Source organism: Vicia villosa, linkage group LG1 (assembly GCF_029867415.1).
Source record: "Vicia villosa cultivar HV-30 ecotype Madison, WI linkage group LG1, Vvil1.0, whole genome shotgun sequence".
Taxonomy (NCBI): domain Eukaryota; kingdom Viridiplantae; phylum Streptophyta; class Magnoliopsida; order Fabales; family Fabaceae; genus Vicia; species Vicia villosa.
The window spans coordinates 42780250-42852338 of NC_081180.1; the positions used below are offsets into that span (position 1 = coordinate 42780250).

The 72089-nt window shown below is 33.1% G+C and overlaps 1 protein-coding gene, 1 long non-coding RNA gene and 3 other non-coding genes across 5 annotated transcripts; 1 reads left to right on the forward strand and 4 right to left on the reverse strand.

Annotated features, from left to right (window-relative positions):
• The first annotated feature begins 4056 nt into the window (after positions 1-4056).
• On the forward strand, positions 4057-4252 carry LOC131645286 (U2 spliceosomal RNA). Its single transcript, XR_009296919.1, has one exon. It is a non-coding gene; the product is annotated as a U2 spliceosomal RNA (small nuclear RNA).
• A 137-nt stretch (positions 4253-4389) lies between these two features.
• Positions 4390-6599, reverse strand: LOC131605012 (uncharacterized). Its single transcript, XR_009284653.1, has 3 exons — positions 6211-6599; positions 5300-5453; positions 4390-5116 (listed from the first exon to the last, which is right to left on the reverse strand). It is a non-coding gene; the product is annotated as an uncharacterized LOC131605012 (long non-coding RNA).
• A 7185-nt stretch (positions 6600-13784) lies between these two features.
• On the reverse strand, positions 13785-13945 carry LOC131645276 (U1 spliceosomal RNA). Its single transcript, XR_009296909.1, has one exon. It is a non-coding gene; the product is annotated as a U1 spliceosomal RNA (small nuclear RNA).
• An 840-nt stretch (positions 13946-14785) lies between these two features.
• Positions 14786-14981, reverse strand: LOC131645287 (U2 spliceosomal RNA). The gene has a single exon (XR_009296920.1). It is a non-coding gene; the product is annotated as a U2 spliceosomal RNA (small nuclear RNA).
• A 5773-nt stretch (positions 14982-20754) lies between these two features.
• LOC131635662 (ATPase 11, plasma membrane-type) lies at positions 20755-26124 on the reverse strand. The gene is made up of 19 exons (XM_058906304.1): positions 25914-26124; positions 25679-25798; positions 25485-25583; positions 25248-25385; positions 24932-25066; positions 24626-24805; positions 24193-24519; positions 23855-24097; positions 23660-23764; positions 23411-23555; positions 23028-23192; positions 22698-22936; positions 22582-22614; positions 22390-22471; positions 22120-22280; positions 21740-21925; positions 21478-21660; positions 21212-21390; positions 20755-21031 (listed from the first exon to the last, which is right to left on the reverse strand). The coding sequence occupies exons 1-19, from the start codon at positions 25971-25973 to the stop codon at positions 20935-20937; spliced, it is 2877 nt and encodes a 958-aa protein (XP_058762287.1). The 5' UTR covers positions 25974-26124; the 3' UTR covers positions 20755-20934.
• Between the last annotated feature and the right edge of the window lie 45965 nt (positions 26125-72089).

Consider the following 72089-nt stretch of genomic DNA (forward strand, 5'->3'; position numbering starts at 1 on the left):
ATTTTCGATTTGAGAGGTTAAAAATATTTTTAAGAAAACGTTGGAATGTCACAGCGGAAAAAATATAGGTAAAAAATTGCAAAAAGTAAAGAGATAAGGGAAAAAATATGATACCAAGATTTATAGAGGTTCGGTCTAAATGAAGTGGCCTACTCATTTTTTCAAAAATTGATCTTGAGAGTATCCAATAATACTTATGAGCTTTTAGTAGGTTAACTTCCAACCAAACAGTGAACAATAGTCTAAAGTAGTGAATATTCCTTCCAAACACTAACAAAAGCTTCAAGTGGTTACTCCCCAAGCCAAACCGAGATTTTATACGAACTTATCTCCAACCAAAGTAGAGTTTTGATTGGCTATCCTCTGAACCGAATGGAGACTTTACACAGGCTGACCACAAACTGAGCTAGTGTTTTACATAGGTTGACCACAAATCGAATTGAGATTTTACACCAGGCTAATCTCGAACTGAATTGAGATTTTACATCGGTTCACGCTCACAAGCTGAAGAGAAGATTTTTCACTAGCTCTCTTCAAAAACCCATAGAGTTTTTCCTTAATTGGCTCAGCTCATAAACCAAACAACAACTTAATACTAAATCCCCCGGAAAAAAAATCTTTTAACGGGTTTAGTTTAGAAATCAAACAAAAATTTCCTAAGAGATATTCACTTGAGAGAAAAAAATAGTTTTTGGTGAATTCACTTTACCTTTCTAAAACAAGTTTTCTCACTTAAACACAAGAACTTTCTCGAAGCACTATGGCTAAATTAATGTGAGAAAGTCGAAAAATATTTTTAGAGTGAGAATGAGTGAGGAGTGTGAGATAGCTCACGTTCCTAGATGTGAAAAAGTGAAGGAAGAGGTCTCTATATATAGGTCATAGGTTGGTACAAGAAAGGAAACAATCCATGGGTTACTTTAACGGTCCAATCGATTGGGTCTTTATCCCAATCAATCAGATGACCTAAATAATCGATTATAAATTCTCATTTTGGAAATATTTGATAGAGATTCATTACACTTCATTAAGACATTGTCATAATCTATTAGAGACCAATTTTTCTCTTATCTAATCGATTGAGAATATGTTACAATTAGTTAGACAGTTCAAAATAAATGTCAAAATTATTCTAAAAGTTCCTAATTCATCTAGCTTGACTCTAAAACATTTTTAGGTTATTTTATTTGAGAAAGAGAGGATTTTAAAAGGTTTTAGAGAGTGTGTGATCTAGACATAATACTTTATGAAAACGCCCTTGTGTTTTTACAAAATATTGATCACTCAGACACAATCAGACGAGCATTCACACTTCCTCTCTTTCACACTCTGAATCTTCAAGACTTTGCTGAATACACCAATCATAAAAGCACTTGCTTAAGTCTTCTTAGAGATTAAGTTTGAGATATCTTCAAGTTTAATGCCATCATCAGAGGATATTTACGAAGATCATCAAACCCTAATTCATCTATTTTCGAAGACAAGACCTTGAACAAACTGTCTTTTGCATCTTTGATCGCTTGAGTAGTTGTAGTACTTGTTTGGCTTCATGCTTTATTTTCAAGGTGTATTCGATTCATCTTCATTATTTATCATCAAGGATATATCTTCTTGAGTTGTCATCATCAAAACCATGAACGGTTTAGGCATGACTTGTTTGGCTTTGATCACTTCCTGCAAACACATGCTTTCAAATTCTCCCCCTTTTTAATGATGACAACACATGTCTTAGGGAGGTGGTAAAAGAAAAGATAAGTAGATAAAATTTGAGTGTTTAAACTCCCCCTCAGATGAGTAAAGAGTATACTCTACTCCCCATGAGAGTATACTTCTCCCCCTTTGTCATAATCAATTTGCAACGTAAAAGATGAAAGGTGAAAATTTAAATATGTAAACACATAGTCACATAAGCATTTAGAAAGGGAAAACAACATTTTATTCAATTTAAAGAAACTTTTAGTACAATATAGGAATTGCAAAAGGAAATGTAAAAACAATAGCAAATAACTAATTCATGTCCTCATCATCATCCTCATTGGACACCATTGGAGATATGAGAGTTGATTTCTGTAATTTCTTGACAAGTTTGCAAAGCTTTGAATGCATCATCTTCTGTCCTTTGTTGATGTCGTTGAGGATGTTTGAAGAGGATGAATGGAGGTGACCGTTTGCTTGTTATTGTCTTGCTCTTGATGGTGACTTTGGAGGTAGAGAGATGATTTCCTTTCCTTTGATGTTGTACCTCATTTGACTCAAAGTGCTTTTCCTCGTCTTTTGAGTGTTTAATCTCTTATTCCTCTTCATCCATGTTGAAGTCGGAGTACTCCAGGATCTTCGTAATTAATCACCATGTGGTAAAATCATATTTTTCTTTTTTGTTATCCATCATATGGTGGATCATAGCATCGACCCAATTTTTATCAACTCAATTTTACAAAAACTAAATTGGAGGTATATCTGATTTATGTATGGTTTTCGATCTGATCTTTCTTGGAAAGAGAATACAATTCATCGTATAGTGAATCCACCAAATTTCTGGGTGTATAAGGTCAACGATGGATGCAATAGGAATACCAAAAGATGATCAATCAAAAGGGATTGGGCACTAAGACTAAAGTTAAACTCATTGCCTTTGACGATTTCATCATACTCTTGATTGATAAATGGTAGGTTGCAAACTTGTGCGAACTCTTCAATGGATAGTTGAATAGGGAACTTCTTAACTTCATAGCTAAGCACACCATTGGAATAGAAGAGATTTGCATAGAACATTCTCACCGGTTCTGGAAATCTCTCTTGAGGTACTTCGAAGATGGAGTTCCTCAAACCATCATCTTTGAAGACTTTGACAAATTTGCGTTCTTTGAAAGTCCACATCCAAGTATCAAGAAATATAGACTTCTCTTTCGATAAAATACCAATTAGAAGTAGTTTCTTGCTCTAGAGAAGAGAAGATTTCGAAGAAGTAGGATTTGGAGGAACAAGATCTTTTTGGTTCCATCTGGTGATGATGAGAAGATGAAAGAGCTTACAAACAACTAATTCAATGCACTCAGGAGATATAGGATAAGATGAGAAATGGAGGAAAACTTACCTCTATTTATACTTGTTGTTCAATCGACTTGGTGAAGCTCCTAGTCGATTGAAAGTCTTAAATTTTGGTAAAATTTTGGTAGTTGGCCTTTGGTACTGGCCGTTGCATTTACTCTTCAATCTTCCAACCATTTTTTTTTTTGCTCCGAATTTCAAAATTTTGAATTTTAAGAGCATCTAATTGATTGGGACATGAGTCTAATTGATTAGCTAGGCCTTTTTCAGCATGTTAGTGATTTTGGACCTTGTGTTGATATTTGCTTTGGCCTTCCCCTTTCTTTTACCCTTGCCATCTTATTTGTATCCTTCTTTTACAAAAGCATTAATGATCTCATATATTGCTATAATTTAAAAGTCATGTAAGTAGCTAACTACTCTGACACAGTGAGGGGATTAGTAACAAGCATGACAAGCTGATTGTAGTTGGAATATAAATGACTACAATGATGTTTAAGTTTAAGAACTCTAACACTCTCCCTCAACAGTAAGGAATACAAACCTGCTCAAAAACATATACTAAATTAATGTTTACCAATGAAGTTGTTATTCAACGCACCTCAAATAAAGAAATCACACTTTGGTTGGTTAAAGCTGCAATAATTTGTATTGTTCTGCGATAACAAGCAGCTATCATTTTTAAAACTAAATTTGGTTGAGTTTTAAACAGAAATGAGATAGCAGGAGTTGTTACTTATTTAATTTTGATGTTGTGGGCAATAAGTAGAGAATGAGAGCCACTACTCATCTTTGCATGAACGAAATCACATGAGCAAATAAATGTGAACTAGACAATCTCCCTCTTGGTTTAGTTAATGTTGCATAAGAGCAAGCTACATCATACTTGTGTTGACAGGAACAGTAGTATACTCCAAACTATTGTATTAAAGTCCCATGTTGCCAAGTTAGCAAAGAAGAAGAAAATATGTCGGATATAAAAGACACAGTTAGCATGAATTATAATTCATACCTTTCTCGGCCTTTTGGCTAAGATCAAGTGTAGTATTTGTTTTTATCAGTTTAATATCTGATATGTGGACCAATGGTCCACACGATATTAAATTTATTTCTTGAAGGGGAGAGTTCACTACAACAGCTTGCTATTGGGACTCTCAAGTGTCGCTTTTGTGTTGCACTATTGCAATAGCCTGGCACACCCAACCAAACCTAGTTTAAACTATGTTCTCCTTTTGCTACTTGTATACTTATGTTATCTTTATCTTTTATTTTCTTATCTCTATTCTATAAACATTCTCAAGATTGTGAATACTTGTCACGAGCAAGAATGTTGTTGCGCTAAGATTATATCAACTGTATTTGCTTATTATACCATAATATTAAGGGCTACAACAAAATCACAATAGCTAGGACATCCAAAATTAATACTTTGTCAACCACCTTAGAAAATGATGATTTGCTTAGATCTATCAAATGCCTATGAAACCCTCTCACTGTGTTCTTTATGGCCCTGCAATCTTACACATGTTGGCAAATACATTACTATCCTTCATGTACTACATTTGCTACTCTTCCACAAACTCCATAATATCATCGCAAAGATATTCATTTTCTCCTTTGAAAGTGCATTTAATATGTGAAATATTTTCTCTCCAATGTTACCATTTAGCAGTACTATGAATGCTCTGATTACACTGCAGCAACCCGTGCTCTCCTGTTTCCGACTCTACATTACACCACCAACAATCGTGCACTCTTTTGTTGGTCAACCTTACACAAGTTGGGAAATACATTGCCTACTAGTAGTTGAGTCCCACATCGAAAGTAAGTGAAAGGTATTGAGATAAGCAAGAGAATAAAAGAAATTGAATATCGTCTTTGTAAAGTACTTACCTGGATGGGGTCAATGGATGATCATGAGAGTGACCTCCATTTCATTAATCATGTATTAATAGAAGATGGTTCAAACCATCCTCAGGCTGTACCCTCCTGTCTAAGACCTTCAACTCGCAACTTGGAGCGGGCAGGCCAGCATAGTGTGGTGTAGTATTAAGTTGGAACATGGTTTCTTAAATGATATAAAACAAAAAAAAAATTGTGGTTGATGTTATAATACGTATATTGAGGGATTATTGGACTGAATTAGTCACAACATATATAGAAGGATTAATTCTATTCACAAAGTTATACGCAGAATATATAAACTCAACAAAATGATCCAAAACCAATGAAGAAGTACGGAAATGAATACCTGGTTTAGCTTAGAGATCAACTAGTAACTTGTGAATGCTGCTTCTTCAAGTTCTGGCTTTGTTCCCAATACAGAATCAACTTTCTCTATTGCTTCATTGTATTTAGCATTCCATCAGCATTTAATCCAGGAAAACAATGGACATTAAGATCATCTGGAAGATGCCATTAATTCTTTAGTCCTAATCTAGATTACAATTTCATATGGAAAATGTTGTGTTCTGACATGTATATCTTATCTTTGCAGGAAAAAAGTAACCAATCCTATATTCCTTATTTCAATAAGCAATTGAGTAATAAAGGAAAAGGTTAACTAAATCCAGTTCAACATTATGATTTTGGTATGTATGCGCTCTGCCAATTCTTTTTTCCTTAAGACAGTTTTGCATATGAAATTTTTATCATATCTTAAACATTTAGATTCAGTCCCAAAATATATTGTACATTGTTCTTCCATATTCACCATTTGTTTGTTATAGTTGTCTTACTAGCATGGTTTTAAACCAAAGTTACAGTTCCGGTATTGCTGCAGATGCCTAAAAATACTTTTATGCCGCATTTGTAGTTCCAAAATACAATTTAAAATCACGCTGAATAGAATCATTATAGACTTGTATTTCTTGCAATTATGAAAACGCACAATTGAAAAGTCATGCATTTAGGACCATCTGATCAAGATCTGATGTCTAACATCTGACTTTGTATAATAGATTCGATTACGGAGTCTAAATGGAAATCATCTAATCTTAATTAATTCGACAATCTAGATTGTATGACTATGACTACACGGGCTTGAATCCGCAAATGCTTATAATACAATGTCACAAATAATGATTGTGTAAAACATGAGATACATTTGAAACTAAAAACAATGTATTGAAATTTCTTGTTGATAGCATTATCAAAACATACCTGGAACTAAAAAAAATGAAGAGTACAAACGTGGTGGCAATTACTTTATCACCAACATTGAACAGTCAAGCCTTGTGAGCTGATCCACCAGGTGCAATAGCAGCAATGTAAGTTCCACCATCCCTTCATTTCACAAATTTGATTCCATAAGGTTGCTCAATCTCTACTTCATACTCTTCATATGGTTCCTTTTCTTCTCCTTCTTTGTATGCTTGTGACTTTGATGCTTCAACCACAAAAAGGAACGGGTTTCACAAATGGGTATTGGTTAGAGTGGATTTGGGCAGTTCTTGTTAGCAATGAAAGTGTAGAGTGGAGAAATGAGTAAATATTAGTGTTGTTGTTAAAGCTGGAAACTTTTATTTTTGTTTTTAGTTATGTGGATTTTGTGTAAAAAGAAAAAGAGTGAGTTAGAGCTCTTACAATGTGCTACTCCTACTCCCTTCACCTTGGGAAAAAAATTTCTTTATTTTTTCTATTTATTTTAAAGTGATTTTTACAATTCTAAAATTTTATACTAATAATTATTTGAGATCTTTTAGTTTTAGTGATAGACAATTTCAAGATATAATATTTTAACACTTTAAATATATTAAATATGTATTTTTTAAAATACTTTTTAAATTTATTATTCGGTAAAAAGAATATTTCAATCGATTGTGAATTAGTTAGATCCAAGCAACTTTGAGAATAGGAGTCCTATGTATACTATCCCTCCGAGCAGATGATATTTGCAAATACTTCGACACTTAAGCTAAAGATTATTTAGATGTGAGAGATATTTATGTTAGAAATTTATATGTATCTTGATTTAACGTTTATAACTCCTTTATACAATGGCCTTTTCTAGGATATATAGGTGTGAAAATTCTCTCCCATCATAAATTAACCGGAGGGAGTCATGTGTCCATCTTTATTGTCCGATTATTTTTTAACTTATTTTATAATATATAATTTAATTCAATCAATGGTAGGGATGACAATGGAGAGAAATGTGAATGGAGAGAATCATTTCCCGATATATAGAGATTTATAAGTGTGCAAATCTTCATGGGTCGTGATATCAATCGCGAACCAGACATGAACAATTTTCCCTAAGCCTGGTATGACGTGGTATGGTCGAAGGGTAGCTTCTTGATTAGACAATTTGACAAGTTTATAGCATGTCGTCGAAGTCTGTTCTCATGTTTTAATCGAAGTATGTTAGGATTGTTAGCATGTCGAATTGAGCCAGTTTGTTACGCCTAATTGTTTAAGTTAACTTGTTCTCTAGGTTAACTTATGTAATGGGCCTGTGTGAAAAATCTCATTAGATTAGTGTGTTAGTTTTCTTATAAATAGCATACTAGTCTCTCATCATTGCACAATGCAAATCTTAATTAGGGTGAGAGAGGTTATTTGTTATTTTGTAACACTTGTAATCTTGTTTCAAATAGAAAGTAAAGAATAACAGTTTATAACCAATTCATTAATGTGTTTTTCTTGCTTCCCTCTTTTTTACCTTGTGAGTTTCTTGCTGATAAAGAAACTGATTATACTTAGTTATTCCAGCATCGTTTTCACAACAGGATTATTGTGTTCATCAAACTTATCCAACGAGGGGGATTTGAAGTTCTTTGGCCCCGACGACCCCCCATATCTCATTGGAGAGAGGTTGAGGGTCTAGAATTTTGGTCTCTTCTAGAGGGTTAGTTTTCTACTGATATTTATGGATGTGGAGGATGTTATCCTCAAGGTTTGATTCTGGAGGCGTAATTTGTTCATGACAGATCGCATATTTGCCACATCACTCTCCTCGTCGTTAAATTCATTATTGGCTTAAGTTGTTACCTTCTTGTTCACCATGATGGATGGAAAAATTGGACGTGGGGATATCAATCTAGCTGAGTGTAGTAAGGGTGACCCGTGTCAATTTTACCGGGGCCCCACCGTAAACACAAATTTTACTTGCTAAAAGTACAACACCTAACATCCCCTTGCTATGTAGGATTGTCAAAGGTTTTTAGGGTTGTTGTGGTGTTATAGTAAGCTCGCTCAGAGATGGTGAAAAACTCTGTATATGATGTTTTGCATAATGGATTAGTGCTCTTCTCAACCTCAAAATTGAGTTTTTAATAAAAATCTCAAGTAGATAGGTGTTGAAAGAGTATTGTGGTGTACTTTTCGTTTATATCGTATCCACAGGGATTATTGCGATATCACCGCCGTTCTATAGCCTATTTTGTCGTGAGTTAATGTTACTTTAAGTTTGGGTTTGCAAAAGATCATTCAACACTTTTAGTAGCAAAGAGTAAAGTAATGAAAGTTCTAAGTTAAAGAAAATGTATCAAGATTCGATTTCATCGACCTAAATTTGTATGTCTCCTTATAAATATACGTATATGAACATGGTAACGATCAACATAATTACGTATCGACGCCTATATCATCCGTGTCCGCAATGATATAGTTAGATTTACCGTATTGTTTAACCGACGATTTCTCCATCCTTTAAACAATACAAATAACGTTTTAAAACCGATACTAAGTAAACATCAAACGCTAAATCCATGTCTGCAATTTATAGTTTGTCTCAAACACTTATACCAAAGAAAATCTTTACTTAACAAACTAAACCATCTATATTGATCATCACATGTTCATACATAATATATTCACAAGAACACATACAAAAAGCTAGGAAGATTACATCTTATCTTGATACAAAAGAGATTTAGCTATCCATGAGAATGGTAGCTTGCTCAAGAAGTAAAGAATGAAGATCAACAAGCATCAAAGGCGATTAATCGACGATCAAGGCTTCTAATCTTCAACTCTTAGTTTGCTACAGTGTTTAGGGTTTATGAGCTCTTAAGAATGTCAAGTCTCTTTCCAAAAATCAGAATTACTCTTTATATAGTAAAACAATTTTCTGTCCAGGGCGCGTCGCGCCCTCCAGCGCGCTTCGCGCCATTACACTTAAGAAATATAAACCGCCCATGCGCGTGACGCGCGCAACTCTCTGCTTTGAAGCTCCAAAATATCTTTCCCAGGGCGCGACGCGCCCACATCTCCGCGCGACGCGCGCATACTTCTGCCCAGCACTCTCTTATCATGGTCAAAACAAGCTCCAAACTTCTCAAAAATGGCTAAAACCTACAAAATCACAACTAAAACACATATTATCATTAAAAGAAAGCTTAAAATTATAAACTATAAATAATTATCTAAAACTTCAGGGCATTGTACGAATATACGATAAAAACGGTCGAAAGGTGCCATTAATTAAACTAAATATTAACACAATTTGGCACCTAACAATAGGTTCCACACTTCCCATTATTAGGAGCGTCGTAAGTGGGTGGTTATCATCTCCGTTTGTTTAGGGAACATCACCAACTTTATTTGACTCCCTCTCCAATATCATAACAGATTGGGACACGTCACCTCCACGTTTCCACGAAAAGATGGTCGGAATGAGCTTTACAAATATACCAATTCACCAATATATCAAAAGGTGTTCATACTGGTATACCGTAATGACGTCAGATTAATGACTAATTTACAATTGACTGAAACATTCTTAAAATTGTTTATCAATCAAACTAAAAATTCTCAAATAACTCTTTTTCTTTTTATTTTTGGTTACAAAATCTCAAATAACTCATAAAATTATAGATTAGATAAAATAAAGTAATAAATTTTCCCGGGTAAAAGAGAGTAGAAAATTGAGAGAGCCCTCATTCGCTCCTTTTCTTCTTTCCACAAAATTCACAAAGCTAAAAACAAAAATCAAAATTTTGAGCTTAACAACACCACCAGTAGTTACTCATCTCTCTACTCTACACTTTCATTGCCAATCCAAATCCACTCTAAGCAAACCCCATTTCTCAAACCCGTTCTTTTTTATGGTTAAAGCGTCAGGGTCACAAGCCTCCAAAGCGTCAGGGTCATCTTATTTTCTATAGAAACATGTCACTACTGTATTTCCATGTGGGGTTACAACAGTTTTCATGTCTCATGCAAAAATACAAAAGGAAAAGGAATTGAAAGTGCGCCGGAACGGCTTACGACTATAAAAGTAAGACTCCCCGATTCAAGAAGATCGTTTTCTTTCTGTCCTTATTCTGTTTTTTTAAGAGTATTCCTTCATGAAATTCTAAAATGAAAGTATGTTGTTCAATCTGTTTGAGGTTAAGTGCAATTTCTTGTCTAGAGCTGTTATTTCACATGTCAATATTGGGATTTTTATGAAATTTGATTTTCAAAGCATCTAATTTGCTAGGAATATATCTAGATAATGATTAAAATAATTAACGGTATCTTCCTGATAATCCGAATGTCCATTACTTTCTTGTTTAAATGCTGAAGGAATGCTGAAGAAATTTGAGTATGTTTTGGGAACAAAGCCAGAGCCTGATGAAGCAGCAGTGGCAAGTTATAATGATGCTTGTTGTTACTCTAAGCTAAATCAGGCATGTATGTGTGGCATTCCACTACTGTCATTGGTTTTGGATAAATTTTGATTCTTGTACTAAATAAATGAAAGTGATAGGTGATTAAAGTTGAGAAAAGAAGAATTAAGGATGAGGAAGATTAATTCGTATTTTAGAAATATGAATAGTCATGAGATTAACTAGACAGACGTATCCGCAGCATATCGGAGACGTGTCGCCAGCATATCACAACGTGCCGCCGTATCAGGACGTATCGGAATTTTTTACTTTCTATTTTTTAAATAAAAAATTCAGATACTCATTCGATACGTATCGGTGGCGTATCAGAGCGTTTTGGCATATCGGTACGTATCAGATACGATATGTCATAGATTTTAGAGTATCGGTGCTCCATTGGTGATAACCATAACTCTACAAGTTACAATATGATATTTGCTAAATAAGCTGCCTATAGCACCCTTGTTGTTTAATAGAGAATCAGAACTGATCCTGACCTTGCAAATGCAAGGGCATCCCTGGAATTCGACCCAATATTGAAAAGATTCAATGAATCTTTTATCATTGAAAACACCATCAACGCTATCAAATAAATTTTTGGAATATTTAATAAGAAATAAGCCCTATGCGTAGACACAAGAAAGCAATCGGTTTAGTTCTAAGGAATTGATTGAGCAATATGATTCCATCACATTTAATTTTGCCATGTATATTTTGTAGTTAATTATAGGTCTCAATTTTCTTGTTGCCACCTTTGCGGAATTTTTTTTTTTTATGTACTAGTATGATATATAAGAAACTTATGATCCATAAAATTGTCCATTTCCATCAATACTTTTAATAACACCAATCACAGCTCAATAGTTTTTTCTGTCCTCTATTTTGTTATATGCTGTTCCTTTGGTTCACTATAACCTTTGATGTTTTATTTGGAGTTTTTTGTTTATAACAGTGTACAACATATTTTGGGACTGAATCAAATGTTTAAGATATGATAAATATTTCAGATGCAAAATTTTCAAGGAAAAAAGAATTGGCCGAGCATCGAATTTTTTTGTTGTCCTTTTTTCCAATCTGCAATAGAGACTAAGTGCAATTTCTATGACAAAAGTCACCAGTCCTTTAATCATTTCTCATATAATCCTTAATTTTACTTACAGTTTGATGTGCATCCTTTCAAGTTTGGTATTATCATTCAAAATAGAAAATAAAAAAATATTAAACCTCTATTGAAACTTTCAGTGGAGTTTCCATATTTTCAACAAATGGTCCAAAATTTGCATATAGAAACAAAACTTATCTCTTCTAAGATTCTAACATAATTATAAAAAATATGATAGCCCAAATCATTCAAAAGAGATTCAAACATTAGATAAAGAAAAAGGGAGTCTATTACAAAGATGTACAACTTGACAAAATTTATAAACTGAACCGAAATAAAATAAATGAACCAGCAAGTAAATAAGAATATTGAACTAGAATTGGTGGGGTGTGCCAATAGCAAGCTATTATGGTGGACTCTCCCCCTCAAGAAATAAATTTAATATGGTGTGGACCATTGGCCCACATATCAGATATTAAACTGATATGTGTGCTTTATATATGACATCTGCGCTATTTCTTCCTTCACTAACCGAGGCGGGACTCTTATCCAGTAACTTGGAGACTACATTTCCCTCTCAACTTAGAAAGACATTAAGTTTTATAATATCAGACTTGCTAACTTATCAAAATACAAGTTGATGATCTCTACACTCTCATCATTTCCTTCCTTTTGATTCTAAATATTTTCACCTAGTGATTAAACTTCAAGACATTATTCATATTTGACAGCAAAAACTAATTTGTAAATTAGCTTGTTGGCTTATAATACTTTCTATACTAGTGTTCCTAATTGTTAGTTTGGTTGAGGCTGGTGATTTTTTTGGTAATTTGTAAATCATTTCCAACAATCTCTTGAGGCTGGTGATTTTTTTGGTGACTTTTCCGTCTAACGTGCTCTGTCTGCTGCTATGTGTTATGGTTACAAAACACAGCAGCAATAAAACAGTGAATGAAATGGAATCAAGCTCAATTTATTGAAGATGATAATGATTACTCTAAGGGCAAGTACAATTAGAGTACACTTTAGGAAATTCAAATGCCAGTACAGTGGAATATTGAGCAACTATTTGAGGGAGAGAAGTTCTAGAGTCTCCAATCATTGCCTGCCTTATTCCCTCATCACTCCTCCTTCTTATAGTGCAAATCCATCAAGGCGTTTGCTAACCACCCTCATTGTCTCAGTTTTCCTGCTTTCCTGAATAATAGGATCTGCTGCCACGTGTTCATGCGGAATAACAAACTTTGTCGTTTTCTGCATAGTGCTGGTGCCATCTATTACACTATGGTTGGTGAGCTTTTCATATAATGATGAATAATCTCAAAAGTTTCATTTTGTATATATAAAATTCAAAATCCTTTTTTGAAGAGTAGAACAGTGTACTTTTATTTGATCCTTAATGATTAAGTCAAAATGTTTAACATTAACAGTGCACACCATATTTTGTGACTGAATCAAAATGCTTGAGATATGATAAAAAAAATTAGATGCCTCTAAGGAAAAAAAAAAAGAATTGACAGTGTCAAGAAAATGATTTGAGAGAAGGCTTACTTACTATTATACAAGTAAAACTTCCAGACTCAATTGTTTTCTGTCATTTTTTTCTTTTTTCTCAACAGTTTTCCTTGTTTTGTCTTGCCCTTGACATTTCCAAGTGGCAGTATATTCTTCAATCTGCAATCAGGATGTAGTGAAATTTCTTCTCTAGAAGTGTTATTTCACATATGCCATTATTTTTATGAAATTTAGTTTGCACATAAACAAAACTTGATTGTCCAATATAATGAGATTCTAGCATTATTATTAAAAATAAATGGAGAAACAATATAATAACATAAAAAAATTGCCTTAGAAATACACACAATGTGACAAAATGTATATAAAGAATTAAACATATTAAATTAGATACAAATAAATTAGAACTAGTATATTAAAATGAATCCTAACAAAGGCATGACAAGAGATTTATAATAATAAATTTATAAAGTAATTGAATAGTGGATCTAACAATTAAAAGGGAAACTTTGGTATTAGAATAGGAGGGGGCCGCGCGAACGCAGGCCCCCACTGCAACAAATTATGATGTAAGTTCCACCACTTGGGTAGACCTTAGGATAGCGCCCCTCCTAAGTGCAATGGAGGTCACTCTCCTAGGCCATGGACCTTCATGATCATCCATTGACCCCATCCAGGTAAGTATTTAACAATGACTTTATTGAAGTTGTTTTATACTCTTGCTTTTCACAATACCTTTCACCTTTTCTCGATGCGGGACTCAACTACTAGTAGACGTATTTTCCAACTTGTGTAAGATTGATTGACAAAAGGGTGCACGCTGGTATTGATTGTCGGTTGTGTAACTCGGAATCTGACTCTGAGCACGTGTTGCTGCAGTGAAATAAATAGCATTCAGACTGCTGCTAAATAGGAGAGAAAGTCTTTCACATATTAAATGCACTGTCAAAGGATAAAAGGAGTATCTTTGCTATGATATCATGTAGCTTGGGGAAGGGTAGGAATTCATCAAATTCGTAACAACAAATCAGAGAGAGCAGCAAATTTAATACATGAAGGATAGACAATGTATTTCCCAACTTGTGTAAGATTGCAGGGCCATAAAGAACACAATGAGAGGGTTTCTTAGGCCTTTGATAGATCTAAGCAAAGCAAATAATCATTTGCTAAGGTGATTGACAAATTATAAATTGTTGATGTCCTCGCTATTGTGACACAGTTGATACGCTGTAACTGTTGTTATACCGTTGTGAAAACTTCTATAGTTTATATATTACAACTGCAATTGTGCAGTAATTTAGGGACATCTTCCCAACAAGTGTAAGATGAGGGTCTTGAGAAGGTCTTGAGAACATCTTACGCGGCAACATTCTTGCCGGTAACAAAATTAACTATCTTAAGAACACATGGTAGTTCATAGAATAAGGATCAGAAAAAAGAACATAATGATAATGTAAGCATGACAGCAGTAAATGTTGCAGCAAAATGTAAGACAAAAAAAGAACACAAATTTAAACTAAAATTGGTGGGGTGTGCCAGGCTATTGCAATAGTGCAATGCAAAAGCAACAAATGAAAGACCCAATAGCAAGCTATTGTGGCGGATTCTCCCCCTCAAGAAATAAATTTAATATCGTGTGAACCATTGGTCCACATATCAGATATTAAACTGATAAGAACAGATACTACACTTGATCTTAGCCAAAAGGCCGAGAAAGGTATGAGTTAAAATCTATGCTAGCTGTGTTTTTTAAATCTGACATAATTTCTTGTTCTTTGCTAACTCGCCATGTGGGACTTGAAACAATAATTTGAAGTCTACTAGTGTTCCTGTCAACACAACTATGATGTAGCTTGCTCTTATGTAAGATTAACTAAATCAGAGATTGTCTAGTTCACATTTATTTTCTGCTCAAAGTAATACCATTCCTATAAAGATGAGTAGTGGCTCTCATTTTCTACAGATTGCCTGCAGCATCAAAATTATATAAGTAACAACTTTTGCTATCTTATTTTTGTTTAAAACAGTCAAATTTTGTTATAAAAATGATAGCTGCTTGTTATGGCAGAACAATCAAAATTATTGCAGCTTTAATCAACCAAAGTGTGATTTTTTTATTTAACATGCGCTGCGCTGAATAACAACTTCATTGGTAAACATCAATTAAATACATGTTTGAGCAGGTTTGCGTCCCTTAGTGGAGGGAGAGAGTTAGAGTTCCAAGTATAGGATCCACAAGGTTTGTATCCCTTTTATATATATATGGTCATATAATTGCTACTTACATGACTTTTTAACTATAATCACTGCTAATAGCTAATGATAATCACATTAATTATATTCGTTGCTAATGGCTAATAATCACATTAGTCATTGCTGATGTTACATCTGCAGTGCTACTTTTGGGATTGAAATTTTGCCAGCCTCAAAATATAGAAGAGATGAGTAGGATAGTATACACAGTTTGGAAAACAATTGGTGTTAAGGTACCGGATGACGACGTGCCTCCACCACCACATCCATCAGGCATAGATGACCAGGAGCGTCTCCAGATGATCGTCGTTTTTGTGGATAACCTAATGGGTTTGGTAAACTCAAATGGTGAAGTTTTTATAGGATTATTGTGTGTAGCACACATAGCCCGTGGAGGCCTATTTAGATTTTTAATTTGATAGCTGTATATTATGTATATTTTGTGACTCAGTACTTTTATTGCATAATCTCACAGTACTTTTATTGCATAATCTTTTGGCGACTACATGTTTCGGTTCGAAGATGTACATAACATAAGACAGTGCAACAATCATAAATTAAAAATAACTAAACATGAAAATCTTGGTACTACCAGATGATTTTGGATGTTTCACCATCTTGATTATGTCGTCGATAGATCTTGAAATCTGCGCATCAAACTCGATTGGCCCCTTAGTTATCCTACGGCGAAATGATTTCCACATGTTTGTCACGCCTTTATCGGTCTTCAATTCAACTAGGTTGTATTTCACCCTCCATTATTATCAACCCAATATTCACAAAACTCGATCTTTCACACTCTTTTGTTCTCGATATCTGGCAGCTATTCATTAAACTTATCTGTTAAGCTAGCAAGAGATGAGGCGCCATCCTGAAGCTTGAACTCAACATGAGGATTATTTCCGTAGAAATACACTTCCGCCTTAATAAAAAATCCGAGGAAGAGACAATTTTTTAGGTGTCTTTCTCTATAACATATGCTCTTATTTATAGAATCTTTGATTCATTATAGACCACACAAAATTGTCGGTGAAACCATAGCCCTACAAAATTGTCGGCAAAATTTTAATCGTCAAAATTTTTTGACAAAACACACTACTGAAAATTTCAGGTATCAACTAAATTTCCCGTATAGACATAAATTTTGAAATTTCTAAAATTTTTTTTGTAAGTAATCGAAAATTTCAAGTGTTGAAGAGACGACGGAGAGCGAGGATCCCATGATAAATTATCCTCCTACACTCATTTGAGCACTTCAAGAGAAAAGATCTAGCGAGGGTGCGATAATAATGAGCTTAAAGAAGTTGGGATAAAAAACCCATAGTCGGTTAAGGAATATTCAAGGACACATAAGTCCAAATATTATTGTTTCCAAAAGAGTCACAACCACAATACCAACGAGTGCTTTCATCTAAAAGATTCCATTGAAGAGCTGATAAAAAGAGGGTCTCACCGGGTACACTCGGGAAAGAAAGAAGGATTCTAGAGGCGAGGAAGAGTTTCCAAGAAGGAAATGGTCTCCTTGTAGAGAAAAGCCATCCTTCAAGAAGGCTATTGAAGCGGTATATGAAATCAAGGGAAAAAGGAAAACACTAGTGAAGAAAAGGAAAACCAAAAGGTAAGCATCAGTAAATTGCTTATATCACAGGAGGCATCCCTAAGCCAAGTAACCCTTCCAAAGGAACCATCAAAAGAAGAAATGTTGAGTTGATGGTCGTTAGCAAGGAAGAAAGAGATACTTCGATCAGGAAACCAGAAAGCCTACCTCGGATTATTGGATAACGAGAAAGTGGGTGGGATCCCAAAAGAGATATTTTATTTGGTGATAATTACAGATCTGTGTCTGCATGTATAGCTAATGATCCCGATGTTGTTAACTATTTTGGTGTTTTAGTGACGACAATATTGATGCCTGTTGAATTTGATTGTGATATATTTCCAAATATTTGATCATTGAGACTTACTTGAAGATATCTCAAGCCTCATCAAGTATAAGATTCGAGATTCTAGTGAAGTTCTTATATGATCAGTGTGTCTTGCAAAGGAACTTGAATGCTTCAAAGTTATGAAAGAAAGATAGTGTGAAAGCTTGTCTAGTCGTGTCTGTCTGAGTGACCAGAGTCTTACGAAGGTAGTGGAGTGACTCCTAAGATACTAAGCCAACTAACACACATGCACGTGTCTGAATGATTAGGAGTTTTTTCTCAACTAAATAATCGATGAGACCTTGTGACCTAATTGATTATTTCCACTTGGTTAAGTCTAAAATTTACTGGGACAATCTTTTAATGATTGGTAACGGATAAATATCAAAACCTTTCATTTGTGGCTTGAGCAATTGATTATTGGAGGTTAATAATCAATTGGCCTAATTGATTATTCAATTAATTTAGCCCATGGGTAGTTTCCTTTTTTAAGCCTCAATTTCTCCTATACGAATGAGGTCTCTCTTCATTCGAAAACATGCAAAAATTTCGTACTTTCCTATTTCTTACTATTTTATAACTCTCCTCATCTCTCTCTAATATTTTTCTTTCGCTTAAGTTGCATTTGTGTCTTGTGATTGAAAACTACTTGTAAGAAAAGTGGTACTGGTGTCATGTCATTGTCTATTTGAAGAATGTGATTCTCTTGAAGGTTTGTGTTTTGTTCTTGAGATAAACCAATGAAAGTCTCTGTTTGATTCTAGAACTCAATCTGGTAAAAGTTTGGTTTGGTTACTGAGATTAGTTGGTAAAATCTCTACTCGGTTCGTGAGCTCAATCCATGTAAAAGCTCTTGTTTGGTTAGGGGATAATCTAGTGTAAAATCTCTCGAATACTTGTATCAAAGATTTGTGGGCATAACCTGTAAAATATCAAGCTATTAATCAAACTCTCAAGAAGATCTCTTTGAGGCATGAGTATGACAACATTGAGTCGAACATGTATAAATCTCGGTGTCATTTCTCTAACCATATCTCTTTAATGTTTGTCATTTATTTTAGTGTTCTATTTCTTTCTGCTGCTTTTGTCTCTTCCTTTTCAATACTAACACGAATTTCTATTTTAAATAAGAAAATTTTTAAATTAATTACGAGTTTTAAATACCACAATTTACCCCCTCTTGTGCTTGAAGTCACTTGTTCAACTATAACAGTTGCCATGGTCAAAAGTGACGTGATTGGGATCCTCATCAACAACAAATGCTCTTGCGACATCATGTATGCAGAGCTTTATGAAAAACTTGGGTTGGTGAAAGAGAAGTTATGGTCGTAAGAAGGGTCCTATTTGTAAACTTCAATGGCACGGTAACCTGCCTTTGAGGGTACATTGAACTGATGTTCACCTTAGGAGAATGGAGAGGCACTAGGATAGTTATCTACATTTTTTGGTGGTTCCCTAGAGAAGCGTTTACAACTGCATCTTAGGTAGGTCTTTCATAGCAACACTGAATGCAATGGCTTCCCCAATACACCTAAAGCTAAAGTGCCACAATGTGAATGACAAACCGTGACGATGTGTGTCAACCTGTCTGAATCCTGGAGGATACATAAAGCTCTGCAATGCAATTAGAGTAGAAAAGACAGGGAAAAGGCTATGGAGATCAATGTATCCTCCCCCATCACACAGCTAAGAAAAATGGTAATTATACCTCCCAGAAAACCAAATCGTGTGAAGTAGGTTGATGAAAACAGTTTTTGCCACTACTTTGCACTAGATTACATGACATGTTACAAATATTCAAAATGTCTTGAGGCTGGTTAAAATGAAAGTTGATTCCAATCATAGCAGAGAACCAACTCCATAAAGATACACCATATTGGTAGTCAAAGAAGATGTCAAAGCTCGTTTCAATATTTTTGAAGAAAAGGTTGCATTGAGGGGGAAGGCTACATACATCCTCTAGACATGAGGTTTCATCAATAAGCATTTTGTTGTGCATAATTCTCCAAGTCATGAATGATTTACAAGGAAGGGCGTACTTGTTCATATGGCTTTAGCCCAATCAAGAGTGTTCAGATCATGAGATTTGAGAATGTAGGCTAACTTTAGGGAGAAGTCACTAGGAGTTGAACTTTTCCAAACCAACTTTTCCAATCTGAGTTCAATAGGTAAAACAGTCTGAAGCACTAGATCAGTCAGCTCAGGGTAGAGAAGGGTGAGTATTGGTGAAAGATGCCAATGGCCGTCATGAATAAAATTCGCCACCATAGAATCAGGGGTTTCAAGGTCGAGCAGAGGAATGTTCAATTTATGAGTTAGGGATGGGTCACACCAATTGTATAGAAGCAAGTTTTGAGATCATCTCCTATCAATCAAAAGAAATTATCCAAAATGGTATGCAGATCAGAACTGTATCATCACGGAAAAAAATGATAATTTGTCCCTTTAGATTTTCTAAGAGCTCTACTCTTAAGACTATTGATCCATAACTCCGCGAATTAAGCATGTCCCATAAAATTTTTAGGTTAGATGCTTCATACATAGTCAATACTATAATGACCTCAAACCCAGGCCACCACTCACCAAATGCATGTTAATTGACACCATCACTATGCATGTTATATTACTTAAAGAGCTTGGAAAATGAGTTAAGAATTTCATTTGGTTTGATGATGTTTCTAAGGCAAAGTTGGTGATTGTGGTATGGAAAAGTTAAGAGAGACTCTTCCTAATATAAATTATTAAATATGTGGATTAGATCCAATCTATTTTAAAAACTATATTTCCTAATAAACGAATTGAATAGATTTATGTATGAATTATATATTAATAGATGAAATTGCCTCCTAATTTGAAGAGATATGATCAAAAGCTTAGATGTTTGATCAACATTTGTCATCCCAACTTCCTTTTCCTTAAATACATTCATTAATAGAAAAAGATAGTCCACCTTAAAGTTATTCACAATATCATAGATTGAAGGGTTTTACAATTTGACATTCATTCACTAAAAATCAGGTGTAAGTTACACCGCCAAAAAACGGTTGAGTAAATGTAATTGATAAGTGATAATAACCCCTAAATTAAATCAACTAGACTTTCAATTAAAAATTAATGTAATTGATAAATGAAACTGTAGTTCAATATTGATTCATAAATCCATCATTTATATTACCCAAAAAAAACCATCTTATTAAACTGATGTTAAATAGAATAAATTTAGTATTGATTAAAAAATTTAACTAAAAACTCTTCAAATGAATACCCTAAATTAACATGAATATAGTAATAATAGCAAGAAATAATAAAGAAAATAGAAGTCAGAAAAGCACTACTCTTGTTAAGTGCTCAAAACAAACAGCAGATAAAATGTTATCAAAAGTTTAGAGAGTTTAATCATTACATTACATTACATTATATATATCCCTTCTCATCTCAGCAACATTAGGATGTAACCCTTTACAATATTTAAATATGCAAATATATATAAGCATCTTTAAACTGTATATGCTTGCTGAATGGTGTCTATGTCAAGTCCCTTCAATCTCACAACTGATTCTACATGACCCTTCAGTGTATGAAGCTCTCTCAACCTACACAACAATTATTACCAACTAGTTAGATACATCGTACATAACAACCTACTCTTGTTTAAATGTTACTACATGTTATGTTGGTCTCATGAAAGACACAAACACATGATATGTCTTATAGCCTGTTCCTTGTAAAACCAAACTAAATAATTGAGAATGTGGAGATAGATAGATAGATACCTTGCGATTTCGGCTCTCCTTTTAGCTTCCTCGGCCATTTGATTGAGTTCGGTGACATGAGTCCGCTCGGTGAACATCTTAGTGTCCGGTGGTTGTAATCCGTGCAGCGTTCTTTGCGCATGTGCCCATTGTAGCTCCCTTTGTTCCTTCCCGAAGTCCTTTTGTCTTGTGAAAGCAATCTGCAATACAAACAGATTTATAACGAGAGCGAAAAAAATAGAGCCAGCAATGGATTACGCAACTCGAAGAAAACAAACTCTACTTACTCTTTGCTCAATGACAAGATCCCAAGCCCTTCCGCTCAAAGCATAACGAGTGAAAAACTTAATGAAATCGAGCGGGATATAGAATATTATGTTGTATAGCCATATGACACCAGCCCAACCCCAACCTATTCCTTCAATTGCAGCGAAACTCCAGCTAGCATAAACCGCAATCAAAGTTGCAATCTGCACACACGAGCTCCATTGTCAAATTTGACGCGATAAAAATAATTGCCACGCCAGAAATAGTATTACAACGACTTACAAGTTGGGCGACAATAAAGGCAGCAACCAGCAATAAACCGGGTCGCTCGACATATGACCAACCTCGGGATCGAGTTACGAATATAAGTGCCTGACTAATAGTGCTCACTTGAAGATAGATTGCAGAGGCAAGTTTTCGGAAATCGTCATGAGCGTTTTTCTCAAGAGTCGCAACTCCAAACACTTTCTGAAAACATATTAAGCAACATAACCAATGTCCACCAAAAACAGTAATAAGCCAAAAGCAGAATCCATGACTGGCATATATAGAAATTAATACGCACAAAATGATCAGATCATAACGGACAAAGTAACATGCACTGATGTCATTTTCAATCACAAAAATTGATATGACTAGGCTTGAAGTTGTAGAAGACATACCGGGAAAAAATCTGTTTTGTATGCTGCCCAGAAGAATATGACTGTCATCATTGCCAAGTAACTACCAAGCACAACGCCAGTAGTAAATATCTCGGATAGCTTCCAGCTATCTGGAAGAGGCGATGGTTTTACCCTATCTTTCGATATTGTCATAATAGTACCTACATGTCAAAGAAATATTAGTCACCACTCACCAAAAATACTTAGGATCACATGGAAGCATGCTGCGAGAGTACAAGAGTGAACAATTTGAAAAGATACGTAACATACCATCGTTTAGGATGGCAATAATAAGCACCATAAAGGGCGGAAAGTCGAACTTCCATATCAGAGCCAGCAACATGAAACCAAGCTGTAATCATGTCAAACACATTGAAAACAGCAAAAATATTAGATCCATCTGATAATTGTGACAAACAGAAATAGAAATGATATCCCATTCTTGGAAAATAATTCACTTACCACAATACGAATAGTAATTGAGACTGCATAAATCTGCATGAAAAAATAAACATTAGTCAAGATTTAAGTAGTTTTGCAGGTGCGAAGAGTATTACAATAGGAAATCAGCTAATTACTGTATAATTCTTCATTCTCTGGAAGATAGCACGGCTGGTCAAAACAGCACTTATAATAACACTAAGGCCCGGTTCAGTTAAAACAATATCAGATGCACTCCGAGCTGCATCAGTAGCATCTGCAACAGCTATACCGATGTCTGCCTTCTTGAGAGCAGGTGCATCATTCACTCCATCACCGGTCATTCCGCAAATATGCTTCCTAGCTTGCAAGCGTTTCACAATCTCATACTTGTGCTCTGGGCAAATACATAAACAATTTAATATGAGCAAAGAGCCACATGATACATGATCACCGCATTAAAGTGCAATCACAATATAGAAGCATACCAGGAAATACACCAGCAAATCCATCAGCTTTTTCTATTAGATCATCAACGGGTAAGGCAGCAATGGATTCGTCCTTGTGCTGCCCAAGTAAAGCAGATGAAGGATACATATTGGTACCCATTCCCAAGCGGCGACCTGTTTCCTTTCCAATAGCTAGCTGATCCCCTGATTAAAAAAGGAAAATTACATAAAAATTAGAGGGAAGAAATTGGGTCAATAAGCCCTATTAGGAAACAATTATCCTTAAATATAAGTCTTGTTTCAAATACTAGACACATTTAATATTTTCCCAAATATACTCGCTAGTTCAAATCTACTAGTAAGTGACTTGAGAGATGAAAAGTTATAAGAAGTCAAAGGAAAATGTATCATATGCAACGGACCTGTAATCATTTTGACATTTACTCCAAGGTTTAGAGCCCTCCGTATTGTTTCGGCACTATCATGTCTTGGTGGATCGAAAAGCGGCATGAGTCCAATAAATTGCCACGGGCTTCCAGGACTCTCCTTCCTTCCCTCTGGAACTTCCTGTATAAAACAGAGAAGCAGCATAAACATTTCTAGTTTCTAAAATTCTAACTAAAAACACAAGTGTACAACTGCATCAATTGATTAAGCAATAATTGAATTACTTGGTATGCTACAGCAAGAGATCGCAAGCCACGCTCTGCAAACTTGTCTATTACTGCATGAACTCTTCGTTCAATGTCTGTCTTATTGTGTGCCAGATTTAGAATCTAAAAGACCACAATGAGAATGAGACACCAAACAGGAAAATACTAATAATAAGTATATAATATTTAAAAGGGTTACTTATTCGTTATTACCTGTTCTGGTGCACCTTTGCTTACTCGATGCATTTTACCCTCTTGATCAGTATAAGTCAATGCTGTCCGCTTATCGGTAGGATTGAACGGAAGAAAATGCACTTCTTGTATACCAGCACGTGCCTCCTTTGGATCAGCCAGCGTCCCAACTATGGCGGTATCTATTGCATCTTGATTCTCAAGTCTTGAAGCTCGAGCCGCCATTAAAACAACGGTTTCAGCATCCACTCCTTTTGCAAAAACCTTGTCGATTAAAATAAAATAAAATAAATCAGAACGAACAAAAACAAACAAAACAGACAAAGATAACCGGTACACGACTCCATTCACTATCGAACCTCAACAAGATTTTTGTCAACTGTAAGCTTATTTAATGTTAGAGTTCCAGTCTTATCACTGCAAAGAACATCCATGCCTGCCATCTCTTCAATGGCTGTCATCCTCTTTGTGATAGCTCCCTGCTGAGATAGCCTGTGGGATCCAATGGCCATGGTCACCGACAAAACTGTGGGCATGGCAATTGGAATTCCTCCAATGAGAAGAACAAGGAGATTATCAATTCCAGGACGATAGCGACGATGTTGGATTGGATACATAACGACAAGCTCAATAAGCATCCCCACAGCAATTGAACATATGCAGAAGTTCCCGATTGCAGTCAAAACCTATAAAACCGCAAATATAGAAATATAATTATTGAAATTTGAATTGTGAATATTGACTGGATTCAATTGCAAGAAGAAAAAAATAGATTCCATTCTCACATATTACCTTTTGAAAATGACCGACTTGATTTGTAGTATCTACAAGGTGAGCGGCTTTACCGAAAAAGGTATGAACGCCAGTAGCTATGACAACGCATTCAATCTCTCCTTGTTTGCAAGTAGAACCGGAATACACACCATCACCAGGGGCCTTTGTCACTGGCAGGGACTCACCTGTGAGTGCCGACTGAAAAGACCAAAAGTGTAATTAAACCATTAACTTTTTTTACAGATTAAAACAGCAGAAATTATTTTTTATTTATACGAACATGAAAACCAAAAAAGGTGTAAAACAAAAACCAAAGAATCAAACCTGATCAATTTTCAAAGGATCTCCTTCAAGAAGACGAGCATCTGCTGGAACAATATCTCCAAGTTTGATACTGATGATGTCACCAGGAACCAGGATAGCAGCATCTTGCTCACTCCACCTACCATCTCGAAGAACCTTTACAAAACACACAAATGGTAAGAATCTAAGAAGTACATGATAAGAATCTAAGAAATAATATTTATATAAAAACAAAAAATATTCCTTCACAGATGCAGAGATTTGACCGTAAAAATATAAATATGCAAAACACAGACAAAGACACATCGACATAGCGAAAAAAACTTAAATTAAACACCTTAGCTTTCGGTGCGAGACTAGCCATAAGAGCTGCAGCAGCATTACCAGCATTGTTCTCCTCAATAAAACTAATAGTTGAATTGATGATAAGCAAGGTGATAATACCCACAAAATCTTGCCAATCAGGAGCTTTGCCCTACACAAATATTCAAGAAACAAACAACAACAACTTCAAATAATCAAAAATCAATCTACAAAAAGAACTCACAAAAATCTGAGAAAAAAACACACTAACCCCTCCATTTGCAAGAGCTATAGCCATTATAGCAGCTGCCTCCATAACCCAAGAGAGAGGATTCCACATAAATCCCAAAAACTTCAACAGCTTACTCTCCTAAAAATCATCCAAAAAAGAAAATTCATCATAAAAACTCAACAACAAAAACACCAAATAGGGCAAAACTTGATGAAAAAAAAAAAAAAAAGTACTCTCTTCTCCTCAAGCTTGTTATGTCCAAAAATTGTGAGCCTCTGCTCAGCAGCCTCACTAGTAAGCCCATCTCTGCTACATCTCAGATTCTCAAAAACCTCATCAATGGGTATATTCTCCTACATTCACAAAAAAACAAAAAATCAAAACAAGATAACAACAATGAAGATAACCAAAAGAAGAAGATAAGGTAGTATGTATGTAAAAAAAAATAAGAAATCAGATCTATGTTACCAAATCAACAGTTTCTTTAAGAACAGCTTCTAACGTTTCAGGGTTTTGTTCTTGAGCCATGTTTGTGTTTGGTTCAACACAAGTTCCACCCTGTTTCTCTTTCTATGTAAGGAGGTATTATCAACTTTATCTGACTACAAAAAGGCGTTCATAAATTTAGGAGAGTAAAGGGTGCGTGGAGTGCACTAACCAAAAACCAAACATTACAGTAAGAGGTGGCAATACTATTAATAATACAGGAGTTATTATAATAACAAATCACTCTCTAACACATACTTTTTTAATACTATCATTTTTTACCTTTTTCTATTTTTTAATGACTTCATTTTTTTTTTGTTAACTAGTCTCTAAACTCTTCAAAGTATAATATATAAAAAAAATTGTCTAATTAATGATATAAAAATAAAAAATTGAGTTAATTAGATTTGGGTCTCTTTAGTAAAAATAGTAATTGAGTGATAAGTTAGTCGATAGCTTATAACTTATGACTGATGTCTGATAACGGATAATTTGTAGCTTGTAAGTGATGGTAAAAATTCATAGCTGATAAGCTAATTAAGCGGTTTGATAAAATTAGCGGTTCAACTAACTTATAAATATAAAATCACATAAAAGATATTTAATACATAATTATTTTATTTTAAATTGAAATAAATTATAATGATAAAAGTGAATTTTTGTTAAAATAATAAGGATAAAAAGTGAAGAAAAAATAATAAGTTATAAATTAAAATGCTATTTAAAATAGCGTATAAAAAATAAGCTATGATCTAATAAAAATAAATTATAAATTTGTGATGAAAAAACTGTTATCAAACAGGTCTAAATTATCATTTGAGTTTATAAATTTTAGTTTATTTAAAAAAATTAAAAATATATCTTACCAAAAAATTAATATAATAGGAAAGTTAAAGGAGTAATATAAACTTTTTTTTTCAAGATAAAGGTGCAATTCAGGCGTAACATTAATAATAAAAAAAATATATAAACTTTTTTTATTACAAATCACGTTTAATAATAAATTTCATGTGATATATATAAATTAAAAATATATAATTTTTTATTTTTTATAAAAAATGTGTGAGAAATTAAAACTATTTAAATTTAAATTTAAATAATTAATTTTATATATTAAATAAAATTGGGGGCAAAAACAATAATTTGATCTATAATAAAATAAAGGTCTTGTTAACCAATGCCCTCAAGATAATGGTTAAGCATTCCAAAAAAAAAAAAATATTTATAGAAAATTTACTATTTTAAAGTCTTAACTATTATTCCGAGAGTACCGGTTAATATTTCCCTAAAATAAAATAAAATAAAGTGTAATTTTAAGGGTAGGATTAGGCGACCTAATTGTGACCCAATAAAAAGTATGGGATTGAAACAATAACCACTCTTCCAAACTTAAGAACAAGATATTTGTATAACTATGTAACAATATTATGCAATTGGAGTTTTTATTGGAAGATAGTTTTTGTTGGTGTGCTAATTGCTATCATATCCTCCCTCAAATTAGTGTTATTTTTAATTTTTTACACTTTTTATAATAAAAATTAGTTGAGTGGTTTTCAATAATAAAATGTATTTTTTTTATTAAAATATAGTTAGATAAATAAAATAAAATAAAATAAATAAAAGTATTAATAAATAATACATTATACAAATAATTTATGATAAAAAATGACAAAGAAACACGAGTCTCTTAATAAGAGCAAGAATATTATTTAACAAATTTATTAAAAGATTAAAAACACAAGCTTCACATTTAACAAATAATAATTACATAAATTTCTATATCAAAATAATATTTTTTTAATTACTTTTTTTGAATTAATCTTTATTAATTACTTAAACAATACTTAAAACACTTGTTAGCATTTTCTATAAAATAAGTAACGATACAAATTTAAATTATTTAAATATACATAAAAATTATATCTTAGTATTTAATTATTTTAATAATAATTTAAATTAATATTTTTATCTAATGCTAATAATTCTTGTGTATATCTATACAATATAGACTATGGGATTGATCACATAATTAATCGACTCTAAAGTCCATACTAAGCCTACAAATTATCTACCATTTAATAGTTAAATAAATTAACTTTATGTAGTTGTGACCACACAAGTTACTATTGTTGATGTTAATTGTGTATCATTATGAATTCAAGCATGTATGGCACACAAAATCCTTGCTTAATAAATTTGCCTACCATTTTCTTTTGTTTCTTTCTTCAAGTAATCTTAATTTCAAATGCCATTCATTTTCCAAGATAAAGACAATCTAGAGGGGTCCCTCTATTTTTTTTTTTGGAATTTTGAAAACCGCATAATCCACTCCTTGCCTTCTCAAATTTTTGCGGTTGTATTCAATTAGATTACATTACTAGATATAGCTAATCTTAAGATGAAATGTCAATATAATTAGCCTTTTGTTGAGAGTTTTCTTAGGAGTAGAGATTGAACATCCAACTTCCTTGTCTTTTTACTACTTGACTCTTCAAACAACCACCAAATTGATGTTAATATATATTATAGCTTATTTTGCTCATTATATTTAATTAATTAAGGAGATATATGAATTCACATGGGTTTTACATTAGTTATTTAAAAATAGTGCTTGTGAGTGAGAGGTTCTTTGATAGATTAAATTAAAATATTTTATATTTTACATGAATTATTACATGTTATAGGTGTAATATATACAAATCAAAAAATTAACATATTAGTTATTCAATTGAAGAAAAGTTAATTGGTACAAGCAAATAATCAATGGTATAGATATTTGATTTCTCCATAGCTAACTTAGCATAAAACGGTACTAATTTAACAAGAGAAATACTAAGAACAATCTCTTTTCAACACTCTCTTAAACACTCACTTTTTTATTCGTTGAAACATACATAGGTCCTACCACTTTATGTGAGACATATTTCTAAAGTGAGGGATTCACCCATGTTTCAACCAATAAGAAAGTGAGTATTTAAGAGAGTGTTGCTAGCACTCCTCGTATAACAAATATCTAATCACCTATTTAACGGCTAACTAATGCTTCAAATTTCCCCAGCTAAAAAGTATCAACTATATATGAATCCAAGCTTGAGAAAAATATTGTTGAAAGGTTGCAGCTTCATATTTCGTGAAGATGTTTACCACTTGTTGGGAAGAAGAGATAGCAATAACAACAACAACAAAAATCTTATTAGTGTTTTTCATGAACCAAATAACAATCCAAGTTGATGTGTTTCATGCGCTTGTGGAGGGAAAAATTGTTTGCAATATGTCTTTGATGATGTGAGTGAGTCATATTAAAGCTCACATTTAGTGGAGTTCGTGAAACGGTAGATTGTTAATTAGATTTCCAAAAATCAGAGAGTCGTCTAAGTAGACGCAAAACTCACAAACATATATGCGAGTGTTATGGCTGGTGGCCTAGTTAGAATCACATAATGCCTTTAATTTCAAAGGAGATGGGGAAGGGAAGAAAAGGCCTTGAGTAGAGGAAAACTTTAGATATCCTATTAGATGAATAACAGCTACAAAGGGGACATTGGTGGGTTTTCTCATGTGTTGCCTCGACTATTAGATTGCATATGAATTGTTTGGCCAAGTGTTGAAGAGGTATAAAAGTTTACCAACAATTCTTATGTATGGTGTTGGATTTAAGAGGAGGTTGCCTTCATCCATAATGAGTATATTATCTTGAGCTATGGGTGTTATGACAAGCTTGCATCCAAGTAGGCTTGTTTTTGGCATAAGTTAATTCTTTTGCTCGATCAGACTACTTCAAGACCCAAACAATTTTAAGAGTCCTCGGGTATTTAATCTTGAAGTAATTGTGCATTGTGTTCTTGGTGGATGAATGATATCTAAATTGTTACCTGCAATGATGATAGCATTAACATATATGGTTAAAGTAGTAAATTATGTTAAGGATTGATGTATGAAGAGAAAATGGTATACAAGGTATTGTTTAATGTCATGTGATAACATCAAATTAGATAACTTGGCAAACAATTGTCTACTAGACTATTTAAGGCTATGTGAAAATTTTAAAAGTTTGGATACTTGATTTGGATGAGATATAGATGCCTTTAGGTGAGATTATGTATATCTTCTCATCCAAATCACTATGGAGGAATGCATTGTCTACATCTAGATGGTGTAAACAAGGATTTAAAGAAGAAGCATGGGCAATGAGTAATCTTATAATTGTGAGTTTAGTGACGAATGTAATTGTGTCAAAGAAATCAATACATTTAATTTGAGTGAAGCCTTTGGCAACTAACATTGCTTGTAATATGAGGGTTCAAAATCAAAAGATATATTAAATAAATTTTGAAATTTCATTTAAAGGATAATAATGAGATGCATTGCAAATAAAATTATTGAGGTATGCAAGTTTGGTTTTTGGTATAGTGGATTTTCTAGTGTAGATGGTAGGTCGAGGATTGCCAATGGAAGGTTGTGATGGTGTTTTTAGTGAAGTTTTAGAAGATGATAGTTTGTTATTAGTGGTACAAGTTTATAAAGAAAAGTCAAATAAGAAGCCAATGCAATTGTATTCGGGTAGTGAGGTATTGTGTGTATTTGGTGTAGAATTGGTGATATGAGGGGTAAAAGAAAAAAGTTTATTCAAAAAAAATACAATTCCTATATATGAAAGTGGATCTAGTATTGAGGTTATATATGATATATAATTTTATTCCACTAGGGTAACATAGGAATAAACATTTGATAACTCTTTTTACCAAGCTGGACTTAGGAACCAAGTGAGATTTTAACTAGGTTGGTCTTAAACGGATAGAGCTTTTATCTAGACTAAGCTTAAGAACTGTTGTGTAGATTTCAATGGATGATATTCACGAGCAAAATAGAGCTTTTCTTACTTGGAAAAACTCATGAACCAAACAAATAATTCCTAAGACAATCCCTTACACAAGAGCTTTAATTGGTTTAGCTTGCAACCAAAATAACTTCCTACAAAAGAAATATTTACTTAAGAGATAACACATGCTTGGTAAATTTACAAATAAACCATCACCCAGAACAAAGATCCTCACTCAAACTCGAAAATACTCTTGAAGCACTATGCTTAAATACATGAGATAAAAAAAAGATTTTGTAAAAAAAAATAATGAGAGAAATGAAAGTGAGATCAAAGCTCGTTTTCTGGATGTGAAAAATTATAGAGAGACTCTATATTTATAGGCCAATGTGTGATATGAATTTGGAAAAAATCTATTGGAAAAATCAATGTCATAGTCGATTAGGCTAATCGATTATAGACCTTAAATGATCGATTATTAAGGCCCCAACTGAAAGGTTATAATTTTAAATTGTTACCAATTATTAAGAGACTATCCCAATCAATTTTAGAATCAATCAAGCAATACATAATCAGTTAGGTTAATGGTTTAGTTGATTATTCAGTTAGAAAAAAGTCTTATGATCTATCATACATTTTCTTAATCAATTGGCTAGGCCATAAAAATATTTTTTGGTAGTTTAAATAAAATACAAGAGGTTTCTCAAATGTTCTTAGTGTGTATGTGATTTAGCCACTAGTCACTTAAACTGACACGACCATGCGAGATTTCAAATTTCCTATCTTTCACAACTCTAAAGCTTAAACTCTTTTCATCATTATCTTAGAGTTTAGAATCACGCAAGAACCTTGAAACTTTTTAATGAGGCTTGAGACGTCTTCATGTTGATTACCATCATCTGATATTTGATAAGTTAAACTATTGTTGATCCTTGAAAGAGAAGTCTTCACTTGAATGTCGTTTTACCGTAATGTTGAATTCAAAGAGATGTCTTGATCTTCAAGAGGATAGCTTGATTTAGGAGTATAGCTTAATCAATTATCATGAGAAACTTTGACTGTTTTAGCTATCTTTAACATATACTTACTTCACTGGATATTTTTTAATGTTAAGTTTTGTCATCATCAAAGTTAAACAACTACTCAATTAACTTGCAACTTTTTTATCCATAAGCTTGACCATCTTGGATCATCTTCATAATATATGCAGGCACATATATCCATATCCCCCCCCCCCGCGCTTTTGATGATGACAATGCATCTCTCAAGGAGATGATAAAAGAGAAAACAAATGGATAAATTTTGGAGTAATTAAAATCTCGTCACATGAGTATAGAGTATATTTTACTCCCCATGAGAGTATACTTCTCCTCTTTGGCATAATAAAAAAGGTTTAAAAAAGATTCTAGAAGGTAATTTAAGCACATAAATCACATATATCAAACGTGTTTTACTAAAGAAGGAAAAACACATAATTCTCGTAGATTAGATGGTTTTAGCTAGCAAGGAAAATTTTCGTTAATTAAGCAAGGATTAGACAGAAAAGGGAACATCATGGAGGAATAATAAAAATATGAAAATAAAAGGCATTTAAAACAATCAAACAAATAATCTACCCCTCATCATCGTCACGGGATCTGATCGGAGATATAAGACCGACTGTGATGAACTTTTGAGTGAGATGATGAATCCTTGATTCTGGATAATGATTTTGACGTGAGCATCTGACGACGAAGTGGAAGGGATTTCATATTCTAAATTCTCCAAATTTGCATTCGAACTGGTTGTTAATATTGGGTAGTGACTCTTCTTGATACTTTTAGAGGTATCTGAATTAGTACCTCATTTTCTATCCTTATCCTCACTGAACTTAAAGTGTTTTTCTTATTTTTGAGTGTCTAATTTCTAAATCCTCATCCTCCTCTCAATGATTCCAATGTACTTTGGGATTTTTGTTATTAGTCTATTATATGGTAAAAACATGTTTTTCTTTTTAATCCTCATCATTGATAGACCACTGCGCTGGCCCAATTCTTCTTAACTCTATTGACCAAGACTCATATCATAACTATGTTGGATTTGTTTATGTGGCTAGAGTTGATTTTCTTGGAAAAAGCACATAGTGCACTACATAATGGATTAGATGAATGTTCAAGCGTATTATGCCAATGGTGAGGGGAGAAGGAATAATAGCGTTTGAATTTTCAAGGAAAGAGATAGAAGCCTCTATAGTGTTGAAGTTGTTACCTAATTCATTATCACCATAGTTGGAGTCGGTGTATGGAAGATTTGAAATGTTAGCAAACTCTTTAAGGGTCAACTGGATCCGTTTTTTCTTCATTTTAGAAGTAAGAACCTCATTTATGTAGTTGAGGTTAGCATAAACATCCTCACGAAATTAGTAAATCTCTCTTTAGGTACTTTTCAGATGAAGCTTTTCAGTCTGGTTTCCACGAAATCTTGGATAAGAGCGCAATCTTTTAAAAACAAATTATCATCCATGTAGTGTGAATCAATAAGCTCTATTTTTACATAGTAACAATTGAATTTATTTTCTTGATCTTAGGATGAGAAAATTCAGATAAGTATGAGGAGTAACCTTAGGAAGTATAGGATCTCTTTGGTTCAATTGATGATGAAAAAGAGATGGAGAAGAAAAATTTGCTCTAAAACCCTTAATTATTCACAAAGAGGAGAAAGGTAGAATGAGATGAAAAGAGAGGAAGAATAATACCTTTATATAGCCTCTGCCTAATCGATTAAAAGGCCTTCATAACTGATTACCTCATTGAATATGTGTGATTGGAAGTTGAGAAGTAGTTGTTATGCTAATTACCAATGCAATAATCAATTACACCATTGGTCTAATCGATTATTTTGGTTACGGTGCGCCAAATTTGAATTTTGAAATTTTCTAATCGATTATACCCCCGGACTAATCGATTATCTTATGTTTTTATCCTTAGTATTTTGGGTCTTAGGATGAGTTTCCAGCTTTGATAAATTCACTTTGGCACTATTTTTGTCATATTTATACCTATTTTCTCCAAAGTGTACCACCTTAAGTCTCAAGTTATAGAGTAAAAATCCCCTTTTGAGGGAATGATAAAACAAGGTTGTTAATCCTTCTTTGTAAATCGTTTCACACGAGAGTTAGTTTAAACACTGAGAATGATAAATCCATTATAGACTTATCACCAAAACCTACTAAGAGGTTAAATGATCATCATAGATCATTATGAATGTTGAAGAGCATCCTCCAAAAAAAATTTTGATCATGTTCGTTGAAATACACAATCAGTGAACATACTTGGATCACAAGCATTGGAATCATAAAATGTCATTGGGTATAACTTCCCAAGGTATACATTTGCTTTGCACGACTTTATTAATTCACATTAAGGCCAATTTAATGCTGCAAAGCGTCCCTGGAAAATAAATCAAGTTTTCACCTTTGATACCCAAATCCTTTTAGGGCCTAGTACGTTAATGGTTTTAATAGGTTTAGGGTTATTAACTTTAGACCTTCTTAATTTATCATAAAAAAGAGCTCTATGTGTCCAAACTTATTACAAAATAAACACTTATAAATAGCATAATTCATTTTATTCTTATTAAAGATTTACTATGTGATCTACCCGATTTAAAATGTAATCCAGTTTTATTCAAGGAATGCCTTTGATATGATATAAACAAATCTAGTTTTTCTTTCCCATTAGAACACTACTTAGGATTTCATGCAAATCTTACACTCCCTTTTTCATCGAGACATAAATCTCACATTTACTAACTTGGTTTCTTAGATTAGATGTTTCATATCTCATCACTTCATTGTTATTCTCTAGAAACTCAATGTAGTCTTTACTCTCTCCGTTTTTTATTATAAGTCGTTTTAGACTTTTCACACAGTTTAAGAAAAATAATAATTGTTGTATGAAAATGAGAAATTATGAAGGTTTTTACAAAATTATCCTTCATTAATGACATATGGAAGATAAATTTATATAATTGAAAGGAGAGAGAATAATAAATATTTAAGGATATAATAGGAAAAGTAGCATTAATTATTCATTGGAATTGTAAAGCGACTTATATTTAAATATAATTTTTTTTCAAAACGACTTATAATAAAAAACGGAGGGAGTAAAATTTAAGTTATGCTTTTCAATCTTATCATGTTCCTTGATTAACTTAGCATTCAATTGAAAAATTACTTGTATGCTAAATTTTTACCTCACAATATTCTATATTTGAGACTTTCAAGCAAACATGCGCATCTTCTTCATTAGAGGAAGATTCTTCAAAGAGTGTATCAGAGGTTGATTCTTCAAGATTTTTCTTCGATGTTGAGTCTTCAACAATATTGCTTGTTGAGACATCTTTCTCGTTTATTCTTTCAAATATTTCACTGGATGAAACTTTTTCTTCTTGATATTCTCTTCTTGGTGAAGTTTATCTATTGGACGTTGAAACTTACAAGGATCGTTCATCCATCGAGATTGTTCTTACGAATGAAACTATCAAATTTGACTTTTCTTCTTCAAAAGAGCTCTTTGATGAAGTTAATGAAGATTCTTCTAGTATCCTTGAACTTATTCACTCATCTTTAAATATTTGAATCAACTCATTGAGTTTCTCGATGATTTCTTCCTTCTTAGATTTTTCTTGAAAATTATAAACATTCATCTTTCAGTTTAAGGACTAGATCAGGTTTTTTATTCCAATTCTTAACTCTTGGATATTTGTTAGCAATGAAGGTTCTAACATGGCTTCCAAAATTTCTTAAATTTGAACAAAATATGTGAAGGTAACATTCATATTCATTTGGTACTTAAGTGTTTGATTACTCTTCTCTATAAACTCAAGATAATCCTTAAGGTCTAATTTACGCTTTTTAATATTATCATTTTCTTCAATTAAGTTAGCACTTAACTTCCACAGATACTTGTATGATAACTTTGTTGCCTCTTGGTCATCATCTTCGTGAGATACTTTCAAGCAGACTTCATCTTCTTTGTTAAAAGAAGATTCCTTGAAGGTTCTCCCCGAGGTTGACTCGTCATTATTTGTATAGGGTTTATGATGTTTTCTTCTCTCAAATATTCCACTATATGAGGTTTCTTCTTCATATCTTCCTCCAGACGAAATTCCTTTATTTGATCTTTAATCCCCCAATGATCGTTTAACTATTGAGATTATTCATTCGAAGTAGATCACATGAGTTGAATTGTAGGAGTTTGATGAAGTTGCTGAGGATTATTCTAACTTTAAGCTCACTCGTTTGTCTTTAAGAAATTGAGAACTTATTCGTCCAACTTCTTTATAATTTCTTCCTTCTTCATTTTTCCTAAAAGTCACAAACACTTTCATCTATTGATTTAAGAATTAGATCAAATTTTTGATTTCAATTTTTAACTCTTAGATATTTATTAGTAACAACTTTTCTAACACTACTTCTAACATTTATAAATTTAGAGAAAGACTTGTGAATGAAACATTTGTCTTCTTAGCCTCTCGTGTCTATTTGCTCTTAGGGATGGCAACGGGTAGGGTCGAGTGAGGGTTTCACACGACCCAAACCCGCACCCGAAATAATCACCCGAGCCCAAACCCAAAGTCTATTGGGTAGCAAAATAACACCCACGCTCACACCCGTTGGATTCGGGTTTTTTCACCCAAACCCGAACCCGCAGCAAAAAATACAAAAAATACAACAACAACATGGAAATTTGAAACACAAGAATTCCATCAAGGTCTCTCAAAGAAATTACAACTAAAATTAAGGTCTTAACATAGTCTCCAAGGAAATTCAATCACAAGCATTTTAACATAGTCTTCAACATCTTAACATTACAATTAAAATTAAAGTCTACACTGAAATTATAACTTTCCAAGAGCAACAAAGTAACATAGTCTCCCAGAAAATTCAATCACAAGCATTCCATAAGCAAGTTCTCTCAAATAGAATCTATTTATACAATAGACAATCTATTTAATTTTTATATATTTATTCTCTCCAATAATAATGAATAATATATAGAGAAAATGACAAATAGACCGTGCCAAGTAAAGCTTACATGTGTTATTTGGTTAAGTGATGATAAAAATTAATTTTGAAATAATTAGTTCTTAAATTGTTTTTGACTAAATATATATTAAATATAAAATTATTTATATTTTGATATATCTACATAAAAGAGAGTTGAGTCATAGATTATATTATAAAACTTTTTGTACTTAAAAACTATAAATTATATTTTAAAGTAAGAATAAATTCTAAAAGTAAAACTAATTTTATTTTTAAACAATCAAACGTATTAGAATTAATTTTACACTTTTAAATTAATCTTAAATGCTTCAAATGTAAGATTACACACAAACTATATACTTATATTTATGTTGTAAAAAACGCTTTCAGTCTAAAGACAAAAGATGTGTCCTAAATAAAAAGATTGAAGCTCAAATAAAGGGTTAAAAAAGTATTGAAAAAAAGAATAAGATAAGATTTGTTTTGTTCCCATGAGTAGCTTTCTGTGAAAGAAAAAGAGAGAAAAGGTTAAAGAGAGAAAGGTGAATGGATGTGCTGTGTGTGGTGCAGTGTAGTGCAGTAGAGAAGGTAGAAGCTGGACCATTTTGCCTTTAAGGCCATGCCAGCAGCCGCACTGCACATGTTAAAGTAATATTTTCACAACATACTATTAAAAATTAATGTATTTGTACGAATATTGATGTGTTACACGGATTTGTTTTTAAAATACGATAAAAAAATAAAATAAAAAATATAAAAAAACACATCTAAAACACCACCTAACATATTTGAGGATAAAATATGAGAGGTTACTTAACCATAATTACAAATCTGAATAATTAACTTTTAGTTTTGTAAAAATATTATACACGCAATTTTTTAAGAATCCGATGTTAATACTAATAGCAATAATTAAATATTTCTATAGAAGAATTTTTATGTTATTTGCATAACGGTGGTATTGTTAAATTCTCTTCATAGACAGTGCTAGAAGGGAGGTTTGTAGGTAGTGGTCCTCTTCCTCTCTACAATTTTTTTTCTTTCAAAAGGTTATATATTTTCTGTCTTTATACTCTTTTTGAATTTTATACTATAATGTATGATAAGTTTTCTTAATTATGTCATAAGAGAGAATTGAATTAGTTATAACAAACAACTAACTTAGGTATACATTAAGTCATAGAGCATAGCTCTAACAAATATCTCGTCATTCATACTGTAATAGATATCTAACAAGTAACTCGTCATTCATATTCTAAATTCTAATAGCCGTTTTTTTAAGTTTTGTTTGAGAGTTTAAAGAGTAAGTTATCATTAATAATTCTAATAACAGTTTTTTTTTTATTTAAGTTTTGTTTGAGAGTTTGAAGGAGTGAAAGAAAGATTTTGAAAATTATTATTTTTTAAATAAGATTTTTTTAATACTCTTCGAAAAATAAAATTTTGTTTAAAATGATAAAATAATATTTATTATTAATATATTTTTAATTTTTAGAATACTATAACAATAAAAAGTATATTTAAACAATTTGTTTAAATCCTCCAAAATCCTCATCCGATATAAATTTTGAGTTTCCCAATATCAAAAAGTTTTTGGTGTTATGAAGAAATGCAAACCCTCCAAACCAAAATCTTTATATTCTTTTTACTAAATTTTTTCTATTCTTCAAAGTCATCTTCTTCCTTCCCCTTCATACTCGCAAACAAAGCTTTAGAATCCTTGTACTTAACATCTTTAATGCATGTTTTAGGCTCCTCACCATCGATTTCTGAAGGTAGAGAAAAACACAAGAAAGGGGGTTTGAATTGGGTTTTCAAAACTTTGTCCTTATATAAACATTCGTTTAGATAAACATTAGTGTATGCAATAAATAAAAAGATGACACATTCATTTATCCAGGTTCCCCTTATAAAAGGTTAGTCTTGTCCACCATGGTGATTTTGCCTTAGAAAATGACCTAATCCACTAATTATAGAATTTTTTTACAATTGCATGGGCCAACTGCCAGTGACTAACAACAAAAGAAATGATCAATCTGTTAGTGATATCTTAAGAATTCTGGCCCATCTGGTCCCCTAAGAGATATAAGGATCAATAACTCCTTAAGAATTCTGACCCAACTGGTTGCTTGAAGAGATTTCTCCATAATGACAAGCTGTCAAATTCTTCTTGAGTATACAGACTAACACTAGTCACTCAAGGAACAAACAACTAATAGTTGCTTAATGTTTGTGTTTACAAGATTGCATCTATTAAGCTGATTACACAGATGGTTAAGTACAAGAGAAATTAACATCTTATAGTAATCTTCCTCTTCCTTCTTTGTCCTCTTTTCTATTTTGCTTCAGCTTTTTGCTTTGCTTGAGAATTTTAACTTGAGCAATAAAAGCAACTTGAGCATTAGCTATTGTAGCAGCATCTGGCTTTTGCTATTTCAGCTTTAGCTACCAGCGACTTTTGGTTGTTTGGCATTCAACAGTTTTAGCTATTGGCGTACAACAGTTTTTGGTTGTTTGCCTTCCAACAACTTTTCTGATGAAGTCTTGATCTTCATTTATAGTCTTCAGAGAAAGAGACGTTGAGAAGATAGAAGAGTTTTTTCTTAAAAGCCAATAGTTACTTTCCAACAGATATAAAGTACAGATGTTGGATATAGGAACACGTTACTTCCTTAGCCTTTTAGCTTGCAGCTTTGACGTGATGGCTTGGAAGACAACTTTTGATTAGTACGAACATATTGATATTTGTGATTTGTCGAGCATATAGTTATGCTGAATCTTCTAAAGAAAGTTTCTTGATCTTATATTCAAATGATGTACTTATGATTCTGAAGTAGTAAGCTTGGAAGAGATTATTTTCTTTGTTCATATGATGATGTATCTGATGAGTAGTTCAGAAACTACTTTGTTGGGATAACATAAGAACATCAGAAAAATCATATCCTTGCCCAACACCTTCTCACATAATTCATTTGCATGTTGAACAATCTCATTAACTGCCTTCCCATCAATCGGGAGACCAAGTTACATGGGGACGTCATCTAGAGTGATTGTACACTCACCTGTTAGAAGATGAAACGTGTGGATTTTAGGTCTCCATCGCTCTAATAATGAAAGTATGAATTTTGTATCAATGGTGTTGTTGGAAACATTGATCACATGTCTGAAGCCACATGCTTCCAGTTACGAAATTATCATCAAGTCAGAAGCGACATAACCGTGAGAACGACAACGGAATCGTGAAACATCCTAAAAAAATATAAATAAATGAGTATGGACATCATATAAGTATAGATGTTGAGAAGAATAGATGTATGAACTTACAAATGTGTGAAGGTTTACCTTAGTTCCTCTGTGCCTTTCACCCATGGTTAGAAGTTAAGACATCTTTAAGTACTCGAAAACTTGCTTGAAAGTTGAAAAGTTTAAGTGTTTATGAAGAAGAGAGATGAAGTGTTTCATAAAAAAATGAGTTTATTGAAGGGGTATTTATAGAAGGGATGGTGGATGCTAATTTCTTTTGCATGGGTACCAAGTGGCTTGCATGCATGCAAACATAGCTGTAGGCTGCAGAATAGGCGTGCATGCATGCAAACATAGGGTATAGGCGTGCATGCATGCACACATAGGTATAGGATGTAGTATAGGTGCGCATGCATGCAGACATAGCTGTAGGCTTCCGAATAGGGTCACATGCATGCCAGATAGGTTGTAAGATGCAGCAGGTCTAGGGTCGCATGCATGATAGATAGGCGGTAGGATGCATAATAGGTGTGTAGAATAAAATGCATGCAAGGACCACAACATGAACACATAGGCGCCACCCAATGTGGTGCATACATGTATTTTTTTGCACATAGGTGTCACCCCATGTGGCGCCTTCCTGTAGATATTTTTTTTATTTTCATATTTAGTTCACACGTATACGTCTGTCTGATTGAACTAGACCGATTATGCATGTCCGGTATACGCAACTCAGCATGGTTGTGTCTGGTCACATCGACTTTAAAATATGTAACACTCCATGCATTACTCCCATCAATTGTAAACGCATGTGACACTACATGCGTGCATCCCATCAACTGTAAACGCGTATGATTGTACAATATGCATAACTCAAATATTTTTGTGTTACAATTCTAACTTTCTTCTTCTACTTAAACTAAAGAACTTTTGTAAAAAATCAAACATCTCATTACACAATCAACAATGGCCTCTTCACCATAATACACTATCAATGTGCATGTAAATAGTGAGACATACGTTTGTGAAGATGTTGGTTTTCTGTTTAGAAACACTGAGATTACACGATTTTCTTTAAACAGAAATTCAAATTTTGTTACACCAAAAAGAGATTAGAGGCGAAGCTTACACGGGAACACCGGAAACCGGTTTGAGAGCCTTGGCGATGTTGAACCGCATTTAAGTGCGGACAAGCCCCTTGCAAGGGATCACCGGAAACCGGTTTGAGAGCCTTGGCGAGGTTGAACCATTTTTAGGTGCGAACAGAGCCCATTGCAAGGGATCAGCGGAAACCGGTTTGAGAGCCTTGGCGAGGTTGAACCGTCTTTAGGTGCGGAGAGAGCCCCTTGCAAGGGATCACCAAAAATCAGTTTGAGAGTCTTGGCGAGGTTGAACCGTCTTTAGGTGCGGAGAGAGCCCTTTGCAAGGGATCACCGGAAACCGGTTTGAGAGCCTTGGCGAGATTGAACCGTCATTAGGTGCGGAGGGAGCCCATTGCAAGGGATCACTGGAAACCGGTTTGAGAGCTTTGGCGAGGTTTAACCGTTTTTAGGTGCAGACAAATCCCCTTACAAGGGATCACCGGAAACCGGTTTAAGAGCCTTTGCGAGGTTGAACCGTCTATAGGTACAGATAGAGCCCCTTGCAAGGGATCACCGGAAACCGGTTTGAGAGCCTTGGCGAGGTTAATCCACCTCTAAGTGTGGACAAGCCCCTTACAAGGGATCACCGGAAACCAGTTTGAGAGCCTTGGCGAGGTTGAACCTATTTTAGGTCCGAACAGAGCTCATTGCAAGGGATCACCAGAAACCGGTTTGAGAGCCTTGGCGAGGTTGAACTGTGTTTAGGTGCGGAGAGAGCCCCTTGAAAGGGATCATCAGAAATCGGTTTGAGAGCAGTGGCGAGGTTGAACAGTCTTTAGGTGCGGAGATAGCCCCTTGCAAGTGATCACTGGAAACCAGTTTGAGAGCTTTGGCGAGGTTGAACCGTCTTTAGGTGCGGACAAATCCCCTTGCAAGGGATCACCGAAAATAGGTTTAAGAGCCTCGGCGAGGTTGAACCGTCTATAGGTACGGATAGAGCCCCTTGCAAGGGATCACCGGGAACCGGTTTGAGAGCCTTGGCGAGGTTGAACCGTCTTTAGGTGCTAACAGATCCCCTTGCAACAGATCACTGGAAACCGGTTTGAAAGCCTTGGCTAGGTTGAACCGTCTTTAGGTGCGGAGAGATCCCTTTGCAAGGGATCACTGGAAACCGGTTTGAGAGCTATGGCGAGGTTGAACCGTCTTTAGGTGCGGACAAATCCCCTTGCAAGGGATCACTGGAAACTGGTTTAAGAGCCTTGGACCGTCTTTAGGTGCGACAAAGCCTCTTGCAAGGGATCACCGGAAACTAGTTTGAGAGTCTTGGCAAGATGGAACCGTCTTTAGGTGAAAACAGAGCCCCTTGCAAGGGATCACCAGAAACCGAATTGAGAGCCTTGGCGAGGTTGAACATTCTTTAGGTGCGGACATATTCCCTTGTAAGGGATCACCGAAAACCGGTTTGAGAGCCTTGGCGAGGTTGAACAGTCTTTAGGTTTAGAAACTGGTTTGCTGTATTACAAATTTTCTACCAATATCCATTTTTTCGTGATAACAACCCGGTCAAGTTTTTCCAAGTTGAGGTCTAAGATGATGAAGACTTGCAGAATATGTTTGATAATCATGAGCATTCTGGTTACAATTCCATAGAGTTGTATGTTACCCTACAAGAAACGCGACTATCATAGTTGGTGGAGTTGCAAGTCATTGATCCACTAATCGACGAGCAACCAGAGGTCTTCAAAAGACTCTTGTCAGTGCTGGATATGCATTGACTCAACCAACGTTCCAACATTATCGCCGTGAAATCGTATTGTCAAATTCGGATGCAGGCAGGTGGATTGATAATCTAGCCAGAGAGAAATGGACTAGGGCTTACGATAATGGGCAACCAGGGGGGACATGAGTACAAATCTTGTGGAGTTGATGAACAATGTTTTTAAGGGTATCAGACACCTTCTGATTACTGTCTTGGTGAGATCAACCAAGTTTAGGATGACTTCCTTTTTCGCAAGAAGAGGTGAGCGGTGGAGTGCCATTTTAGAATTGGGATAACTGTTCAGCGAAAGCTGCGTGAAATTTATGAAAGAAAAATCTGCCAAAGCCAACAACCACAATTTTACATCTTTCGACCGATTCAACCTCACCTTCATTATCAAAGAAACAGTTGACCATAATGAGGGCTTCTCGAGACAAAAATACAGGGTTCTGCTAGAAGAAGGGTGGTGCGACTGCAGAAAATTTCAAGCCTTTCGCATGCCTTCCTCCTATGTCATAGAAACATGTTCATATACGCGCCGAGATGTCTTAGCACTCTTATCTCCCATTTACAAGACTAACACCTTTGAAAGAACCGATATGGATGGTCATGAAAAAATGGAAACAAAGTGTAGCATGTGTCGTCAAGTCGGGCATAATAGAAATAATTGTCCTAATCATGGAGAAACCTCCACCAACCAATAATTGTATGTCATGTATTTGTACTATCTTTTGTGAAATCAAATAGAATTTATTTATTCGTGAAACATATTTGTATTACAACTAAATAAACACAAACAAAGATTAAACAACAATAACACAAACAACGCTTAAACAACAACAACACAAATAACGCTTAACAACAACAACACAAACAACGCTTAACAACAAACACGAACATAAATTAAATACATTAATACAACAATATTTTTACAATATCACAATTATCAAAACGATGTCGTCTATTTCATGTATCAATATCATGACATCAGTGTCATTCTTAACTTCATCCCACCAACACTCGATTTTTCCCGTTATAATTGACGTCCTCATTCTTTGCCTCTAAATTCGTTGGATGCTTTCACCAGGTTCGTACTCCCCGTCTAACCAGCGCATCAACGACCTCTTCAGATGGTCCAAGGAATGAATGTTCCAACATTTTATTTTAATCGGAGGTTTCACAGCTGAGAAACAAACATGACCATCTCTCTTAAAAATCAGCAAGGCTGTCATGACAAAAAATAGGAGAGAATGTGAGAAAACGGTGGAGAAAAAAGTGGAAAATGAAGGGGGATTGGAGATATACTTATAGATAAAGCCCTAACACATAGGAGCCACCCCATATGGCTCTTATGTACAAAATATGTACATAGGCGCCACCTTGCAGCAAACCCTAGTTTCCTTTCAACTAAGTCGCCACCTGGGGTGGCGCATACTCATAATTATTTCCTCTTTGAGGCCATAGGGGGTGGCGCCTATGTGTAGGGCACCCCCCAAACCTGGTTACTCAGGTAATTTTGTTGAAAACATGATTTTTTTGTATTTTTTAAAAAATTGGTTATTTGATTTTTTTTCTCAAGTTGTACCTTTTTAAAAATATTTTTAATAAATGATATTATTGTATGGTAATTTTGAGATGTCAACAATTTTTATTTCAAATCTTATACTTTATTTTCATGCAAAAATAAAGTAAAAAATGGTTGATTATGTGGTTTAACGAGGAACATATGATTGTAACTAATTTTTAGGGTGGGTTGTGCTTTTGTTAGGTTAGGATGTTCGTTTAATTTTTTAGTCATGTTAACAAGTGTTCTAATGATACTAATTAAGAATGTTGAAAGTAAAATTTTTACATTCAAAGTTGTTTTGGCCCAGCTACAGGCCCATGTAAAATAAAACCCTAATTTGATTTAAACTTGGGGCGCCTCAACCAATCTTCGCATATAAGGGATCCTGCGTAGATAAAGGTAAATTTTGTCAGATTCATTTTTACACACACAATACTTCTCATTCTCTCACAAACTTAAGCATTAGAGTACTAATCTTGTAATTCATATCCATTACCACTGCACGGAAAGCACAAACCTACCGCAACAAAAGATTACACTGTCATATCAAATATCATTCCTGGTTCATACAGAACAAAAGTACTTAATTTCTCAACAATATATATTTATACGGGAACGTATCAAATGAGAACTTTGACTATAAGGGTGTGTTTGTTTCGGGGTAGATGGAGGGGAGGGGAGGGGATGTTTATAATTAAATGTGTTTGGTTCAAATTTTATGAGGGAATTGGAGCAAAACCCCTCCAAAACACAATTTTTGCGTCCCCCCAAATCGGGGGGATTTGGAGGGGAGGGGAGGGAATCTGAATATTGATATTTTAAAACTTATTATAAATACTATAATATCCTCAGTTTTATTTTAATATTTCAAAATTATTCATTTTCTTTTGTATTACTGCTCTCTTCTGTGTGATTTTTCTCGATTGCTTCTATCGACTTATTATAATTATTCTCCACCTTCAAATTATTTTAAAATTTTTGTCCTTAATATAAATCATAATCATGGTACTTTTTTGATTTTTTTTATAACTCTTTAATGTTTATTTATATTTTTTTTCTAATTTTGTTATGTATCCTATCATATTTTCTTTTATATCAAACTTTAAATCTTTCATTTTAATTTTTTATTTATTTTATTAAAACATTTAAACCATTTATATTTAATAATAAATTATTTTATGTATTTGATGTGTTAAATAATTCATTACGATTTAAAAGTTGTTATCAACATATAGTTTAATTTGTTTTTGAACATTTTATTCGAATTAAGTGAACTCAATTTTTTAACAAATTATAACTTTTTAGTCACTCAATATTAGAAATTTTACTAACAAAAAAATATGTATAAATTTTTCACATTTGAATATCATATTGTATCACTTATATAAGATAATAAAGAATAAAGAATGTAAATTATTAATAAAACTCCTCCTCTCCCCTCCTGAACCAAACATATTTTTAATTAAAATTCCTCCCTTTCCCTCGTTTGAACCAAACACCTATCTGATTAAAAAAATTCCCTCACCTCCCCCCTTCCCCCCCTCTCCATTAAAATCCCTCCCCTCCCCTCCCCCTCATTTGAACCAAACAGACCATTAAAATTTCTAATACTGCTTGTGACTTTTATTTTTTGGCTTATGACCACCGGTATAGTCGGGTTTGGGAGTCAGCTTTGGCAGCAAGTGGGTCAAACCCCCTCCCAATCGTAGTTACCGGAATCAATTTGTTGTCCTTTCTACCAAGTCCAGCGCCAATCACCACTGGATCAACTAACAATTGATTTTTCATTTCTTTTTGCTATCATCTATTTTCAAATCTTTTGCTATCGAAACTAAAGTATTTATTAATGCATTTTTATTATTTTTCTTTTATTTTTATAAGATTATGAGGACTTATGTTATTTTCTATCTATGAGTTAGGTTTGTTAGGGATTTGGTTGTCTCTTACAAAGGGAGAGTGAAGGGGGAAGGAAACCATGGCTGAAAGTTTAGATCAAGATAGGTGAAGTAACTACGAAATAATTAGGGTGGTGGAATATTTAACTTAAAATAAAAATGGGTAATGGATTATGGTGGAATGTTGATGAAGATGGTAGTTTTAAGTTTATAAAATTAGTCGAAAATGCTTATGAGTTAGTTATTATGTTGTTCAAAAAAACAGTGTGAAAACTATATCTTTTTGAGCATGATGTTGAGGAAACATGTGGATTAGTATATGTTTCTAAGTATGTCAATGAAAGTGAGATGAGTGAAGGGTCTTAGATTCAGAAAATATTATGTTACTTATCTATGTTACTTATTATGTTTGATTTTTCATAATCAAACATTTATATGAGTATTTATTTTATTTTTGTGTGTTTACATATTCATATAAGGGTTTTTCTAACCTATGCAACATTGCATAGGATAAGAAACAATTAATACACTACTTTTTAAATATAAATTATCATATTAATTATTATTTATGTTGATCTATTAATTAGATGGGAGAGAGAAAATATAAAAGATTATTTTTCAAAAAAAAAAAATAATTGATATGAAAATTGATATGGAAGGAAACAATGTATTAATTGTCCCTTATCTTATGCAATATTGTATAGGTTAGAAAAACCCTTCACAAAGCCCTTGAAGCGAAACCATAATTAATGAGTTTTATGAAGCCAAACAATAATTATTTGTGTGTTTTTATGATATATCGTTAGTGTTGATTGGGACAAAGATCTTAGACAAATACTTTTATACGAAAATCGGAAAAAAAAAATCATTTTTTAAGATTTGTGAAATTATTGTTCAACTTACGGCCATTTGTTTTGCTTTTTTTAAAAATGATTTTTATAGTGTTACATAATTTTGTTGAAAAAAATTTTACAAAGAAATTTTTTATAAAAGTTTCAAATGAAAATTTGATTTGAATAATTATTCTTAAAATGTGATTTTAGGTATTTTATTTATTTATGGAAAAAAAATTATATATCAAAATTTCAAAAAATCACTTAATTTTGAAGTTATTTCAAATAGATTTTCATAAAAATCATTTTTGAAATACAATTTTTTTAAAAAGTTGCGACGGAGGGAGTATAACATTAATAATTTAATATCAATTATTTTAGTTTTCTTAATAAGTGTGATTTTTGTTTTTTCTTTTATATTTTGGGACAGAGGGAGTATAACATTAATAATTTAATATTAATTTTAAATTTAAATTCGCTAAGAGAATACTGTTTATCTTAAGATTAAATGTTTAATCTTTAAGAAATTAAGATTAAATAATTTAGGATATTGGTAACTATTTGTGTTTAATACTCAAATTCTTAACATTTTAATTACTTGCAACAATAAATATTGTTATCACCTTAGGAATGAAATAAGTTAGGGATGAATTAAATTATAGTGATCTAGGGCATTATGATGAAGAGAAAGACCCAAAATATGAAAAGTTTAGGGTGGATGGGCTAAATAAGGACTATTGATTTAAGATTGGTATGTCATTAAGTGGTCAATATTAAATACTCGATCCGTTTCACAATATGTACTCTCTTTTCTATTTTTATTGTCTTTAACTATTTATTTTTTTAAAATATCAATTATTTTTTTATTAGTTTACACTTATTTATTGTAATTTAATTCATATAATTACAATTATCTATTATTAATATTTAATAAATGACTCTCAAAATCAACTCAATTAATTATTATTTTTTTTACAAAAATTAATTATTACTTTAAAACGTGTAAAAACTTCAAAACAAATGGAGTAATACTTATTATATCGGTGAAAATGAAAAACTAGAATTAGAGTTGAAATATAGATTAAAGAATTTGTACGAGATGTTAGGGTATTAAATAATATATATATATATAGGGTATATCATAAGAGAATGTCTTTTTTATATGAGAATTTGAGAATGAATCTCAACTATTGGATTTTAAAATAAATGGTGGAGATTATGTGTGAATCTTTTTTTCTCTCTTCTCCATTATTAAAATAAATGATGTAGGAAAGAGAAAAAAAGATTCACACATAATCTCCACCATTTATTTTAAAATCTAATTATTGAGATTCATTCTCACATTCTCATATAAATATGATATTCTCATATGATATGCCATATATATATATATATATATATATATATATATATATATATATATATATATATATATATATATATATATATATATATATATATATATATATATATATATATATATATATATATATATATATGAGGAGAGTTATATTTACTCCAAGAGTAAGTGTTGATACTCCAAATCTTAACCATTAATTTTCATTAATTTAACGGCTTTAATTTATCATTTAATCTAATTATTTTTGGAAATATTTTTCTATATAAAACTTTAATTAAAGTCGTTAGATTAATGATAATCAATAGTTATGATTTGGAATAAGTGTTGAACACTTATTCTTGGAGTAAATATAACCCTTATATATATATATATATATATATATATATATATATATATATATATATATATATATATATATATATATATATATATATATAGGGAGCGTATCCGGTGAGAACTGATATCTTTGTGAGAAACGAGAACTATTAATATCAATCGTTAGATTTAATTAACGCTTGAGATTGTAATAAATAAAATAAATTGTGATGTATATGATTATTTCTAAATATGTATAGCACTTGGTTAATATTAAATATTGTTGACTATCTTAGATCAAAATAGAAAGTATTTTATTTTTCCTTTATAAGTCCTTATTCTATGATCCTTTTTCAAGAATGTTTTCTATATGACCTACCCTATAATTGCAATCAATTTTTATGGCTCCCTCTAAGACTTATCCTCATTTCCGCCATCTTCTATTCAGTAAATTGTATTTTTTAAAATATAATCACAATAATAGAAATTTATATAATAGTAGCAATTTTTTCTTATTAATATATAATAATATAGATAGCTTTAATTAATATATTAGTTGTTATTTATTAATATAAAAATAATATATGTTTAAATATTAATTATAAATAAATAATTTTATAACAAATCTAATTTATAAAATATTTATAAAAACATATACAAAAATCTAAAAAAACTATTATTATTAATATTAAAACAAAAATAAATATTTTGTTATCATTAATAAAATTCTATTTGTTGCATCCAACAAATAATTAATATATATTTTTCCTTCTTATTATAAAATTATATAATAATATTTATAAATAAATAGTTATATTAATTTCTATTAATCGAATACAACAGTATATTATATATAACTATTTAAATTAGTAGCAAATTATTATAATATTGTACCGTAATATAATATAATATAACTATTCATTCATCAATATTGTAAATATAATTTTATATTAAGAAGAAAAAAATATTAATGATTTGTTTTGATACATAAACATATAAATTATCTTAATCATAAAAAAACATTTGTTTTTGTTTTAAGATTACAAATAACATGGTTTTTTTTGCTTATTTTTAATATGTATTTTATAATAATTATATCACTTATAAAAAAAATTATTTATAATTAATGTTTAAATATGTATTATCGTTATAAAAACTGGTAGTCATAAAAAAAATTATGGTATAGTTTTAATAAGAGCCATAGAAACTATGGTAGTTTTTATGTATAATGAAAAAAAAATTAGGGTAGTTTTTATAGGGAGCCCTAAAAACCGGTTGAAATTAGAATTGATAGTAGTCAGAGGTTTTCTTTTGCATGTTCAAAATTATAGAAAAAGATTCTTGAAAAAAATAATGGAATAAGGGTTCTAAAAAGGTAAAATAAAATACTTTCTATTTTGATCTAAGATAGTCAGCAATATTTAATATGAACCAAGTGCTATACATATTTAGAAATAATCATATATATCACAATTTATTTTATTTATTACAATCTCAAGCGTTAATTAAATCTAACGATTGATATTAATAGTTCTCGTTTCTCATAAAAGATATCAGTTCTCACCGGACACGCTCCCTATATATATATATATATATATATATATATATATATATATATATATATATATATATATATATATATATATATATATATATATATATATATATATATATATATATATATATAGGGATCAAATTACACCCGAAGAGTTACACCATGAGTTACACTCGTTCAATAACTACATCTCGAAATAATATTTTTTAAATTCAACCGTTGGATTGAAACATAATATCATATAGATCATTCCTATAAAGTTTGAGTTTAATCTATAATGATTTACTATGTCATTGAATAACATCAAAATTAACGTTATATGAAAGCTCATTTTGACATTAATCTTTGGATATCTTGATGATATAGTATATCATTATAGATTAAGCTCAAACTTTATAGGTATGATCTATACGATATTATGTTTCAATCCAACGGTTGAATTTAAAAAATATTATTTCGAGATGTAGTTATTGAACGAGTGTAACTCGTGGTGTAACTCTTCGGGTGTAATTTGATCCCTCCTCATATATATATATATATATATATATATATATATATATATATATATATATATATATATATATATATATATATATAGGGCCGGCCCAATCAATCCGGAGGCCTTGTTCTTATTTATAAAACAGAGTTAAATTAAAAAATATATACTTTTAAAAAATATGATTTTATGCCTGTTTTTTAAAAATATATATAATAACAAATACTTAAAACAAATTATAATTTTACACGTATTTTAAAATATTAAATATAAAATTTATTTATTTTTTCATTGAAAAAATTGAACCTTTCATAATTTAAGGTCAACCTTTTGTAAAACATTGTTAATTTATATTTTATTTAATATGATGAAAAATAGACAACTTAAATTTATTTATTTTTTGAATTAATATATTATTAAGTCTGAGTGAAAATGACAAAAAAAAATTGTTTAATTATTGAGCTTTGAAATAAAACAAAACTCAGTTTATCTAAAGATTAAGATAAAAAAAGTGTAATATAAAATTGAAATAAATAGAATTTTATCTTTTCTATAGAAATTTTGTCACACTCTAAAACTTTAGAGTTTAAAGAATACCTATTAATTAATTTATTTTTATTTTACTCAAAAACAATAACTTATGTGTTTATAATTAAATCAAACTAAAATCACTTTGTCTTTCTTTTTTAGTTAATAATTTACACTTTCTCTCAATTTTTAGCTTTTTCAAAAAATTGAACACACAATATTTAATACGACATCTATTTACTTAATTCATTATCAAGTGTTTTGATGGCACTCACAAATATTTGATACTTTATTAATATGCATTCAATGTTATTAGTAAAAGAGAAACAAATATTAATGTAAAATGTAAAATACAGAAACGTGACCAAGTGAAAATGAATTAAATGTGGGCCTCCCAAAAATTGAGGCTCAGTGCTACAGCACATGCTGCACCTGGGAATGGCCGGGCCTATATATATATATATATATATATATATATATATATATATATATATATATATATATATATATATATATATATATATATATATATATATATATATATATATATATATATATATACTCCCTCCGTCCCAAAATATAAGAGAAAAAAAATGCATTTTTCTTGTCCCAAAATATAAGAGAAGAAATCATCTTTCATTTATTTCAAGGTAAAATTAAATGCAAATTGCATTTAACTTACATTCTCTCTCATCATTTCTATAACCAACAACCAATTAGAATTTTTTTTACATTTTTCAAAACACTTTATTTCAAGAAAACCATAAATTAAATGATTGTGTTTTTACTTTTCTTAATAAACGTGATTTTGTTTTTTATCTCTTATAATTTATATATATATATATATATATATATATATATATATATATATATATATATATATATATATATGTATATATATGTATATATATATATATATATATATATATATATATATATATATATATATATATATATATATATATATATATATATATATACCACTTTAAAGACGGTGGCCTAAGTTGTAGTGAAAAGATGACGACTTCAAAAATGTGAAAGGATAAAATATTATGGCAAGCACGAGGAGACCGCATTCAATTACGTTTGCAAGTGTTGGAGATATTCAAGACTAAGGATATTATAAAAGGTGATGCAAGAAAGCAAGCTACTATGCTTTGGACGGATTTAACTAAGCTTAGAAGGATTTTTACTAGAAACACATGTAAGATAAATGTTAAGAGAACTATTCACACCATTCAACTAAGATTCGATAAATTTTATTTTTGCTTTGATGGATTTAAGAAGAGGTTTATTACTAGTAGTAGACCTTTATTGATGTAAATGAGCTCTATTTAAAACTTTAAATAGAATCCATTTACATCAATAGGGGTGATAAAACCTCTTCATATATTGAGAGAAATTAGGAAAAATACTGTTAGAAAATTAAGTTAGACCGAATGGAATCGAGGCTAGAATCGTGTACGGAACACTTTCCTTATAGTATTTCAAGCACTCTCAATATGTCTTAGAGTTGGAACGCAGGAATACCCAGAATAATTCAGCCTTTTATCGAGTTTGCGTAAGACCGACGAAAACTCGGATGTAGCGAAGAGTGTCTGGAATTTTAGTGAAGATGATAGGCTTATGAAATGTACATTTTTGTTATAGATTTCTGAATCAAGAATGAGGTTTTTATAGGCCACTTTAGTATTGTTTCATAAGGTAGCGACCCTTCGTGAAACAGTTCCTTTTCCAAAAGTTACAATGCTTGGCCTCTTGCAACATTTACCAAGAGTTGCATGTTTCCATTCTGCAACACTTCACAAAGTGTTACATATTTATGATTCAAACTACAAACAGCCTATTGCAACACTTCACGAAGTGTTGCCTATTTTCATATTCAAAATACAAACTTCACATAGATATTTTCTTGTCATTTTGGAACACACCCATGGTGATTAAATATTATTAAGTATTAATAATTTCCAACAATCCCCCACTTGTTCTAATAATGACAAGATCAATTCCAGAAAAAAGGGAAACAAAGAATGTTAATACAATTAAGTATCTTTCGATTTTAAACTTAATCTTAGTAAGGATAACGCAAAGTCTAATCGGAATATTAGGTAGCAATGCTTTTAAACCATTAATCCATATGATTATACCGGCGTTACGTTACACACATTCTTTAAGGGTTCTTCGCCTACATTTCTCGCCTAGCACTTATTTACGGCCATGTGCTATCCTGTTTCATGAATTTTTCATGAGAGAAACTCCAACTCTCACTTTGAGACGACACCATCTCGAAATTCACATAGGTGAAGTTCATATTGTGTCTTTTTCCATAAGACACGTACCCTCGGTATTGAACTTCATTAAGAGTTTGAAATAAAACTCAACCCTCGTTTTAAGGCATGAAATATTTGACAATTATCCAAATCAACGACTTGTTGTTACCCATTGAAAATCTTGAGGTTAATGTTTTGTTAACGTAAGATTGGGTTGCCGCCATTGTCGGAACTCTTACTCAAGGAGTTTCAACCTCCTACATCTTGAGGTTGTTTTTACTAAGTCTCTGGCCAGTGGCTTAGTAAATGAATTTCCCAAATCATAGATCGATCGTATATATGCAAGTAAATGATTACATATTTATCAATTTTCTCACGAATGTCTAAGGCCTCAGTGCCCAGACTTTCTATTTTACACTTATCTGAATTCTCTTGTTAAATTGGCTTGACTAACACATTATGTTAACACCTTTGAAACACTGTATTTAGCCAATGGAGCTTCCGACAGAAGGTCCCTCAACCATTTAACTTATTTTATTAGTGGAAGCGAGATCCACACACCATGGTTCCATGGTCAAGAGAGTGATGCATGTTTGTTTCTTGCTCTTCCAAGAAATCTCACATACAACTAGTGTAAATATCCACTCAGTTGTAATTTTATGATCTCCAACACTCGATATCCAACTCATATTGGTATATCCTTCTAATATGATAGAAAACCTACCATAATGGAGGTCAAGATTTTAGTTTTTAAAAGATAATCAAAATCCTTGTGATGTCCTTCGAATGCTCACAATTTGGATTTCTAGTAAATCTACTCATTTACTATTTGTAACTGCTATATCGCATATAGTACATTGCATTAGAAAACCAATTTCACTTGTGTATTCTAAATATAGCCATGACTCTTCCATCATCATTTTGATACTAAGATCAAATTGAATATTCACTTTCTTGAAATGTGATAGTTTGAACTTATCAAGAACTTTCTCAAAGTGTCTTTGACTAAGTTCATAACCCCCACTATTTTTGCATTACTTTGATCTCCAAAAGAGTGTCAACTAGTTCAAGATCTTTCATCTTGAATGTGGTTTTCTCAACCCCCACTCTTTCGCTTTACTTTGATCGCAAAGAGTGTCCACTATTTCAAGATTTTTCATCTTGAATGTGGAAGTTAGAAACCTCTTTGTTTCTGAAATTCCATTCATCTCGTTGCGAGTGATTAATCATATAATCAACATGGAGACAAAAGAATATCACAATATTCTCACACGAATTTGTGTACAAACACTTATCACAAGAATTAGATGAGGAAGGTTTTTAGATAATCATGCATGATGATGCAAGAAGGTTTTTAGATGAAGTGAGAGATAAAATTATGAGCAATTTGAAATAAATAGTATGAATTGCAATGAGTACCTTAGTTATGTTCACTTCTCTCAAATCTTCTCTTAAACTTCTATGTTCAACCTTATTGATTAACTACATCATGGATGTGCATGACTTTTGATCCTTTTCTTAGTTGATAATCTTTGTCTTCATCAAAACTAAAAATAGGATATATTCTTCACAATCTCCCCCTTTTTGATGATGACAAACTCTTTGAATTTGTGTTTTGATTAGATTGAAAAGTCTCCTTCTAAGTTATGTGTATCACCCTTAATTTGTGTGTCTCCTCCTTAATCGGAGAATCTTACAATGACAAAGTCAAGCTTTTAATGTCATTTTTTCGGTGCTTGTTTTAATTCATACAAGGATTTAACAAGCTTGTACACTATTTGTTCATCAACAAGAAGTATATAACCTTCTAATTTCTCCATGTAAATCTCCTCATCGAGATCTCCATTTTAGGAATGTCAATTTGACATCCTTTTGATGAACTATAAGTTCATGCAAAAACTAATGCAAACAATACTCTAATTGTTGCCGTCTTTGCTACTAGTGCATATACGTTTAAATAATTAACACATTCCTTGTCTAAACACTTGGCTATTAATCTAGACTTGTAGGTGTTTAGTATACCATCTTTATGATACTTCCTTCTAAACACTCACTTGTTTCCAACCAAATATGGTTTGACATTGTTGAATCCATTTCATCTTGGATAATAACATCATTCCAAGAGAAGTCCCTTGAAGTTACTTTTCCATTGTAATTCTTAGGATCATCTTCCACTTGAAGAATAATAGGAACATTACGAACATAATTCTCACTATTTTTTTTACTAGATAAAAGAAATATGTCAACATTCGATTTTGTTCGGTCATAATTCCTCAGCCTTTCAAACTTTCTGCTTATTCTAAGTTCAAGTTGTTTTCCAACAATCATTGATGAACTTTCTGTTTGTGTTTCAACAATCCGCGGATAACCTTCCTCACGAAGTTCTTTATTTGTCGAAAACTTGAATTCCTTATCCTCCACGATAAGGTTCTCAAAATTTCACATCTCAAGATTCAATAGTTACATTAGACTTCAAATTCTTAGTTCTGTATAAATCATCATCCATCTTTTGATGATCCTTATAACAATAAGTCTCATTGAACACCGGCATGTTATTCACATAGAGTACAAATCAAAACTCAATTGCACAATTTGAAATCATGAACTTTAATAAGTTTGATTACTTTAGTAATCAACCAACCATAATTTTTAAATTTCAAAATTTAAAATTTAATTTTACCAATTATGATACAATTATTATCCTTTAACTAATTTTAAAAATTAATCAAAAGGAACAAAACTAAAATCAAATCACCATTCCGATTTGGACATTATCAATTGATGCTAGCAAAGTTAATTCAACTTTTATAGTATATATAGTAACAAATATGCTACGTATATATTTATTATAATTTCTAAATGCTTTCTACTTTCTAATGGCCATCGTTAATTTATTGACGGTATGTAATGGCCATTTGAATTTTTTCTTTTTCTTTCTACGGTACAGTGCCGGCAAATTATATAAATTTCTTACCATTCTATTATGAAAACAATATAATATTCAATACTGGTTCAATGTGATTAACATATATAATCATAGAATGAAAAGTGATAATGTGGATTATATCCCTATTAGAAATGATGACTGATGACTATAAACACTTCATCACTTGTATGAAATACTGCTTGACAAATAAGGCAGTAGCAAATGTATAATTAAAACATACAATGCTAACGGTAATATGAAAAATGTCTTACGTTTCGTAAACAATTGATTATTATAAACTAACAAATCAATTCATCACTTTTAAATTTTTCATTATTTCCAGAACAATGTAAATTGTCATTTTCAAATATGCTTATTTGGGATATTACTATACATAACAGGTTGGAGATCATTCTATCATCACTTTTTAAAATCATTTTCAAACATTGCATATATAATTAATTCAGAGAATCATGTATATTTGAATCATAATTTGAATCATACAATAAAAATGTGTACCTTTCACCGTGATCATAAATAAACAAGAACGATTGATCATTTCTCCATCAAAATTACAGTCGTTAATTAAACACAAATGAATCAGAAATCGAAATTCGAACCTAAAAATTGTTAGATCTTGAATTGGAGATCAGGATTCATAATATGAATTCTTCTTGTGTTTAGAATTTGTCTACGATGTATCATTTTGTTTTTGATGCTTGAAACAGAAGTCTCGATCGCCATAATACATGTAAAATACTATAAGATTGTTAGAAAATTAAGTTAGACCGAATGGAATCGAGGCTAGAATCGTGTACGGAACACTTTCCTTATAGTATTTCAAGCACTCTCAATATGTCTTAGAGTTGGAACGCAGGAATACCCAGGATAATTCAGCCTTTTATCGAGTTTGCGTAAGACCGACGAAAACTCGGATGTAGCGAAGAGTGTCTGGAATTTTAGTGAAGATGATAGGCTTATGAAATGTACATTTTTGTTATAGATTTCTGAATCAAGAATGAGGTTTTTATAGGCCACTTTAGTATTGTTTCATAAGGTAGCGACCCTTCGTGAAACAGTTCCTTTTCCAAAAGTTACAATGCTTGGCCTCTTGCAACATTTACCAAGAGTTGCATGTTTCCATTCTGCAACACTTCACAAAGTGTTACATATTTATGATTCAAACTACAAACAGCCTATTGCAACACTTCACGAAGTGTTGCCTATTTTCATATTCAAAATACAAACTTCACATAGATATTTTCTTGTCATTTTGGAACACACCCATGGTGATTAAATATTATTAAGTATTAATAATTTCCAACAAATACTAATCATTTCTGTTAGAACAAGATTTGTTCTGATCAATTATCTTAGTTTTGATGATAACAATAATATGAATTTTGCTTAAGATAATATGATACTCTAATCCAATGCAATTTCCTTTTCAGGAAATATATAAAGAGTATGCATAATTCAGCGCTCAGAAGATGTGTCTCAAAGGGTTCAGCATGCAACATCAGAACATGGTCTGGCAAGACATCAGAAGATGGTCGAAGCAGAATCAGAACATGGGTCTATGGAAGCATCAGAAGAACATGAGATCAGAAGCACTGAAGTTCTGATGGTATCACGCTCAGAAGCACTTCAAGGTCAGAAGATCAGAAGATGCTACGCACCAAGCTGTTTGACTCTGATGATATTCAAACGTTGTATTCACAAACATCAGATCAGAAGAAAGTACAAGTGGCAAGCTACGCTGACTGACAAAAGGAACGTTAAAAGCTACTAAAGGCTACGTCAGTAGACACAGCGTGAACAAGGCTCGAGGTAGTTGACAAAAGCGTATAACATTAAATGCGATGCTGTACGGAACACGCAAAGCATTAAATGCACTCAACGGTCATCTTCTCCAACGCCTATAAATATGAAGTTCTGATGAGAAGCAAGGTTAACGACTCTGAACAAGATTATTCAAATTAACTTGCTGAAACGCTGTTAAATTCAAAGCTCAGAATCTTCATCTTCATCAAAGCTCACTACATTGCTGTTGTAATATATTAGTGAGATTAAGCTTAAACGATAAGAGAAATATCACAGTTTGTGATTATAGCTTTTAAGAAACATTTGTAAACTCTTGAATTGATTACATTAAGTTGTAAGGAACTAGAGTGATCGTGTTGATCTGTATACTCTAGGAAGTCTTAGAAGTTTTCTAAGCAGGTTGTAACTAGAGTGATCGTGTTGATCTGTATACTCTAGAAAGTCTTAGAGGGTATCTAAGCAGTTGTTCCTGGAGTGATCAGTGTGTGATCAGTAGACTCTGGAAGACTTAGTTGCTGACTAAGTGGAGAACCATTGTAATCCGTGCGATTAGTGGATTAAATCCTCAGTTGAGGTAAATCATCTCTGCGGGGGTGGAATGGAGTAGTTTAGTTAACAACGAACCAGGATAAAAATAACTGTGCAATTTATTTTTATCTGTCAAGTTTTTTAAAGCTACACTTATTCAAACCCCCCTTTCTAAGTGTTTTTCTATCCTTCAATTGGCATCAGAGCGCCGGTTCTAAGGTGCAAGCACTTAACCGTGTTTAGAAAAGATTCAGGAAGAGAAAAACGCTTCATTTAAAAGATGGCTGGTGAAACTCCAACAAATCCACCTGCATCTACATCTGGCTCTGCTGAGCAATACAACGGTAACAATGGTTGTACTAGACCGCCGGTATTTGATGGTGAAAACTTTGAATACTGGAAAGATAAACTGGAAAGTTACTTTCTTGGTCTAGATGGTGATCTATGGGATCTTCTGATGGATGGTTACAAACATCCAGTAAATGCCAGAGGCGTAAAGCTGACAAGGCAAGAAATGGATGATGATCAGAAAAAGCTTTTCAGGAATCATCATAAATGCATAACTGTTTTGCTGAATGCTATCTCTCATGCTGAGTATGAGAAGATATCTAACAGGGAAACGGCCTATGACATATATGAGTCCTTGAAAATGACTCATGAAGGAAATGCTCAAGTCAAGGAGACTAAAGCTCTAGCTTTAATCCAGAAGTATGAAGCCTTCAAGATGGAGGATGATGAAGATATTGAAAAGATGTTTTCAAGATTTCAAACTCTTACTGCTGGATTGAGAGTTCTTGACAAGGGATACACCAAGGCTGATCACGTAAAGAAGATCATCAGAAGCTTACCCAGAAGATGGGGTCCTATGGTGACTGCATTCAAGATTGCAAAGAATCTGAATGAAGTTTCTCTGGAAGAGCTTATCAGTGCCTTGAGAAGTCATGAAATAGAGCTGGACGCAAATGAGCCTCAAAAGAAAGGTAAGTCTATTGCATTAAAATCAAATATCAAGAAATGCACTAACGCTTTTCAGGCTAGAGAAGAAGATCCTGAAGAATCGGAATCTGAAGAAGAAGATGAACTATCCATGATCTCCAGAAGGGTAAACCAACTCTGGAAGAGCAAGCAAAGGAAGTTCAAAGGCTTCAGAAGTTCAAAGAGATTTGAACATGGAGAATCTTCTGATGACAGAAGATCTGACAAAAAGAAGGTCATGTGCTATGAATGCAATGAGCCAGGACACTTCAGGAATGAATGTCCAAAACTTCAGAAGGAAAATCCCAAGAAGAAGTTTCATAAGAAGAAAGGTCTTATGGCAACCTGGGATGAGTCAGAAGATGATTCAGACTCTGAAGATGAGCAGGCTAACTGTGCGCTGATGGCGACAGAAGATGACGGATCAGAATCTACATCAGAATCAGATTCTGAAGAGGTATTTTCTGAACTTACTAGAGATGAGTTAGTTTCCGGGTTAACTGAACTTCTGGAATCCAAGTCTCAGATTTGTATCAAATACAAAAAGCTGAAAAAGCTATTTGAATTTGAAACAAAGAAGCTTGAGTTGGAGAATTCTGAATTAAAAGAAAAACTTTTAAAATTATCCAATAATGTTGGATCTCCTTCTAATTCAGAAAAATCCACTCCTAGTCTAAACCATATTCTGAAAGAATATGATTTAAGTTTCAGGAAGTTCTTATCTAGAAGTATTGGCAGAAGTCAGCTAGCTTCTATGATATATGCCGTGTCTGGAAACAAAAGAGTTGGCATTGGTTATGAGGGTGAAACCCCATACAAACTTGAACCTGTTGATGAAATGAAACTCACATACAAGCCATTGTATGATCAGTTCAAGTATGGCCACTCCCATGATATTAGGCACACTTCACATGCTAAAAGTTTTCACATAACACACACCAAAAAGCATGTGACACAACCTAGGAAATATCATGAGACTCACACTAAAAATTATCATGCTGTTCCTCCTATTGTTTATAATGTCAAACCCAAGTTCAATCAGAACTTGAGAAAATCTAACAAGAAAGGACCCAAGAAAATGTGGGTACCTAAGGATAAGATTATTCCTATTGCAGATATCCTTGGCTGCAAAAAGGACAAAGCACAACATGTCATGGTACCTGGACTCTGGATGCTCACGACACATGACAGGAAGAAGGTCTATGTTCCAAGATCTGGTGCTTAAGTCTGGAGGAGAAGTCAAGTTTGGAGGAGATCAGAAGGGCAAGATAATTGGCTCTGGAACCATAAAGTCTGGTAACTCTCCTTCCATTTATAATGTACTTCTTGTAGAAGGATTATCACATAACCTCTTATCTATCAGTCAATTGAGTGACAATGGTTATGATATAATCTTCAATCAAAAGTTCTGCAAGGCTGTAAATCAGAAGGATGGCTCAATCCTATTTACAGGCAAGAGGAAGAATAACATTTATAAGACAGATCTGCAAGATCTTATGAGTCAGAAGGTGACTTGTCTTATGTCTGTTTCTGAAGAGCAGTGGGTCTGGCACAGGAGATTAGGTCATGCTAGTTTGAGAAAGATTTCTCAGATTAACAAACTGGATCTTGTCAGAGGACTCCCTAATCTGAAATTCAAATCAGATGCTCTCTGTGAAGCATGTCAGAAGGGCAAGTTCTCCAAACCTGCATTCAAGTCCAAGAATGTTGTTTCTACCTCAAGGCCATTAGAACTCCTGCACATTGATCTGTTTGGCCCAGTCAAAACAGCATCTGTCAGAGGAAAGAAATATGGATTAGTCATCGTAGATGATTATAGTCGCTGGACGTGGGTAAAATTCTTGAAACACAAGGATGAGACTCATTCAGTGTTCTTTGATTTCTGCATTCAGATCCAATCTGAAAAGAGTGCAAAATCATAAAGGTCAGAAGTGATCATGGTGGTGAATTTGAGAACAGATCCTTTGAAGAATTCTTCAAAGAGAATGGTATTGCCCATGATTTCTCTTGTCCTAGAACTCCACAGCAAAATGGAGTTGTAGAGCGAAAGAATAGGACTCTGCAAGAAATGGCCAGAACCATGATCAATGAAACCAATATGGCTAAGCATTTCTGGGCAGAAGCAATAAACACTGCATGCTATATTCAGAATAGAATCTCTATCAGACCTATTCTAAATAAGACTCCCTATGAATTGTGGAAGAATAAAAAGCCCAACATTTCATATTTCCATCCTTTTGGATGTGTATGTTTTATTCTGAACACTAAAGATCATCTTGGTAAGTTTGATTCCAAAGCTCAAAAATGTTTCCTTCTTGGATATTCTGAACGCTCAAAAGGCTACAGGGTATACAATACTGAAACATTGATTGTAGAAGAATCAATCAATATCAGGTTTGATGATAAGCTTGGTTCTGAAAAACCAAAGCAGTTTGATAATTTTGCAGATTGTGATATTGACATATCAGAAGTTGTTGAGCCAAGAAGCAACGCATCAGAAGCAGAGCTTCTCAGAAGCAAAGAATCTGAAGATCAAGTATCAGCTTCTCTGGACAATCTAAGCATTTCTGAAGAACCACCTGTCAGAAGATCATCCAGACTCACTTCTGGTCATTCAGAAGATGTTATTCTTGGAAAGAAGGATGATCCAATCAGAACAAGAGCATTCCTTAAGAACAACGCAGACTGTCAATTAGGTCTTGTATCTTTGATCGAGCCAACTTCTGTTGATCACGCTCTAGAAGATCCAGACTGGATAATTGCTATGCAAGAAGAACTGAATCAGTTTACAAGGAATGATGTTTGGGATCTTGTTCCTAGACCAGATGGATTTAATATAATCGGTACAAAATGGGTTTTCAGAAACAAGCTCAGTGAGAAAGGTGAAGTGGTAAGGAACAAAGCCAGACTGGTGGCTCAGGGTTATAGTCAGCAAGAAGGGATTGATTATACAGAAACCTTTACACCAGTGGCCAGGTTAGAATCTATTCGTCTATTAATTTCATTTGCCACTCAACATAACATCACTCTTTATCAGATGGATGTTAAGAGTGCCTTCTTAAATGGTTATATAGATGAAGAAGTTTATGTCCATCAACCTCCTGGTTTTGAAGACTCTATGTCTCCTAATCATGTTTTTAAACTTAAGAAATCATTGTATGGATTGAAACAGGCTCCCAGAGCTTGGTATGAACGCTTAAGTTCTTTCCTTCTGGATAATGGTTTCACTAGAGGAAAAGTGGACACTACTCTCTTTTGTAAAACCTTTAAAAGGGATATTTTAATTTGTCAAATATATGTAGATGATATTATTTTTGGAACATCTAATGCTACACTTGGAAAGGAGTTTGCTGAGTCTATGCAGGCTGAGTTTGAAATGAGCATGATGGGAGAACTCAAGTATTTCCTTGGAATACAAATAAATCAAACATCAGTAGGAACGTATGTTCACCAAACCAAGTATGTGAAGGAACTTCTGAAGAAGTTTAATCTTCTAGACTGCAAAGAAGCCAAAACTCCTATGCATCCAACATGCATCCTAGGTAAGGATGAGGTAAGTAAGAAGGTAGATCAGAAATTATACAGAGGTATGATTGGATCTCTTCTATATTTGACTGCTTCTAGACCTGACATTCTGTTCAGTGTTTGTTTGTGTGCTAGATTCCAATCAGATCCTAGAGAATCTCATTTAACTGCTGTTAAGAGAATTCTAAGGTATCTGAAAGGTACTACTAATGTTGGCTTAGTTTACAGAAAATCTAAAGAATATAACTTAGTAGGATTCTGCGATGCTGACTATGCTGGAGACAGAATTGAAAGAAAATGTACTTCAGGAAGTTGCCAATTTCTTGGAAGTCATTTGATCTCTTGGTATAGCAAGAAGCAAGCAACTATTGCTCTATCAACAATAGAAGCAGAATATGTCGCTGCTGTTGGTTGTAGTACACAGATGCTCTGGATGAAGAGTCAGTTAGAAGATTATCAGATATTTGAGAGTAACATTCCTATATTCTGTGATAATACTTCTGCTATATGTTTATCTAAGAATCCTATTCTTCATTCAAAAGCTAAACATATTGAGATTAAACATCATTTCATAAGGGACTATGTTCAGAAGGGTGTTATATCTTTAAACTTTGTTGATACAGACCATCAATGGGCTGATATCTTTACAAAACCCCTGGCTGAAGATAGGTTTAAGTTCATTCTGAAGAACATCAGTATGGATTTATGCCCAGAATGAGAAGATGAGAAGTTCTTATGTATGAGTTTCTTCTGAAATGAAAATGGATTATTTTTATCAGAAGTTCTGATTGAAATCTTCTAGAAATTATGATTCGGTTATTACTAACGTTTCATTGTCTAAGTTGATTCAGAACCTCTTTTAAAGCAAAACAGCTGTAACGTTTTATCTCGGGATGGTAAACCTGTCGTTACTATTCATGGATAAGTGCGCGTGCAGTTGAAGGGACGCCGACCATAGGTAACTGTGCAAGTCACCTCATTTGTCTTTATTATCTCTCCTCTTTTCATGCAACATTAAATGCTTTTCATCAATTGCTTCATTTTATTTTCTTTTAAATTCTCTTCAAACGTTTTTTGTTTTCCTATCTCTTTGTATTCCTCTTAAAGTTTTTTTTCTCTCTCTTTCGTTTTCGTCTCTTGCTCAAACAAGTTTCTTCCTTCTTTTAAAAATCCTTGCTCAAACCTAGCGTTCACTCTAAGCCTGTTGAAGATCTATGACTCAAAGGCGACAGATCTCTGCATATCTCGGGATGGCTCTCCTAATACCTCTCAAGTCAGACCTCTTCTTTGATGTTGTTATCAACTTTCACCCAAAGACAGAAGACTTTCTTGAGTTATGGGAGGAGGTTAAGAATGATATTCTTGACTTCTATGTTGAGGGAAAGCCCCGTTTGCAACATTAGCTCTCTGTCTGTGAACTGTCCCTCACTTCCTCCTTGGTCTCTGGGATCTCTCCTACAGTGGAGGTTCCAGTCTGGAAGACAAGAAGTCCTCAGGGATTCTTGATGGGTTGACACAGAATGTGTCTAGCTAGGGTTTTGTTTTTAATTTTTGTAGTAATTTCCTCTTTGGAAATTTTTTTGTATTTTCTAGGAATGTTTCTCATCGTGTTAAACATAGGAATCTCTTGTAATCTTTTGATTATCAATGAAAACTTTCCTTGTTTTACATTCCAGTGTTTTTATTTGTCGTTTTAATCATCTGAATCTTTTGAAATATTCTTTTTGATGTTATGACAAAAAGGGGGAGAAGATAAATGATAAATGATTTGATTAATCTATCAGTTGCTGGGTAAGGCTCCCACACATTTACTAACAAGAACTGCAAGTTCTATATGGTTTAAGTGTTTTGCAGGTATAAAGAATTGAAGAGAATCTTCAAAGCAAACACAAGAAGCAAAACCATGGAAACTGAAGCAAGCTGAGTGCTGTCAAGCTTCAGAGATCAGAAGCTAGAAAGAAGAATGAATCAGAAGCACTGATAATAGAATTTGATCCATATTTGTCTATTTGCTTTGACAAAATTCTATTTGCTCTGATACATTATTTTAGCCTATATAGCTCTGATATATATGGCTCTGATACTCATTCATGCTGACTTTTGTCGTTTAGTTTTTGTTCTGTAACATTTCAGGATGTAGAGATGCTCTGATGATGCTCTGGTACATTCAACAATGTTCTGATACAAATCTAGCATGAAGTGATGTTAGTAGACATTCAAAGTTCTGAAGCTATCCGAGGGAAGCAGAAACCAGAAGATGTGAATGTTCTAAAAGATCCAGAAAACTCAAGTTCTGAAGCTGTCCTGAATGGAAGCAGAAATCAGAAGCTGTGAATGTTCTGAGGATCGAAGAAATTCAAGTTCTGAAGCTGTCCTGAATGGAAGCAGAAATCAGAAGCTGTGAATGTTCTGAAGATCAAAGAAATTCAAGTTCTGAAGCTGTCCTAGATGGAAGCAGGAATCAGAAGCTGTGAGTGTTCTAAGGATCTAAAGAAATTCTAGTTCTGAAGCTGTCCAATGGAAGCAGAAGTCAGAAGCTATGAATTCTCTAAAGACAGAAGCTTATATGATCGTCTCTACCGAAATAATCAGGGAAGTCTTTTATTAAAGTTCTTCGAGTATTTATTTCAGGGGGGGATTATTTATCTCAGGGGGAGATTGATTAATCTCAGGGGGAGACATATTCATATGCTTATGCTATAGCTGTGTAATTTGTCTTTTGCCGTATGCTCTTTCTGATCGCAAATTCATATCATTTATATATGTTTTTGTCATCATCAAAAAGGGGGAGATTGTTAGAACAAGATTTGTTCTGATCAATTATCTTAGTTTTGATGATAACAATAATATGAATTTTGCTTAAGATAATATGATACTCTAATCCAATGCAATTTCCTTTTCAGGAAATATATAAAGAGTATGCATAATTCAGCGCTCAGAAGATGTGTCTCAAAGGGTTCAGCATGCAACATCAGAACATGGTCTGGCAAGACATCAGAAGATGGTCGAAGCAGAATCAGAACATGGGTCTATGGAAGCATCAGAAGAACATGAGATCAGAAGCACTGAAGTTCTGATGGTATCACGCTCAGAAGCACTTCAAGGTCAGAAGATCAGAAGATGCTACGCACCAAGCTGTTTGACTCTGATGATATTCAAACGTTGTATTCACAAACATCAGATCAGAAGAAAGTACAAGTGGCAAGCTACGCTGACTGACAAAAGGAACGTTAAAAGCTACTAAAGGCTACGTCAGTAGACACAGCGTGAACAAGGCTCGAGGTAGTTGACAAAAGCGTATAACATTAAATGCGATGCTGTACGGAACACGCAAAGCATTAAATGCACTCAACGGTCATCTTCTCCAACGCCTATAAATATGAAGTTCTGATGAGAAGCAAGGTTAACGACTCTGAACAAGATTATTCAAATTAACTTGCTGAAACGCTGTTAAATTCAAAGCTCAGAATCTTCATCTTCATCAAAGCTCACTACATTGCTGTTGTAATATATTAGTGAGATTAAGCTTAAACGATAAGAGAAATATCACAGTTTGTGATTATAGCTTTTAAGAAGCATTTGTAAACTCTTGAATTGATTACATTAAGTTGTAAGGAACTAGAGTGATCGTGTTGATCTGTATACTCTAGGAAGTCTTAGAAGTTTTCTAAGCAGGTTGTAACTAGAGTGATCGTGTTGATCTGTATACTCTAGAAAGTCTTAGAGGGTATCTAAGCAGTTGTTCCTGGAGTGATCACTGTGTGATCAGTAGACTCTGGAAGACTTAGTTGCTGACTAAGTGGAGAACCATTGTAATCCGTGCGATTAGTGGATTAAATCCTCAGTTGAGGTAAATCATCTCTGCGGGGGTGGACTGGAGTAGTTTAGTTAACAACGAACCAGGATAAAAATAACTGTGCAATTTATTTTTATCTGTCAAGTTTTTTAAAGCTACACTTATTCAAACCCCCCCTTTCTAAGTGTTTTTCTATCCTTCAATTTCTACTACCAACTAGGCTGGTTGAGAATAGGGGTGATAAAACGGGTTGTCTGTTCTATCCAGCACTGTTCCGTCTTAAGCCGACTAAAAAAGGATGGGTCGTCACCCCTAATTATATTTTGAATAAAGATACGTACATTTTGACCAAATTACATCAGTTTATCCTTTGTGGGGGATAAATACATATTTTTTAAATATTGTTTGACAAGCTTGAGAATTGACTATGCTTACAATGCATTTGTATTCAAACTTCTAAAACATTTTTGGTGAAGGGATATTAATAAGATATTTGATGATGGATGCATCCAAAGAAGCATACTCGAGAAAATGAATGAGTTAAAAAAGAGGAACTTTAAGGCATGCGATTGACTAATAGCAGTGCCAACAAAAATATGGTGTAAGCATGAATTTTCATTTTATCTTTAATGTTATATCCTAATGAACAATTTATCTGAAACTTTAAATGCAAATATTTTAGTAGCTACAATAAGTCTATTTTCACGTTGTGTGAGTTGATTATTACATATTTGATGAATAAAATTTCAACACTTTTATATGAAATTGATAGAAGAAAATATAGAATCGTGCATATTCTTAAGAATATAGTAAGGAAATATGCACGATTCTGACATGAGCTATATCAAGAGGGATTTAGGATTTAGGTGGGTTATGAGTAAGGGAAACCAGGTTATGATTTGGTCGGGCAAAGTTAGGACGAGACAAGGGCACAACAAAGATCGCCTAGGGCGAGATATTCACAAACAAAGCATTTATGAGCAATTACCAAAATGTTAGGAATAGTCCCCCACAATGATGATTATCGAATGCACATTATGCTGATTAATGGCATTTAAGACTTGGGTCTGGGATCAAGCATATAGGAATGAGTATAAAAGGTAATTCCCATAAAGCTAGATGCACTACTACGTAAAAGGGCTTTAAAAGCGCTTTTTTTGGGCTACTAAAGCGCTGCCAAAGCCTGCGCTGCCGTAGGTAACGAAAGCGCTTTTGAAAGGGCTCTGGTAGCCCCCCTATAAGAGCGCTTTTTCCAGAAAAGCGCTCTGGTAGCCCCCCTATAAGAGCGCTTTTTCCAGGAAAGCGCTCTGGTAGCCCCCCTATAAGAGCGCTTTTTCCAGAAAAAACACTCTGGTAGCCCCCTATAAGAGCGCTTTTTCTGAAAAAAGCGCTCTGATAGCCCCCCTATAAGAGCGCTTTTCCAAAAGCGCTTTCGTAGGTTGCGTTTTTTTTTATTTTTTATGCTTTTTTTTTAATCTTAGGCAGCGCTTTTAGTAATAAAGCGCTTTAGTAGGTGGCCCTTTAAGAGCGCTTTTTAAAAGCGCTGTCGTTGCTAAATGAGGTATTTTAAAGTGCAACCTGTAATTTCAGTCTCCTAGTTCGACCTGTAATATATTTTCAACCTGTAATATTTTCGACCTGTAATATATTTTCGACGATATATTTTCAACCATAGGTAGGACAATATATATATGTATATATACTAATATAATACCATTGTAATATCCAAAATTATATATATACATCATTATAGTTCCTGTCAAACAAACTAAATCATGTAAAGTATGAATACAGAAAGTTTCACATGTAACTAACTCACATGTCAAACAAACTAAATCAGTAACATCAACAATATTATACTTCAAATATTGGCAACAATATGAACAAAGTTAGTAACCATCCTAGAGTACTATAATATTATACTTCAAATCGACACAAATCCTACTGCATGAATAGCTGATGAATATAAAATTGACACAAATCCTCTTTGATTTCTTCCAACTTAAGTCTCGTGTAAGAAGCAGCACAGAAGTCGTCAAAGTACTACAAAACAAAAACATAATGTGAGTGATTTAGTTAAATGTAATAAATTATAAAAAGTTATCTAATTAAGTTATAAATCCATACCGTGATTGGAATCTCTAATTCAAAACATAGTATCCGCAATCTGAACTGTTTCGCTATAGAAAAACAAATAAGATTTTATAGTTGTCTTGTTTTATCAAGTAGCATAAATATTATAAGCAAAATTGTGAAAATTAATGTACCTGCACTTTGATCCAAGTAATGTTGTTTGATTTAGTCCGGGATACCTGTGCGTCTCGTTGACTTCGGAACACTTGTATTGATCTAACAAAAATATAAAAGCATATATTTAGATCAATCTCACAAATAATTAAATATATAAATATACACGAATATTTAGAACGATCCCACTTACGTATCAATCATTGTCTTCATAGCCGGATAATTGGTCCACTCACCATCTACCGAATTCAGAAAATATACCACTTCTCTTATAGGGTTGATAGCAAGCAACAACCAGTGTGCTCTATAAATTAAAACAATAGGTTATATGAAAAATTTTCTATGCAAAAGAAACAAAGATTAGATGAACCAAGAATGAGAAACTAACCCTACTGGTCGGGTATTATACGCCCAAAGAATCAGACTTTCTGTATTGCCGGTGGACAGGAATCTATCGACTAAGTGCTGTCTAACTGATTCCGGTTCCGTAGCAATTGTCATTCCGCTGCAATGGGCGGAAGACACGAAACGAAATCTGTTTGACAATGCAGTCCCGCGCAACACTCTATCATACAACAACCTTAAATAAAAACATAATAAACATTAGATTATTTTCATTGAAATGTGTAAATAAATTGTTCGACTAATTAAATAATATATCGGATGAGTGAATATTACCGGATGTATGAGTGCATATTAGCGACGCCTAGTTGTTCATGCGTAAAAATCTCTTCCAAGTCATCTAGTGCAATATTTGACATGAATTCAATACCAAAGATACCTTCATCCATATTGATTTCACGGAGAGCACCATCCTTCAAATCGGACATATCAACAAGTGTTCCGAGTGTCGTCCGGTATCGAGGCACAAAAGCACCACCTTTCTTTGCCGCTTGTTTCAGAGGACCCTTGGGTGGTACGCTACGAACTTGATGTGTCACTTGTTGTGACCCCCGAGCAGATGCCTAAAAATCATATAAAAATCGGTAAAATATAAAATCATGCAGTTTTAGATTCAAATTATATATTGACACCTTAAATGTACCTCTTTTAGTGATGCAACAAACTCCTCCTCCTGTAAAATCCCTTTACCATTAATTGCGGGTTTTGTAGGAGCAGTCTAAAATTAAAATGTAAAAAATAATTAACGTAACGGTGCAGAATTGACATTCGAAAACTAAATGATTCATAATGGTTTTCAATATACCTCATCACCAATGATAATGAGCTCTGAGGGCCATGCAACAAATGACCCTCTTGCATCTCGCATAAATGTTGTCTCTGAGACCATGTCAGGTACCGGTAGCATCGCATCATGATCTAATACAACATCAACTGATACTTTCAGGTGTCCATCCGGGAGCGGTCTATGGTGAAGTAAATCTCCCAAAGTGTTGTGCACTTTTCCCTTGCCAACTAGGCGATAATTCGGTAACGATAAGTATAGTTGGCAAGATGAAATGCCCTAAACCAATAGTAAATATAAAGTCATTATCATTAATAAAATAGAACAATTTGTAAGGAAAAAAATTTATAATTACCTCGGGAAGTTTTCTTTGACAGTTGATACTAGCTTTATCACTAGTTTCCTTCACCGATGAAGTATTGCACTTTTCTCTCATATACATATCTTTATCTCTTTGCAATTCAGAGACCTGTGCTTGCAATTCCTGCAATTTTTGCAACACTTCTTCATTGATAGGATTTCTTCTCCTAGAATGCTTGTAAAAAGAGGTTGGAGTCACACCATAACCTTTACCCCTCACCCGACCGGGATACTCAGGAGCATCTAGTGCTCTACTAAGTACGCTCCTATCATCCCGGTCCTCACCGGTGGATACCGATTGCGACAAGGTCTCCTGTAATTCATTTACATTTCAATAATTATTAGTGGAGATAAAAAATCATTTATATATTAAAAAACATTTGATTTAATTAAAGACACAGTGTTATACTTACACATTCAGCATAAACTCTTTGAACATCGGAATCGACAGCTCGATTCTTGCCCACACGAGCTTCCTTCCACAACACATGTACTGGAAGTGAGGTTTCCTCACTTTTCGTCTCCTCTAACTATGCATTGACACAAATGATAAAATCGTCAAATAAAACACATTTAGACAATTAATTAAAACGCATTTCTATTTACTTACAATTTTTGCCTCTAAGCGTGCATATCCCAAACGCCCTTTTTTGTATGGATACGCGGCTTTTGATGCTCTCGCACTATTTGTGACACTCATTTTCCGAAAAGCTTCATCTCTTTGATTTACAAACTCAACCTAATCTTCTTCATCAATGAAGATCTCATACTTTCTTGGACGTCCCGGGGCCTCTTCAAGAAAGTGTCCTTCTTTATCCTTAAGATAGGTGTTTGTTAGATAAGCTTTCCACCCTCTATATCTTTTTCCGGCCAAACTAAGAATGAAGCGTTTACGCTCATCTGGTATGTTAAAAGACCTTTGCAAACAAACATACGCAAAGAGTGTGTTAGTATAAGTAATTTAATAAAATTATCGTCAAGATAATAACAACAACCATATATGATACCTTAAACTCGTCCCAAATCATGTCTTTTTTCTCG

Bases quoted from the DNA above. Each gene is read 5' to 3' on its own strand.
- LOC131635662 (XM_058906304.1), bottom strand. From the start codon at position 25,973: ATGGCTCAAGAACAAAACCCTGAAACGTTAGAAGCTGTTCTTAAAGAA. The intron at 24,520-24,625 runs GTAATATGTGAG...GCGGTTTTATAG, and splicing joins AAGTCGGTCATTTTCAAAAG to GTTTTGACTGCAATCGGGAA. The intron at 21,926-22,119 runs GTATGTCTTCTA...ATATGTTTTCAG, and splicing joins ACAAAACAGATTTTTTCCCG to AAAGTGTTTGGAGTTGCGAC.